The 72,089-nt window shown below is 38.3% G+C and overlaps 5 protein-coding genes across 8 annotated transcripts in view; 3 read left to right on the forward strand and 2 right to left on the reverse strand.

Annotated features, from left to right (window-relative positions):
* Positions 1 to 6,254, reverse strand: part of LOC113323742 (ena/VASP-like protein) — a 7,480-nt gene extending 1,226 nt beyond the window's left edge. The window contains exon 1 of one of the 2 annotated variants that reach the window (XM_026572081.1): positions 6,022 to 6,254. In XM_026572081.1, coding sequence (XP_026427866.1) covers positions 6,022 to 6,055 — 34 coding nt within the window. In that variant the 5' untranslated portion in view covers positions 6,056 to 6,254. Of the gene's footprint in view, positions 1 to 5,864 lie in introns of both variants that reach the window. The other variant, XM_026572080.1, reaches the window with a different exon arrangement.
* A 29,493-nt stretch (positions 6,255 to 35,747) lies between these two features.
* LOC113320503 (5-methyltetrahydropteroyltriglutamate--homocysteine methyltransferase 2-like) lies at positions 35,748 to 40,581 on the forward strand. Of its 2 annotated transcripts, none has more exons than XM_026568411.1 (11): positions 35,748 to 35,904; positions 36,720 to 37,073; positions 37,166 to 37,253; positions 37,704 to 37,831; positions 37,925 to 38,316; positions 38,407 to 38,570; positions 38,667 to 38,747; positions 38,849 to 39,015; positions 39,103 to 39,208; positions 39,330 to 39,782; positions 39,900 to 40,581. In XM_026568411.1, the coding sequence occupies exons 2-11, from the start codon at positions 36,724 to 36,726 to the stop codon at positions 40,266 to 40,268; spliced, it is 2,298 nt and encodes a 765-aa protein (XP_026424196.1). In that variant the 5' UTR covers positions 35,748 to 35,904; positions 36,720 to 36,723; the 3' UTR covers positions 40,269 to 40,581. The 2 variants fall into 2 exon arrangements, with proteins under 2 accessions (XP_026424196.1, XP_026424197.1); XM_026568412.1 differs by lacking the exon at positions 35,748 to 35,904 and adding an exon at positions 36,056 to 36,164.
* A 700-nt stretch (positions 40,582 to 41,281) lies between these two features.
* Positions 41,282 to 46,483, reverse strand: LOC113323125 (nucleolar MIF4G domain-containing protein 1-like). 2 transcript variants are annotated; one of them, XM_026571393.1, is made up of 14 exons: positions 46,388 to 46,483; positions 46,035 to 46,110; positions 45,840 to 45,934; positions 44,979 to 45,732; positions 44,821 to 44,888; positions 44,628 to 44,710; positions 44,026 to 44,125; positions 43,723 to 43,808; positions 43,189 to 43,271; positions 42,773 to 42,894; positions 42,576 to 42,677; positions 42,170 to 42,463; positions 41,955 to 42,077; positions 41,282 to 41,730 (listed from the first exon to the last, which is right to left on the reverse strand). In XM_026571393.1, exons 2-14 carry the CDS (start codon positions 46,036 to 46,038, stop codon positions 41,347 to 41,349), a joined length of 2,298 nt encoding a protein of 765 aa, XP_026427178.1. In that variant the 5' UTR covers positions 46,039 to 46,110; positions 46,388 to 46,483; the 3' UTR covers positions 41,282 to 41,346. The 2 variants fall into 2 exon arrangements, with proteins under 2 accessions (XP_026427178.1, XP_026427179.1); XM_026571394.1 differs by having other exon boundaries at positions 46,035 to 46,101; positions 46,388 to 46,444.
* A 2,143-nt stretch (positions 46,484 to 48,626) lies between these two features.
* Positions 48,627 to 49,176, forward strand: LOC113324315 (mavicyanin-like). Its single transcript, XM_026572633.1, has 2 exons — positions 48,627 to 48,795; positions 48,881 to 49,176. The coding sequence occupies exons 1-2, from the start codon at positions 48,627 to 48,629 to the stop codon at positions 49,174 to 49,176; spliced, it is 465 nt and encodes a 154-aa protein (XP_026428418.1).
* A 13,901-nt stretch (positions 49,177 to 63,077) lies between these two features.
* LOC113324316 lies at positions 63,078 to 63,878 on the forward strand. The gene has a single exon (XM_026572634.1). It carries the CDS (start codon positions 63,078 to 63,080, stop codon positions 63,876 to 63,878), a length of 801 nt encoding a protein of 266 aa, XP_026428419.1.
* The last annotated feature ends 8,211 nt before the right edge of the window (positions 63,879 to 72,089 follow it).

Below are 72,089 nucleotides of genomic sequence, written 5' to 3' on the forward strand. Positions count from 1 at the left end.
ATCCTAAATTTTATTAACAAATGAAAAATTCCTTTTCCATACCTTTTGGTTGACCTAAAATCGACAGCAACAATAAATCAACCTCCGATATTAACTCTCAATCTTCATTGTCACAACTACGAAATCCCTAGTACGATCGAATTCAATCAACGATGTACATCAAAGAGCCCTAATTATTTCTCTTCACTTTCACAGATCGATGATATTGTGTCTGAAATTTTAGGGTTAGAATTATATACCCAGATAAGACTAGAACTAATCCATAACTTGCGATCAATATTTTCCCACGTGTCTAACTTGGTAGAGTTGGTAAATAAACAAAAAAAATTATTTTCGTTGGTCATTTCACATATTATAGACGGTCAACTGGTCAACCGTTACGTCAACTGTTTGACTGGGACCCACCGGGACCCAAACTCAAAGCTGGACAAAGTTAGGCTCTAAATGCAAAGGTATACCATTTTATGGGACCCAAAGTCAAAATATCCCATGTTTTTTAATGCTTCCATTGTTTGTTTCTCAAATAGCACAGATATGTAGTCATTTGAATCTTAGAATATGCGCAAACCCTTCTCGAAGGTTACATCAGGCGTCATATACTGTAGGTGTAGATTAGGCTATCGAAATATTCCAGTTTCAATTTGATAAGTTAAAACTGCACAGTGTTAGATGATAGGACAAGTACCCATTCAACAAGCTACTCTATAACTTGAAATTTTTACGCATCATCTCACTTCGTCAAAACTATTAAATCATATTCATGAATGAACTAAAGAACTGCTTGTGAAATATTTTTTTGTTTCTTGAATTTTCTTATCAAGTGATTCTGTGTGGATGCAGATATGGAAATCATGGACTGAAGTGAAGTTGATGCAACATGCCAGGCAGCCAAGCAAGATCACACTGCTCACTAGCGTGTTGACATTGTTACTTTGTTACTTGTTAGCCTCCGTTACACATTGTTTTTTTTTTGGCTTTGCTGTAGCGTGTTGTGTACTTTATTTTTTGTGCTTGTGTGGGTTTGTACTTTTCGCTGAACATTTTTGAACTCAAAAAGACAAATACTCTGTTTTTTTTTAAGTTTTTAGTTTTTTTCCTAGTTACCGGATTTTATCGGAAAAAAATCCGATAATCTAACCTTAACCTTATCGAATTGGAATTTTTGGTATCCGCAGGATATTATCGGATATCTGATAATCCTTAACCTTATCGGTACTGTCAATATCCGACGGATATTTATCCGTTGCCAGCTCTACAAGCCAACATCGGTACTGTCAATATCCGACGGATATTTATCCGTTGCCAGCTCTACAAGCCAACATCTTGTAGGCCGACTTAACAGTAAAACTACCGTTCTCAGTGAAAGGCCAAATCAATCTGTCCTGGACAGTTAAAGGAATCTTAATGTTCATGATTTTCTGATAATTTTCTTGAGTAAAAAAAGTTTGAACTAGGTGTGGGTTCCATGCTCTAGTAACTTGATTAATATTAAGTTGTCCACACATATATTAGGGGTTAGGGTAAGAGATGCATGAAGGGGAAGACATGTTAGGCACCCGATTATCAAGAAAAGCATCCTAACTTCCCACACAACATTATACTTAATGATACTAAGGCCATGACATATACTCTTCCAAACCCAAGATGTATCCCTAATATCCTTATGATGCAAAGGATGCCAGTTTTTGAAATATTTACATTTCAAAATTTTAAACCAAAATTCATTTTCAGAGTGAATAAGCAACCAAGTAGATTTTTTCAAGAGAGCTTTATTAATAAACTTAACTCTTAAAACCTAGAGCACCTCTAAATTTGTGCGTACAAACTTTATCCTATTTTTTTGGATAATAAAAACCACAATTAGTTCCTTTCCCCTACCAAAAGTCCCTTTGGGATTGCTCCGTTTTATGGATGAGATTATCTGGTAGAAGAAAGGAGTTCATATGATATATAGTGGAAGAATTCAAGACATTATTAACCATGACAGACATACCTGGATGGGACAATTGCTTACCCTTCCACTTAGAGACTCCATTAACAAAGTGGTCAACAAGATGAGAGAAATTTTCAAACCTTGCTTTTTTTGGGAAAAGATGAATGCCCAAGTGCTTATCTTTAGGATCGACTCTCTTGACATTAAGTGACCTATTGAGAGAGACACGGAGATCCGGATGAACATTCTTACTGAAGAAGCATCCATATTTTTGAAAATTTATCGTTTGTCCAGAGATGATACTAAAATCCTTAATGAGAGACATTAAGTTATTAGCCTCATCATGAGTGGCTTTAGTGAATAAAAGGCAGTCATCGGCAAAGAGTATGTGAGATATACTAGGGGACTCTTTGTTGACTTTAAAGCCATGAATAAGATTACACTATTCCACATAGGACCTTACTCAGCTTTTAATGCTTCCAAAAACCGGTGCCACTATAGTACATTTATAGATGGGGAAAAACGATTTGTTGGTTTTTTAGGGAATGTGGAGAAGACCGTGTGGACGGAGGCTCCTCAACCGAGCAAACTGCCTATCCTCAAATAGATGCTCTACATGGGAGTGTTTTGACTTCGAGAGATCAATCTATAGGACTCCGGACTAAACCAAGACAATGGCCGTTCCAGAGTCAATTCGGTCACAAAGAGGGAAGAGAGTTGATTTGTAGGAGGGAAGCTGAGAAGTGTGCGATATCAATGATGATCAAGGATTGTGAATGTGTTTAAGTTTCTGCAAGTTTTCTGTGAACTTTTGCGTTCGGATAAGTTTTGGTCGATTGATTAAATTCTTGAGAGTGATTGCTCGGATAGAATTCTTCTGTTAGACGAACGTTGTCTTGTTTCAATCATGGATTCAGAGACTTATTTATATTTCCAGAATAGTAGACACATTGATCTCCAGTAAGTGTGACGGTTGCTCGAGTGAAAGAGTGGAAAAGTGGGAAATCGTGGTTTAACCAGTTCCAGGTCGTGCGGAGACTTGGTTGATTGTTCCACCCACTACTTTGCTAAATCCCTCAAATTCTTGCACGACTTACTCAAATTTCTCATCGTGGATGAACACATGTGTTGTAGGCCACCAGACCAAAACCCTAATGAATATCCCCCATGTGACCTGATTGATGTCTCACGAACGTGGAGTCTGCAGAGCAGACGTATATTTGATCAGTCAGTCGTTGACTTGATTAGACGATGAGTCTAAGTATTGTTCAGTCGAGCATGATTGTTGAATTCTCTAGGATTCATGAATTGAACATGTCTGCTGGGACGTGTAGTTCTCGAATGAATGATGTTGATAGTATGAGTAATTGCTCTAATCAAATATCGATCGTATGATGAATTACTGAATATTGATAGTTGAATCAATATTGGAACATCTGAGCAAGTATTGCTCATTGGATAAATTACTGAATATTGATGGTTGAATCAATATTCGAGCATCTGAGCAAGTATTGCTCATTCGATAAATTATTGGTAAAGTGACCAAATAAAATATTAATTAAAATATTGATAGCTGGACCGAATATTGTATAATTAATCCATATGTTGATTGCTGGATGAACATAAATTTATTAGTGTTTGAAATTTCTCAGAATTATGATTTGCGGAGCATTTGTTCGAAACCCTGATTTCGATCAATTCCTCGTCAATTGATAATTTACTGAAAATAAGTCAATGAGTGAAGGAGTGACCAGATACATGGGATGATGGTCGACCATGTAGTGCCCAAGTGCTCGAGTGAGCATGTACCATAGTCCTTTGTTGACCAGTTGGTGAAAGAATGATCAAATGCTAGTTTAATCATTTATTAAAATAACGCTCGTGCGAGTGTTAGGTAGTAAAACTTAATTATGGAGAGATGAGGAACCGACCAAGGGGTCAAGGGACGGCCTTGGTGGTCATGGGACCAGCTGACGGTCGATTGAGGCAAATCCCAAGTTGGTTGGAGAGAGTTTGGACCCAATACGAACAATTGATAGCAAATTAGGTCAAAATTATGGATATGTGTGGGACCGGCTCATTGAAATCCTTAGGTCCGGCCTAGGTTGGTCAAGGTAGCATGCCCGTGTCACCATAATGTCCATGTCTCAGACCTGAGAGTTTTGATATTTTTGGCGCGTGTTTGAGCAATATTTTGGATTTTCAGAAGAGTTTGATCTTGAATGAAACTCTCGATCTTGCTCGTGCGACCGATATTTGAAAATATTAAAATAAAAATATTTTAATACTTGACGTGAGTAGCATAGTCGGTCATGTAACCATTTGACTTTTTGGCTTTTTCATGGTTTGAGCAATATTTGAGAAAATATTGAAAAACTAGGGTTTTCTCCCAAACGATGGAGTTCCGTGAGATGATGGAAATAATAATACGAGAAAATAAGGGATTGTAAGGTATGGGACCAGCCACCCTGGGGCATGGTCGGCCGGTTAGGTGGCCCGGTCCCGTGACACCTTTTCCTATTTATGTTTGATAAAAGTATGGAGAAAATAAGAGTTTCGCTCAAATGAAGGAGTCTCCATAAAATGAGAGAAATAAATTAAAACAAAATAAAATAATGGAAAAGGGGGACCGGCCACGGTGGCATGACCGGCCGGCCGGTGGTCCCAGTCCCGCGCCTTGTTTATTTCAGTTAATATTTCCTTCGTAAATTCCTCGTTCGTCCATATTTTTGAATGCTCGTTCGTGCGTTCGGGCGTTCATTCTTGTGTTCGGGTGCTCGTTCGTGCATTATTGTCGAGTGCACTTGCACCATTTTCTCGTGGCTTACTCGATGATAGCCCATACGTCCGATTATTGAATATTTATTACTAATTCATGAAATTCGGCTGAGAATAATTCATGAAACGGAGTAATAAAAATTACTTGAGTATTTATTACTAATTCATGAAATTCAGCTGAGAATGATTCATGAAACGGAGTAATAAAATGAGTTGAGTATCTATTATTAATCCGTAGAACCCAGCTAGGGATTCAGGGAACAGAGTAATGAGATAAAATGGTTATCTATTACTAATCCATGGAATCTAGTTGGATATCAGCCATGGAACGAAGTAATGAGATAGAATAAATTATTTTCTAGGAATTCAGTTGAAAAATGACACGCTGGAATTAATCCATTTGCAGAATCGAGATATGAGATAGAAGTATCATACTCGTTCTGGGGGTGTATAGTCAGGGAACAACGGATGGCGTGACGTTCTGAAGGCGTTAAGCTCTCTAAAAAACATTATGTCTAGGGAACCGCCTAATCATCAATATTCTATACACGGTCTCTCTACGTAGTCAGGGAACAACGAATGGCGTGACGTCCTGAAGGAGTTAAGCTCTCTAACAAACATTATGTATACGGCACTGCCTAATCATTAAGATTCTATGTAGAGGTGATGATGAAATGTGTGAAGCATCGAACGTTCAGCTGGGAGGTCTTTCGAGAAACATATTCATCATAGCTCTGAGAGGAATGTTCGCTCAGTCAGAGATCGTGAAACGGTTCACGGTTCGTAAAATATAAATCGTCACATACATTCCTGAAGTCGGGTTAGAAACATGTAGTATCATAATTTTACGATTTTGACCTTTATCGAAAATCCACCATCAATAACAGTGTTAAAGTCATTGGGTAATGATACCGGTGATCTGAATTCGAAACTCGCCGGCACCAAATTCACTACCAATCAAAAATAAAAAATAAAATAATGCTTTCAAAAGTTACGTTACCCTAAAACATCATGATTTTTGGTCTATCCCAAGCCATGTAGTCGTTATGCGGGAGTAACTCATAGTAGAAGTTTAGAGAATTAAACAACAATGAATGAAGATGTTATCCCCGCTCTCTAATTCATTATGGAAAATTGTTCACATACGCCATACCTGGTTTGGAATTCTTGAATACCTTGCAAAGCAGCCATAAGCCAATTAGCCAAAGATGACAAGACAACATTTGAAAAATGAGAAGTTGTTTGGTCTTGAAAACGGAGTGACGGTTAATTTACAAGAAAAGCAGAAGAAACGTCAAAGGGATAGATACCTATGACATGGGATGCAAAGTTCTTCCACTTCATTAATTTACTCACAGCAGGCTTTTAAGTAAGTTGTTTGGGTTTTTGATATGGTATCAGCACCCCCACTGAATTGAAAATCTAGGGTGCATAGATTTTCAACAATTGAAGGTGAAAATTAGTCTATAATAACCCAAAGTCCACACAGTTTGACATTGGTCCTCCGCATGGCAGTTGAATGCTGGAAGCCGCTTTCTCAATCTTGATCATCGTGTCATGTTGGCTTGGTTTCAACCTGAAACATTGGTGTAGTGTGCTATCTGTAACCAACCTGTTACCACGGACAGTGTAGCACCACTGCAGGAAATGACAAAAGAGTTGTGCATGACCACGGATTTCATTCTTTGACAGAAATTTCACGGCCTCGCCCACGTGATACAACACGTGCAGCACGACCGCAGACTGCAAACTATGGAGAATCTAACCTGGTCGCACGAACGTCTATGTGCAACAAGCCTACTTTCTCAAATTCAGATTCTCTATTTCTTGCCACTAGTATTTATTAAACTTTTGTTTTGTTTTTGTTTTGTTTAATATCAAAAAGGGGGAAATATGTACAAGACGGTCAGCTTCAAACTTGATAAAACCCTTCGAAACGTAAACTTTTAGATCTTTTGGTTGCGTGAATGATACGATGTGTGCGAGTACTTGAAAGTTGGTCAATGCACTCACCTTCAAAATAATGTACAGCACCGCATAAGCTGGAGAACGAAAGAATGCAAGATTGCACTCGGAATCATGACCTAGTTCCGTTCTTAATTCCTTGTGATAGCTATTGCAATCAATCAACTAGTACACTTGCTAGAGTCTCCTGTAGAGGAGGAGTTGCGGATGTTTACGTAATGAAGTGGTAATATATCAACAGTTTGCAAAAAGAAAGAAAGAAAAAGAGTCGAGATAGAAAGAAATCTTGAACCCTTACGACCTTACTCCTCGGGGTCAATTTAATGGCAGTAATAGAGATTCGTATATCCCACAAACCTACCATGATGTTGGCCGTCAATCCTATAAAGAGTAACATCATACTCGACTTGTTACTTGTTACCGGTGAAAACAAGTGTGAACACGTAAATCACGAAGGCATTTATATATTCACAAACAATGTTCGCACTCTAGGTACCGTCTCGCACTGATAATACGATTGCATTGATTCCTTGGCTCAAAACCCTCGGGTTTATCATAGCCTCATCTAATAACATCGCGAGGGGCGTTTAGCAGGGGAAGATAAAGAAAACGAAGTATAAAAGTAAAACTCAAGGAGCGTTAGGCGAATATAAAGTGCTGAAATGTAAATAAGACTGGGATTTACGTGGTTCAGCACTAAGGCCTACATCCACGGGGTTGTTGTTTCACTATATACTTGATGGTTACAGGGATAGTCGAGTGACTTTGGAGTTTACATAGGTCTGTATATTGTAAAGGACTAACTTACACTCACAATCTTTCTCTCTCCTTCTCTCCCTGATTTTTCCGATCCCCTCACTCTTGGTGGAGAGGGGGTATTTATAGGGTTAGAGTGTGGGACCCATTTCTGAGGGCCGTTGGAACCTTATCTTTTTGTGTTTTGTGTCCATCACGCGGAGGTCTTCGTTCATTACTTGATCACGCAGAGCCATCCTCGTTCGTTCCACGGGTTGATCGACACGTATACTGCTCAGAGTGTTTAATGCGGGTAGTTGAGGCGCCTGCTCGTGTCAGACAAGTGTCTTCTGCCCCTGTCACGTCCATGTCAGTTAACTTTCTCTTCACCGTTGATCTTAGCTTCTTTTGGGGATGAGATAAAGTAACTCTTTGGGAGTTATTTGGTGCTCCGCAGCACATCGTGTTTTCGGTGCATCTTTTAACTTCTGCCCTTAGATTTGTTCGGGCAAAGATCCGACGTCGCCGGAATAGGCTTCTTGGCTATGGGCGTGTGTCATCGTGTATGACCAAAGGTGGTGTCCCGAGAGCTGAATCTTCTAAGAATCCTTCTTTGAAAAGAAGAGCTTCCGAGGCTTTTGTTGGTTCGTCCGATCCCGCGGAAGAGGATGAGGCTGCCCCGGTGATACGCAGCGTTTTGGTCAGCAAAGTCATCAAAACATGATGACACACGCCCATAGCCAAGAAGCCTATCCCGGCGACGTCGGATCTTTGCCCGAACAAATCTAAGGGCAGAAGTTAAAAGATGCACCGAAAACACGATGTACTGCGGAGCACCAAATAACTCCCGAAGAGTTACTTTATCGCATCCCCAAAGAAGCTAAGATCAACGGTGAAGAGAAAGTTAACTGACATGGACGTGACAGGGGCAGAAGACACTTGTCTGGCACGAGCAGGCGCCTCAACTACCCGCATTAAACACTCTGAGCAGTATACGTGTCGATCAACCCGGGGAACGAACGAGGATGGCTCTGCGTGATCAAGTAATGAACGAAGACCTCCGCGTGATGGACACAAAACACAAGAAGATAAGGTTCCAACGGCCCTCAGAAATGGGTCCCACACTCTAACTCTATAAATACCCCCTCTCCACCAAGAGTGAGGGGATCGGAAAAATCAGGGAGAGAAGGAGAGAGAAAGATTGTGAGTGTAAGTTAGTCCTTTACAATATACTGACCTATGTAAACTCCAAAGTCACTCGACTATCCCTGTAACCATCAAGTATATAGTGAAACAACAACCCCGTGGATGTAGGCCTTAGTGCTGAACCACGTAAATCCCAGTCTTATTTACATTTCAGCACTTTATATTCGCCTAACGCTCCTTGAGTTTTACTTTTATACTTCGTTTTCTTTATCTTCCCCTGCGTAAACGCCCCTCGCGATGTTATTAGATGAGGCTATGATAAACCCGAGGGTTTTGAGCCAAGGAATCAATGCAATCGTATTATCAGTGCGAGACGGTACCTAGAGTGCGAACATTGTTTGTGAACATATAGATGCCTTCGTGATTTACGTGTTCACAATTTGGCGCTAGAAACAGGGACTTCGTCCCGGTAAAAGATTTATCTTATCCTGTGATTTCATATTAAATTAGCATATGATTGCTCTACTTCATTAGCTCTGGCAGTATCTGTCGAAGCAATTCAAACTGGTTAAAAGATTTATCGCTTAGATCCATGGATTTACATTTTTTTAGATCTCGTACGGACTTGTCTTTCCGGTGGGTTTTTGAAAATTTTCAAAAACATCTACGTGCATTTTCAAAGGGATCCTTTCACGTATCCACATACCTTCAATGAACCCGCATTTTTAAAAGTTCTCTGTGGCCCTCGGGCAGATTTTTTCTGTCTTGGAGTAATGAATTTCGTAAACTAACCCGATCCCCACGGACATTTCTGTTTCTCGCTGTTTGAAATTCCCTTGTGTAGAAATAAAACAACAGCATGATTGAAAAGATGCAGGAAGCAGGAAAATCCAAAGCCTCGTCAAAGGAAGCACCAAGGACAACCCCGGTCATCACCCGGAGCAAGAAGAAAGGAGACAAAGCCAAAATAACTAGTCTGAGACAGGACACTGCGGAAATCACTTCGCCTATGAACGCTAACTCCGTTGCAGCCGCGGCCCCTCAGAGAAGCGGCAGCGAAGTACAGTACGGCAGCGGCATCCCCAAAGGCTGCGGAAGCTAGCAAAACACTTGCTACGAATCAATCTCACCAACCAAAAGAAAGGGTGGATGAATCCAGAACACATCAACCCGCGCACCCGCCAACCTTCGGAATTCCATCAACAAACGAACAGAATCAAACTGTGCCGGTGGGCACTCCGCCCGATTTGGAAATGCCAACAATCGAAGCTGAACCTCCACCACCTTTAGTACAAACCATAGAAGAAGAAGGCACCATGGACGTAGTAGCACGAGCGGGGACTCCCAATCAGGGGTCAAACCAATCACATCGACTGATGGCTGAGCTTGAAGAATTGAAGAAGAGCCAGCAGGTTTACGCGGATGCTGTAGTTCTGCTGGCCAGAGAAAACCAAGATTTAAAAGACCGGATTGCCCTAAGCACGAAGACCAGCCAGCAACTTGATGAGGCAAATTCAAAGGCACCAGAACCAAATCGAGACCGAAGAGTCGTCGTAGCAGCCAATGGAGACACGGCTAGGGGAAGTAGCGCATCTGACCCAGATTACAATGACGGAGAGTCAGACTATCACGAGCAGAAGAGCGTAGGGAATCACCGCGCGATGGAAGAGCTACGTGATGAAATGATGGCCGATATCAGGCAATTAAAAAGTAGACAAGGCGGGGGAAGGTTAGAAGAGGTCATGAGAGAGGATAACTCCACGCCCCTAACTCATCGCCTGGCCAACACCCCTATTCCGTTGAAATGCCCTGTCCCGACGTTCGAATGCTATGACGGATCCAGTGATCCCGCTGCACATATTCGGTATTATAACCGTGTCTTAGCTATATGGAGTCAGAACGACGCTGTACTCTGTAGATACTTCCCGTCAAGCCTGAAGGGATCGACATTATCTTGGTTTGATAATCTGCCGCCAGACTCCATCCACTCCTACGACCAACTCGCAGAAAAGTTCTTAAGAACTTACAGGTATAACAAGACTGTTAACACCGGAATGGATAAGATCTTTTCACTGGCAATTGGCTACAAGAAAACCACGAGGGAATACACTAACAGATGGCACAAGATCTTCCAATCCATAGGAAGTGTGGACCCAGTGGTAAGTATCAACTGCTACAAATGGGGATTAGACCGAATGAGTCCGCTATTTGTTGAGATTCATGGGAGCGTGCCTAAGACAGAGGGAGATCTTCGAATAATTATTGAAAAGCACGCTCGTCTTGAAGAAATCCAGCGTGAAAACCCGAGGGCGTACACGCAGAGGTCTCACCGTACCAATTCAGCAGAACAAACCAATGGGGCCAAAAGGAATTGCTCAGTGGAGCGGCCTCACGAAGACAGGAAGGAACGAAGGGATGAACGACGAACAGGCGACTGAAAATTCGAAGATCAAGTTTACACGAAGCTCAACGCTAGCTACGCTCGGATCCTGCGAGAGATCAAAGGAAGGGAAAACCTGGAGTGGCCATGGTCTAAGGGAAAACAGCCCCCGAGAACCGAGAAGTCTAAAGATTACTTTGAATATCACTGCTTCAACGGACACCAGACCGGAAAATGTAAAAACCTCAAAATAATGATCCAAAAATTAATTGATGCTGGCGAGCTCAAACATTACGTACGAAAGGATGTCGCCGAGGATAGATCCAAACGAACCAAGCCAGTCCAACTTCCAGAAGGGAACCGCACAATCAACACCATCTCGTGTTCTGAAGCCGCAGGGCTCTCACTTACAACATAGATAGGAAAGAGGTTACGGAAGCAGTTCGAAGACCGCTGCGAATTGTATAAGATCGATGGGATAGAGGTGGACGAGCACGAAGAGTGGATGGACTCACCTATTATCTTCGATGCTGAAGATATCGAAGACCATAACGACCCCCTGGTCCTCACACTACCAGTGGCTGGATGTAACCTTAAAAAAATCCTCATAGACGGGGGAAGATCAGTGAACGTTCTATTCTACGACGCATTCAAACGAATGAAGATCCATGAAGAACATCTAATGACCTCTTATTACACCATCTACGGATTCAATGGGGCACCCACAAAGCCATTGGGAGACATCGTGTTGCAAGTTGACGCTGGACCCATGAAATTAGAAACACGATTCAGCGTGGTGGATGCCCCATCCCCCTACAACGCCATTATTGGACGAAAATGGTTACATAAACTCAAGGGAGTGGCGGCAACGTACTACCAATATCTCAGATTCCCAACACCTGAGGGAGTAATGGAAATCAAGGGAGATCGGGTCTCTGCAAGAGAGTGCCAAGCCACTCAGGATCGTATCAACAACGAACAAGAAGAGCAGCGAAAAACCCGAAGAATTAAAAATAAAGAAGTCGCGAAAGAGAAGGCCATAGACCTGTTCCTCAACGAAACTACAGGAAAGGGCTTGACAAAAGATGATAATGTACTAAGCACAGAGACAAGTACTTCAGCAGCCAACGAAGGACAGAAACATACCAAATAGCAATCAAAGAAAGTCCCAGTCCTCGGGGACCCGAAGCCGGTGTTCACGCCAGTAGAGCCCGTAAAAGAAATCAACATAGGAACGGAAGAAAACCCGAAGATGATCAAAGTAGGGACCATAATGGACGAAAGAAGAAAAGATTCTCTAACCAAATTACTTAAAGAATACGCGGATGTATTCGCCTGGAAGCTAGGAGATATGCCGGGGATTGACCCGAAAGTAATCCAACACGAGCTACACATCATACCAGGCACACCCCCGTTCAGGCAGAAAATTAGAAAAGTTGCACCAGAGTATCATAAGGCAGTGGAAAAAGAACTTCGGAAACTACTAGACGCAGGATTTATCAAGGAAGTCAAGTACCCTACATGGATCTCTAACATGGTCGTCGTTCCTAAGAAAAATGGAGGGGTTAGAATATGCATCGATTTTACTAACCTCAACAAGGCATGTCTAAAGGACAGCTATCCCCTGCCAAGCATAGATCAGCTGGTAGAAGCAGTAGAAGGATATGAAGAACTGTCATTCATGGATGGACATTATAGCTACAACCAAGTAGCCCTGGCAGAAGAAGATCAGCCACAAACAGCGTTCTACAACCCACATGGCCTTTATTGCTACACTAGAATGCCCTTCGGACTTCGAAACGCAGGGGAAACATACCAAAGAATGGTCGATGCTATCTTCAGGCCATGGGTTGGTAGTACCTTAGAAGTCTACGTTGACGATATGCTCGTCAAAAGTAAGCTGTGCAAAAATCACCACCAGGATCTGAGAGATATCTTTGAAGCAATGAGAAAACATCACATGAAAGTGAATCCAGAGAAATGTACTTTCGGCGTCACCCCGGGGAAATTCCTCGGGTATCTGGTAACAAAAAGGGGCATTGAGGTAGACCCAGTGAAGATTCAGGCCATAGTAGAAATGCCATCCCCGAAGAATTTAAAAGAAGTGCAGAAACTCAATGGGTCCATAGCAGCCTTGGGCAGATTTATGGCCCGATCCTCGGACAAATGCAAACATTTCTTCAATATTCTCAAAAAAGGGAGCAAGTTTGAATGGACCGCAGAATGCGAAGAAGCCTTCCAAAAAATCAAAGAACACCTAGCTTCAATTCCGATCCTGCAGAAGCCGGATCCTGATGAGGTTTTGGCATTATACATAGCAGCAACAAAAGACGCAGTCAGCGCAGTGTTGGTCAAAACCAATACGAAGATAGAACACCTATCTATTACGTCAGTAAGACCCTCAATTCTGCGGAAAGGAACTACACAAAGATCGAACAGCTTATCCTAGCATTGGTATGGGCTACTCAAAAGCTGAGAACCTACTTCCTAACTCACTTCGTCCGGGTCCCATGCAAAGCACCACTGGAAGCAGTCCTCAAAAGCGCGGGAAAAGTGGGCAGAATAGCCAAGTGGAACACCCACCTGGACCAATTCAACATCATTCATGAAATTCAACATTCTCGAAAATCCCAAGTTTTGGCGGATTTCTTAGCAGACCTCCCCCTGGACAACGACGAAGAGATTAAGGGAATACCAGAAGCCGAGGAAGAAAGCAAGGATCCAATGGATATCCTCGAACCCGCGAGTCAAAGACAATGGGAAGTCTTCGTCGACGGTTCCAAAAATAAGGAAGGAGCAGGAATAGGCATTGTCATCACCACCCCAACCGGAGAAAGGATTGTACAGGCACTCAGGTTAGAATTCAAAGAGCATACCAACAACATCGTCGAATACGAGGCAGTCGTACATGCCCTCCGTGTAATAATAGAAATGGGGGTAACCGATGTAAGACTGACAAGTGATTCGCAGCTTGTCATACGGCAAATAGGGCTCGAGTACAATGTGTACGATGACACCCTCTCAGCTTACATGGCCTTGGTCCAAACATTGGCATCACAAATTCCGAACATCAAGTTCCGGCACTTATGCAGAAGGGATCTCAGGCACGCGGATGCCCTAGCATATATATCATCCATGCTGAAGGATAAAAGCGTCGAAGCTATTAAAATAACAAGGGTATACGAGCCTTCGATTGCATCTCAATTCTCCTTCGCTACCAATCAAGATACAGTGGAAGAAAATATCGAAGACCAGGTAGGAGAAGACATCCATAACGATTTTGACGAAGAAGATATCCTGTCAAGAGCAAATCAAGACGAAGACTTCAGCAACGAAGATGATTGGAGAATGGTGATCCATGCGTTTCTCGAAAAGGGAAGCTTACCCGCGGATCATAAACAAGCTAGGAAAATACTCTCCAAAGTAGGAAGATATGATCTCCGGGATGGGGTCCTGTACAAGAAATCCTTCCTCGGACCGTTACTACGTTGCTTATCCCGGAAAGAGGGGCATCGAATTCTAAACGACATCCATTATGGTGACGCAGGGAATCATAGCGGCATGAGATCACTAGACAAAGCAAAAACGCAAGGATATTACTGGCCCACAATGATACAGGATGCCGCAAGGATGTCCCGACGGTGTGAAGAATGTCAGCGCTTCGCCAAAAAGATACACGCGCCGGCAACAATGTTAAATTCTGTAGATAGCCCGTGGCCATTTGCAAAATGGGGCATAGATATCGTCGGGCCTTTCGTCGAAGGGTCAGGGAAAAGACGATTTTTGATAGTAGCCACGGACTACTTCAGTAAATGGGTGGAAGCTAAAGCCTTAGCCAGGATCAGAGACGTGGATGTGTTTACTTTCATATTCCAGAACATCATTTGCAGGTTCGGCATACCAGCAGAAATCGTGTCCGATAATGGTAAGCAATTACAGGGGAAAAACATAGACATGCTCTTCGATACTTTCAAATAAGGAAGAACAAATCCACCCCCATATACCCTCAAAGCAATGGACAGGCGGAAGCCACTAACAAGACCCTCGCCCTTATCCTCAAAAAACAATTAGACGAACATAAGGGGCGATGGTGTGAACAGTTGCATAATGTGTTATGGGCATACAGAACAACAAGAAGATCTGCCACTGGGGAATCCCCGTTTCTCCTCACTTATGGAGCTGAAGCAGTCATCCCAACAGAGATCCTCATGCCAACCACAAAGACCGAAGCATGGGAGAAAAATCTCACAACAGACATGATGTTAGAGAGATTGGACGATCTAGAAGGAAGAAGGGAAGCAGCATTGCAGAAGATGGAAAATTATCAACGAAGACTAGCAAGGGAGTACAACAAAAAGGTAAAGCTTCGAAATTTTGTAGAGGGGCAGTATGTGTTGAGAACAATCCCACAGTATCAACGAGAAAAGAGATGGGGAAAGTTAGCACCTACGTGGGGAGGACCTTTTATAATACACGACATTGCGGGAAACGGTTCCTACTACCTTCGCAATCTGAAAGGCGAGGTCCTCCGGCATCCTTGGAATGCTAAGTGGCTTAAACATATTACCCATAGGAGCAACGCAGCTTTGCATCTGCGTGAAGAAGACCAGAAGAAGAAGGCAGCGTGACCGCTCTACATGTTTCTATCTCTGGACGAGGAATTGCAGGCCTCAACCTATCAATCAAACAAGCTTTCTAAAATTCAAGTAAACAAAACCTATCAACAATATTGGGGAAAGTAGTTAATCTACAATCTCTCAGGGCTCCCCCATCAGTGTCCATAAGTGTAAGACCAGGGGGAAGGCACCCAGCAGAAAGAGATACCCAACCAATCTTAAGGCAACGGGTCGACGGAATGGGTGTATGTAAATATTTTAACCCCATATCCTAGAACGTTGCCTCGGCCCCCACCGTCTGGGAATCCTCTGGCCAAGGGTTCGCCAGCGGGGTGACAGGTCTCAAGACGATCACGAAGGTACCTCTCTTCGGCATCGCACCCAAACACTTAAAAAAAACTCTTCTTTTGTTTTTAGTATCCTTTATCACAATGCTTAAAATAAACAAAAAACTGATATTGCAGGTATATCAAAAAAATGATCCATTTCATAAAGGTTGGTTACAAAAAGCGGCAAGGCCAATACAAGGAATACACATCAAAAATATTCTTTTTACAAAATACTAGCAAAATCTAACGGAAGGATAATGATGCCGCGGTCTCTACTTATGATGTGCCGCCCATCAGCAGGGTTGTTCCGAAGAGTTGAAGGGACGCTCCCACCAGATGAGGGTCCCGAGGAGCCAGGCAAGGAGCAGGTACTGGACGACGCGGATAGCTCTTCACGAGGCCATGCTCGGTCTTAAGGCCAAGCTCAATCTTCTCCAGCATCTTGTTTGTCTCCTCAGCCAATTGACACCGAGCCTTATGCATAATAACTGTCGTCCGCTGTGGGCTTGGGATAACAACGAAGATAGACGATTCACTTCTTTAGAAGCAGCACCAACGGCCTCCTCGCGGGATGCCGCCAAACTCTTAAAATGATTAGTCTGTTCTTCCTGCTGCGCTAAGGAAGATTGAGCCTTTTCAAATTTTTCATTTGCAACGCGGAGTTGTCCCTCGAGCTCTGAAAAAGACAACACCAGGGAGTTAGCACAGAAAAGACACAATCACACTCGATGAAATAGGGTTATACCTTCGACACAAGCCGAAGCCTCTTCATACTCATTAACAACCGCATCTCGCGCTTCATCAAGATGGTCATATTCCGCGGATAATTTCTTATAATCTAGTTGAAGGTTGGTGAGAGTAAATTGACTGGCATCTAATTCTACCTGCTTCATCGAATCCATGTGACGAAGGTGGTTGACTTCGTTGTTTATCTCTGATACCCCTTTGCTAAGTCTGTACATACATACTTCAAGATTTCTCTCAGACTCAGCCTGGCGAGCTATTTCAGCGCGAGACGCAGCAAGGGCTTGCTTAGAGCCCCAACTTCGGCTCGGGCATCGTCCCTTTCTCTGGTAAGACAACATGCTCTCCTTAACTCCCGGAAAAGGAAGGGAGCGAGCCTTTCGTAATTCCTCTTCCAGAAGATGTATCCTAGACTCCAACAATGAAGTGCGCTCACGGGATTCCCGCAGATTCTCACGTGTCCACAGCAGCGTACCATTGAACAAAGTACGGTCATGGTTATACAGATTCTGCATATCAACCATTTGAACATGCCTTGCGCGCCATCCCTCAGCCCGAGCGTCCCACTTTTTGGCTTCGCTCTTAATTTTCTCGACCAGCTCTTTGATACGAGATTTTTGCCGTGCCCTTTCGTTTCGAAGCCATATCAGCTCGGGGACGCCACCCACTGGAGATAGGGTGGGGAGACTCAGACAGAACAACTAAGTATATAGAGGAATTACGACGCACTGCGAGGGTAAAAGAGGAAAAAGAACCAAACCTGTGAAAGCTGAAACTTGGCCGCGAGTTTGCTCTAACTCAGCGCGAACGGCAGCAAGCTCTGAACGAAGACCATCCGCTTCACCCAGCCTTTCTTTCTCTTTAAGGCTTTTCTTCAGTTCTTCTATTTCCACCTCAGCCGCAGATAATTCCTTTTCTCTGTGACGAAGCTTAGCCTCCAGCTTCAAAGATTTCGCTTTAAAGAATTGATACACACATGGTTACAATGCTCACTCCTCATCATCTACACATCAAAACGGCAAACATTATTACACCGAAGGATTCAATCGTCACGAAGAGATATGTACGAAGACTTACCTCCAAGACACGCTGCTGAGGAAAACCATATTGGTACCCATCGGCTATGGCCATCATATCCGCGACAGAAGTAGGAGGCTCCGATACGAGGGTAGCTTCGGGAACACTCAAGCTTTTCCCCCACATCTCAGATACCCGCGCCTTGGAAGATAGTTCCATCATCCGACGGGTATAAGCATCGGAATCCTTTTCACCAGCAACCACCGGGGGGATGAGGGACAAACAGCAGACCCTTTTTCTTGAGCCAATCCATTATGGCGTCCTCACCCTCAAACGTCAGCGAATGAGGGAAATCCTCGGAAGGCGAGTCAACCACGGACTTCCCCTTTGTGATATTGCCCCATCAGCACAAGTTTCGGCATCAACATGCGCATCATGATCATCCGCCCCCATCCTGAACAGCAGCGTCTTCCTTACCAGAACCCCCGAGCACATCCCAATCATCATTGGGGGAAAGCAGAGAGAAGTCTTCAGGAAAATCGAGAGCATCGTCAAAGAGTTCCCCTGCGGAATAAATCCTGTCAAAAGAGAACTCTTGAGAAATGGTGGGGAGAGTTTCCGCAGCATCACCAGCAGGAACAGACATATCAGCGATAACACTGCCGTCAGCTACCGCGGCATTATTTCTCCCTCATCACCATCACAACCCGCACCAATCTCCTCCTCGACATTAGGAGGGGAAGTATCAGTGCGTTCTTCCCCATCAGAAATCTCCTCATCCTCGGCAAACTCTTCGTTTACCGGACTGGTAACTTCTTCATGAACCTCAGCCTCACCCGTCACAATGGTAGAAGACTGCTTCGGCCCAATCTTTTTCTTCTTCGACACCTGCAAACCAACACGTTCCACAAAAAGAGTTATTTTTTTTCGAACAGTTTGATTTTAAAAGGAGGAGAGGCGCGGCCAGAATCTGCAATAACCATACCTTGGCAGTAGTGGCACTCTTCGGTGGAAGTATAGCACCAGAACCTTCCTCCTCGTCTCCTTCAACGACGTCGAGGGCATAAGGAAAGTTCATGCCTTCGAATTTAAACGCCAGGGACAGAAATCTCCATAACGAGCAGGAGGAGATTCACGTGGCCTGCTACTCTCAGAAGGACGCCAACCGCGACCGGGAATCCAACCGTACGCCCAAGGACCAACAATTTCAATAACAGTAGCGTGCCACTCATAATCATGGTCACGCTTGATCCTCTCACGTGCCGGAAAAAGTTTCCGCTGACTAGACCCCTCGGTGCCTGGAACATACTTCAGTTTGGCATCGCTCACCTCACTTAACAGACGAATTTCGCCCCGAGGAGCAGCGAGATTCCGAAGGCTAACACTCCACGGTTTACGGTTCCTACTATTGACGTAATCACCAAAGGAGTTGTTGAAGTTTTCAGGAGTATACCATTCCCTCTCCGCGGGATTTGGAACGTAACACGTCATCGTCGTCTCCCCCTTACTCCGCAGATAACACTCCCTCAGTGCACGGAGATAATTCCCCGATAATTGCGACACAGAACGACTGTGAGTATTGGTGGAAGAGCCTTCACGACCAGCAAGCACATCGTAATAAAAGGAGTCACCAGACTTGTACAACGGCAGCATAAGACCCGCCTCGAAGGCTCCAACCGTAGTCAACAGGTGAAACTCATCAAACTGATACTTCGAGATGAGCTCATAAGTAATATCATCCTCAGGGGCATAGAAACGAACCTCGAAGGATTGAAGCTCATGCTTTTCCTTGAAAACTTCAAGGTCAATATGCTTGAACGTAACTTTCTTCTTGCTGACCGAAACGTTGCGTATCACCGGGGCAGCCTCATCCTCTTCCGCGGGATCGGACGAACCAACAAAAGCCTCAGAAGCTCTTCTTTTCAAAGAAGGATTCTTAGAAGATTCAGCTCTCGGGACACCACCTTTGGTGTTCTTCCCTTTGAAAGAAAGTACTGGAGGCGGCGGCAGAGGGTGCTGCACGGGCACTACAGAACGCAGAGGAGGAACATCAAAGGCGACACCACGAGGAGGTGTCTGCGTACACCTGACGTCATCACGAGGACGAGAAACCGCACGATCGGCAGCGTTTCGAGACCCGGAAGGATTTTTTGAGGGACCCTCTTTCCTAGGAAGATAGGCCTTCGCCCTAGAAGAATAAACTCTAATACCACGGGGATCCATTTGAGACTCTCTGCGCGGAGGGGATCTCGGTAGACTAGAATCCGGAGTTTGATAAGGAAGCCGCGGACGGTCAGACATGGCTGCGAAGAGGTACAACATAAAAAAGTTAGAAACAAACACAAAGACATCACCAAAGATAAAAAAACCACAAAATTAGCAGTCCATCTCAACATAGCACAGAAACCCTAAAACTAGCATACATGCTTGAAATTCCCCAAAACCCTAAAACCCTAAACTCAAAAGTCCAATCAATACAAGTAAAACAATGGCCTCCCCGATTTGAGACGAAGAACAGGGGAAAACTAGCATACAAGCATTAAAAACGGTTCTTCATCACAAAAAAGGGACGACAACAACAGAAATGGGAGGCTACGATACGATCAACAGCAGAAAATTTACAATCAACACAACTTAAAACAACAGGAACAAAGAAAAGAAACCTTACCACCACAAACAGCAGCAGGAATAGGACAACAAACCAGAAACAAAGAAGAAGCGAGCGTGATTAATGCTAAGGCAGAGAGAATTTAATGGTTGAAGAACAAAGAATGAAGACTGACAGGGAGAATGAAATTAATTTTTAGGGAGAATGAAATTAATTTTAAATGAGAATGAAATTAATTCTTCTTCTCTCCTTAATATACTCGAAAGAAATAGAAGGAAGTTAATGGAAGAATGAGAAATGTGCCCATTAAATGAGCAGTTAATGCACGAATAAGAACACATGCCCAAGTATCTAGGAGAAGTTATTAGGAAAGAGGAAGAATATGTAACGTCTGTTTTCTTCAATGCTCCCACTAAACACTCAAGCCCGAAGAAAAGGGGTAAATTCTGTGTACATATTTCATCATCGAACACGTGTATATAGGAAGATACGTGGAGAGCATGCAGGCAAAGTCATCAAAACACGATGTCACACGCCCATAGCCAAGAAGCCTATCCCGGCGACGTTGGATCTTTGCCCGAACAAATCTAAGGGCAGAAGTTAAAAGATGCACCGAAAACACGATGTACTGTGGAGCACCAAATAACTCCCAAAGAGTTACTTTATCTCATCCCAAAAGAAGCTAAGATCAACGGTGAAGAGAAAGTTAACTGACATGGACGTGACAGGGGCAGAAGACACTTGTCTGACACGAGCAGGCGCCTCAACTACCCGCATTAAACACTCTGAGCAGTATACGTGTCGATCAACCCGTGGAACGAACGAGGATGGCTCTGCGTGATCAAGTAATGAACGAAGACCTCCGCGTGATGGACACAAAACACAAGAAGATAAGGTTCTAACGGCCCTCAGAAATGGGTCCCACACTCTAACCCTATAAATACCCCCTCTCCACCAAGAGTGAGGGGATCGGAAAAATCAGGGAGAGAAGGAGAGAGAAAGATTGTGAGTGTAAGTTAGTCCTTTACAATATACAGACCTATGTAAACTCCAAAGTCACTCGACTATCCCTGTAACCATCAAGTATATAGTGAAACAACAACCCCGTGGATGTAGGCCTTAGTGCTGAACCACGTAAATCCCAGTCTTATTTACATTTCAGCACTTTATATTCGCCTAACGCTCCTTGAGTTTTACTTTTATACTTCGTTTTCTTTATCTTCCCCTGCGTAAACGCCCCTCGCGATGTTATTAGATGAGGCTATGATAAATCCGAGGATTTTGAGCCAAGGAATCAATGCAATCGTATTATCAGTGCGAGACGGTACCTAGAGTGCGAACCTTGTTTGTGAACATAAAGATGCCTTCATGATTTACATGTTCACAACAAGAAAAAACATACTCCTCCTTTTCTGGAAAAGAGATACTTTTACTTTTTCATTTTAGCTTAAAAATAGACTAAATTGAAAAAATAAAAGTATCTCTTTTCAAAAAACAATGAGAGTATTTGTGTTCAAAATAGATTTCATTGACTAATTAAGCAGAGAACTTGGAAGATGATGGCATATTTTATTAATAGATAATTTGCTGCACCAAAGCTTTGAAACTACTTTTCATTTTCTTGGGTTGATAAGTTGTAGCTTTAGTTTTCAGTAGGAAGTAGTAAGACGCAACAATCGTGAGTTGGTGAACATTTTGTTGAGAGAAATACTTCACAGTCTTCAGTCTTCGCTAGATATAAGGTGGGAAACCACGTAAAATGGAGTTTCCAATTTATCGTTGGGGTTGGTGAGTTGTTGGTATACCAAACCAACAAAATAAAATAAGGGCCTGCAAGAGGTTGAAACTTTTGGTCCAACAGAAATTAAAACGTGCCTCCTAATATGTTGTCACAAAATCTCAATACGCCACGGTTATGTGGGTTGGACACCACTTACCTTAAGGAATATCACTATCTTATCCTTGAAATCTTAGTATTATTGTCCATATCAAAATTTACTTTTAGAACAATATATGATTGATTTTATTATTAAGATGTAAAATTAGCAAAATACGAATTAAAGACAAATAAAGGAGACAAGAATTTAACGTGGTTCGGCGAGTTCTACCTATATTCGTAGACGAATCCCCCAAAGGAGAGATATTTTATTGATGTATGTGATACAATGGTCTTTCTTCAGGTTAGAATTATATGCTCTTAAGGTGTAGACCCATGTATTTATATAGTTGTATAGACTTGTCTTCGTTTCATATTTATTATCGAGTCCAATTTTGAAGTTACCTTATTTATTTCTCACTTCGAGTTTTTCTTCTTCTTCTTCTTCTTCAATCCGTTACTTATATCAACACCGAAAATAATAAAAAAAAAAAAGTGTGGTAGTTTGCATCTAAATACCTCATCTAAGAAATTATGAACCCTTTAAGATAACTAGAAAGGTCAAAAAGTGAGTGTGACGAAATCTTAAATTAAATTTTTTACATGCTCCTCCATTTTGTCCTCAGTAAATTCTTCATGTTTTGGAAACTAATATACATAAAAAGACGGACGCACGCACATATATTAGATTTCAATCGCTGAAAGTGGTGACTTAAAAGGATGAGAAGCTCAAATCATATATTGGCTTTTAATTGCACAAATTGGTGACTCAAAAGTATGAGAATCTCAAATCATATATGTTAGAGGATTGCTCGGTCAAACTCACAAGTTTTGTTATGTCAAGCTTGTAGTTAGTGTTAGATGAACAAAATATAACTTGATTTATAGTCTATTAAAGTCAATCTCGGACTAAGATTAGACCATGGTAGTTGAGTATCATAATTTACCGAATAACCTTGAAGATTGGAGACTAGAAAACAAAGAAGGCATTTGAGGGAACTTCATCAACAAAGGTATGTAAACACTAACTATCCTATTTACTGAGACAATTTCGTATGGATTGAGTGTAATTGATGAGTTGTAACGAAGAAGCTCTGAGTTCAAGCTTGTACTTGACTAATCCCGAAGCATTGGATGTTCATAGGACTTATCACTTTTAGATTGAGGAAAATTTATTGTTCACAAAACTATGACCGCGAAACAATATCCTAAAAACATCTAATATTCACAGATTGTGCATAAAACTTGATGTTCCTGAACACTCTAAGTTTGCTCATTGTTCAAAAAATGGTTTTATCAGTTCACGAACTGTGCACATTTGGGAATGTTCCAAGACACGCCTAATTTGTTCATTGTCCCAAAACTAATTTTATCAATCCGCGAATTGTACACTTTCGGATTTATTTATGAAAACGTTAAACTTGTTCATGCACACAAACTAATTTACAAAATTTGTGAACTATACACTTTCAAGGTGGTTCTTGTACATATCAAACATCTCATGTACACAAATTGATTTCATAGTTCATAAACTGACGTGTTCTTGCGTGCTACTGAACTCCAACATTGTTTGTGGATTGCGACCTTTATTGGTAAATTGTGAGCTAACTTTCATACATGGATCTTTAATCGACAAATACGCGGGGTGCGTATTCCTCATTGTAAGTCAAGGAAAACTTCTCACAAGCTTACATGGTTTTCATTCCTTCGGATCAATCGATATTGAGAAGTCAAGTTTGCCTGGGATCGAAGTAATTCGTTGGCAATGAAACTAGTTCACAAACTTTACTTATTTACAGGAAACAATTGCTTGAAACCTAAGCAATCTAGACTATTTAATAATCATTATAAATAGAGGATTCTTTGCAACCTAAAATCTCAATCCTGACACGTTGTTTCCTAGTTGTGGCTAGAGTCGTCCTCTAAAGACCTGGATTTCTTCTTGAAACATAATCAGGTAAGGATTCTTGTAAACTCTTTGTACATATTTGCTATTCATTAATACATTTTGGACTTACCAAAAAAATTAAAAATAATAATAATCAGGTAAGGACTTTTAAAGTCTTCATTAAGGGAAACGTGCTCGACTAAACTATCTTTTACCTGACAGATCTTTGATATTCGAAATCTTATCTTGATCACCGTGGTTCTTGCTTATTCTAAAGGTCTATATCTTTTACTATACAACCATCAGGAACAATTAGTTTGGGAAAAAGATTTATATAAATTATGAAGTATTTTTCGTCTCAGACTTTGTAATTCCACATGATTGATATCTGAACTTGTTTTAGATTGATCTTGTGAGGTAAAATCAATTGGGCATATATATAACCTTTAAAAGAGAGTAAACTATCATAATTTTTGAACTTTGCTTGTATATCTTTTTTTTTTCTTGAAGATCCCTCAAAACAAGCAAATCATCATTAGGATGGACAAGGACTGAAATTATATCATCATGACGCATCACGAAAGTTGTCCAAGAGCAAAATGCATCATTATGATGCATTTTTCAAGTGTAGCATTGGTCGAGAACTAGAAATGCATCATTATAGTGCATCATTCGTAATTCGTTGTCTCGAGATTAGGTGAACTTGGTTTAGGAGCGTGCATTAAGCAGAGATACATCCTTAACTTATAAAGCTTGGCCGATAAAGTATATATGATGCAAAAATATCATTATGATGCGTTGCTTACTCGAGATAAGCATCATCATTGTTGCCTTGCCAAACCTAGAATGCATCAAAGTGATGCATTACGAAGGAATTGTCAATTATACACAGTCTTATACAACCATGCAAAAAAAAAAAAAAAAAACTTTGGCCTATACGGACTAGCTAGGATTTGCTTGGCCTTTGGACTTGCAACATAAGTTGTCTTTAGTTGCTAGTCTTGACATATATGAACTACGATCTGTGCTTGATCCATTCGATCTACGGAGTAGGATACGTGGGAAGCCGAAACGAGTTGCAACGGTCGTGGTCCAACATTTTGTCGCACATATCATCTAATTGGGAGATGATTGCGATGTTTTGTTAACTCATATCATATAGGCTCGGAAATACGAAGCAAGAGATAGATTTTTCTCATACTTGATGAAGTAGTTGCAGTCCTTTTCTTGAATGCTCATACTTCATATCAAGTTGTCCGATGTCGGCGTGCACTAATTGTGAATTGGGCATAATGTGAAAGGAAGATAAACCGGTACGCAAATTAGGGGAGATCGCATAATCCACTTGTCTCACTAGGATGATGCAAGAAAATACGGCATGAGCCTTAGTGATGCACCCTTGGTACGAATAAGATCAGCGCATGCTTTCAACAATGCCGAAGCAAGTCCAAGGCATGCCCTATGCCTGGACAGGACTCGGAAGCCAGTGGTGCATGCAAAATACATTAACATTAGTCTTTACGGTCTTGCACCCTACGTTAAGGAGTTATGTATGGAATTGCATCAAGGTATCACGCTTGTAAAACATGCTTGCAAAGGAAAATCAACGTACATTTTCCTGGCGGGAAAAATTTTTATGGTCCGGTTATAGTGTGCTGAGTGGCGCACCGGAGAGTTTTGTCCTTTGAGAAATTGACCATGATGTATATGATTCACATAGCTCTGGGGTGTAATTTCCGGTTTGTTAAAAAAATTGACTTTTCAATTTAATTTAGTAAACTATAAAGTCTTCATTTCGATTATGTTATGTAACCATAGTTATAATACAATCAAGATGATGAAACTTTAGGACCGGCGACTAAAGGCATGCTAGGATATAATTAATATTGTCTTGCATATTGCATTACCGCGCGGGATTTCACTAGCCACTTAGATTGAGATATTATTGTTTAAACATGATGTGATGACATCATAACATGGACTTGGTTAATTTTATTTTTTTGCCCGAGATGATCTTCATGTTCTTGATGTATTAAGAAGTATTACCATTATCATTATAGCTGCAAATCTCTCCGATTCAATTCACCATCCTGAAAAGATCTAATATCATTAACTTCTCGATTGATGTTATTCACATGCACTCTACTTATTTAGAGTTAAGACTATGAACAATAATCATGGTTTCGGATTTTTTCTTCACAAAATGATCTGAACCTAGGTACTTTCTTTAAGGAAAAAATAAATAAAAAATAATTGATCTTGATAGTTTTCTTAGAGAAAAAATAATTTCTTTTATTGAGATTTGCTTCGTGTTCTTGATCCTTGATTCGTTAAAAAGTATTACCACCACCGATCTTCATTATAAGTTTGAGATTTCCAGTTTTAATGATTTGAAAGAAAAAGATCGAATTTGGGATGATAATCATCGTAAGGCGTCTCAAATGCAAAAGAGCGTAAAAAGTTAGTAAAAATTATCTAGATAAGGGACATCTTTAAGGATAAGGTTATGACCCTATTTTGTCTCTTAGTGCATAAACCGCTTGTCCAATATTAATCATATGTCCCAAGTAGTATTAGATTTCCATGATTTTTTGTCGTACATGAGTTTCTCGTTTTTGATGGAGTAACAGTTTGCTTGGGAGTATACCACTCCAAAGATAAGAGATGTTTTGTCTTGCATGGATTTTAGTACACCATCAAATAAAATGGTACGCCACTTGCTTCTCATTGAGCTTTAAATATTATAATCTTAATTTTCGGATGCTCTTACTAAGGCCTAATTGCTAATTGTTGGGCATTTGGGTGGGAATATATATGAATGTTTTGCTATTATGCTAAAACCTCTTTCGGATAGGATTATATCTCCCTTCAAAACTACCTTCTTATCTGGTTGACTGATTATAGACAACACAGTTATTGCTCATGGGACGATTGATACTATAAAGAAATGCAAAGCAAAAAAAAAGGATGAATGACAATCAAGTTGGATATGTCAAAGGCTTTTTGATAGAATTGAATGAAACTTTCGATTGATAACTCTTACTAAACTTGGATTTTGTGCAGATTGGTGTTTTATGGTAAAACAATGTTCTATGACTGTTAGAGCATTGCTCGGTTAAACAAGCTTTGGTATGTCAAGGTTGGTTGAGTCGTTTTATTAAAATTACTAGAAACAACTTCGTTTAGTTTAGACTAGAAAGTCTAGGAATATTGAGACATACAAGTATTACACCGAAGAACATGAAGACGTAATGACTACAACAAAGACTTCATCATTTCACTTGAGGTTAGTAATATTGACTTGACTTGTTTCCATTCCTATCATTTCTTTCAAGTCGTTTAAGATTGAAAACATAACGCGTGAAGTTATATATGATATTCTAATATTAGACTTGGTCATATTAGTATGATCAATGTGTCAAGGAAGTATATGAATTACGAAGTATAACGTTTATCTTTTGAACTTCGTAAATGCGACATCGACACAATCTATGTAACTTGTTACTTGATTATGTATTTGATATAGGTGTAGTTTCATCTTAGGAAACTACGTTTTATTGCATTGGTTTAAATGAAGCACATACACAAACTTGTTTCGTAATCGAAAGGAAACAAATAGGTGTTTTGATCTAGTTTTCTACGAAGATCTATTGGATTTGACCAATTCGAACCTAAGTTGGGAATTTAGGTAGAACCGATCTTAACTTATGTTGAAAGTAAAGGTAGAACCGATCCATGCCTACTTTGGGACTCATGGTAGAACCAATCCTAGCTTTTATTGGGAGTCTTGGTGGGACTGATCCTTACCTATATTAGGAATTTTGGTAGAACCGATCCTAGCTATTGTTGAGTGAAAAAGCAGGGGTATAACAACCACACTCAATGTTTCGTTCGGCAATCTGTATGGACTAACTCCAATATAATTCCAAGAGAATCAACTAGACAGTCAGACTCAATCAAGGAAAAACATCCAAGGGTTATATCTCAATTTATCAATACAATATGCAATCGAACATATAGAAATACGTGAGCCTTATTGATATGAGAAATAACTTGAACGGTATCAAAAACCAATGTTCAAGTGTCAATCAATTTCAATCAACAAGCAAAGGTCGGATTTACCAATTGATTGAACGACGCACAACCTGTGATATTTCGATTATATAAAAATATAATGCGGAAAAGAAATAATACAGACACCAGAAGTTTTGTTAACGAGGAAACCGCAAATGCAGAAAAACCATGGGACCTAGTCCAGTTTTGAACACCACACTGTATTAGGCCGCTAAATACTCTGGCGTACTACAAGTTAACTTCGTACTGGAATGTAGTTGAGCCATAACCAATCTCACAATGATTAAGATACAGTCGCGCTCCTTACGTCTCTGAATCCCAGCAGGACTCTATGCACTTGATTCCCTTGGCTAATATCAACCCACAACTAAGAGTTGTTACGACCCAAAGTCGAAGACCTGATAAACAAATCTGTCTCCCACAGAAAAGTCTATTCTGATAGATAAATATGTCTCCCACAGAAATACCTATGAAGTGTTTGTTCCGACTTTTGATAAATCAACGGGAACATGAATCAAATGATAATCCGGTCTTATATTCTCGAAGAACATCCTAGAAATATAAATCACCTCACAATAACTTAACTATATGGTAGTAGAACAAGTTATTGTGGAATCACAAAGAATGAGACGAAGAGTTTTGTGATTACTTTTTATATCTTACCTATCGGAGATAAATCTCGAGCAAATCCTAGAGAAGATAATACTCAATACTTCATATCCTTCGCAATAGTTGGTCCAAACCCTATCTGACTATAATCTTGAACCAAAGTTGTCCATTGTGGATGAATCCCGTCCGCAAGATAATACCTTTGAATGTAGTCATGGCCGTTGGCAGAGCCGGGCCTGAGGGGGTGCAGGAGGTGTGATGCACCAGGCCCATCTCAGGCCAAGGCATTTTTTTTCATGCAAAAAAATAAGCCAGCAATAACTTATTTCTTCCTAGTTCCTATTAGCCACGTGTTTTTTCTCTTCTTACTTTTTCCACGTCTTGTATAGATCTGTGAGGGGAGATTTCTTAAGACATTTCATGTTCTCAAATTTCTTGTATAGATTTGCTAACAACTTTAGTTTTTTATATGTCTTACAAGTACATATATTTTGGTTAATTAACTCATAGATGGGAGAACTTGAAGACTTGAAGTCATTCACAAAGATACGGATGGTAAATACTAGAAAAACTAGTCGACAATCTTTTTTTTGTGTGTTGAACTAGATGATACATGTATAAAAACAATGCTTTTAACTGTAAATAACTCGTTATGTTTATGCTAGCTACACACACATATATATATTAATCGTCTTAGTTTTATTTTGTCATTGCTATTCGAAATTGTCGGAGAGAAAAAAAAATTGAACGTAAAAAGGCCCTGCGACTAAGTTCGCACATGGCCCTAATACGCACAGGATCGGCTCTGGCCGTTGGTGATGAAATTACAGTGTGGCGTGATCAATGCTTAAGATCTTCAAACAATAGTGACTTATGCAAAACGTTGATATCATTTTATGAACGCGGGAGTCCGAAAAATGCATGCTAAAAAACATCATAAGAAGGAGAAGCTTCCAAATTACAGTTGGTTTTGGATAGTGACCCTTGTATTGACATGCCCATTCAACGGAACATGAATGGCACGTCCAGTGCATGCAATCAAGACTACATAGCATTCTTGGGAAACTCCTCTTATGTTTTCGGCAGTGATTCTACCAACATCTATCTGAGTAGGTTTTCGCAAAACATTTTGAGATATCTAAATACAGTTGTTTTGCCCATACTGATGTACTCATATGTGGAATCCGCTGGTACCCCATAACAAAATATATAAGGAGGGATGCATGACCTTTTCTTCAGGACTAAATCCTCAGACATTTCGTGCATCAAACTGATAATTAAATAGCGGTTGTACCTGACAAATCTCATCAATAATCATTTGAGTTAAGTTGCGATCCATGCGGAATCGACGCTGAAAATCTGCATCAAAATACACATATCCAATATTAAAATAATCACGGATCATCTTGTCATGGTGAAAAATGTCGATCTCGCCACATCCATCTTCTAGTCGTAACTTGTTGTGGCTCTAAAGACCTTGGTAACATCCCTGAATGTAATTGCAACATAAGATTTCGTCGCCTTCTATCCTCAATTACGTCTTCATGTAGTTGATGCAATATCTCTACATACATTTCTTCCTCTTATTCTTACAAGGTTTCATCCATTTACATATCTTCCTCGAAAGAACCAAACTCAGGATTTATTGTTGAAAATCAAATACGACTGAAATTGAGGATGAAATTGGATAGTATATATTGGGATGAAAAATAGCCGTTCCAGTGACCATCAGAAAAGTAGCCATTTACAGCCTTGTATGATCCGCCAGGAGCTGATATTAAACCGCTAGCGAATTATGTTTGCCCACGCGGTCCTCCTTCATCCGTGCGTCTCATATTTGTCCGCCCATTTCATTTTACCACAGTGGAAAACCCATTTAGCCTATCCATGTGGCTTAATACGAAATGCCCTTACAGTGTCAAGTAATCAAAGTAACTGACCCGACATAATTTAGAAAAAATACATTCTCCCTCCATGACAAGCAGCCAACAGTGTACGACTAACCTATCCTGGTTTATTTTTTTCTTCCCTCCCTCTATAGTCTAAAGAAAGGTCCTTCTCTTCATCCCAAACCTTCTCCCATTCTTTCAAACAGCAAAAATTCACATCCTTTCTACTCCATTTTATTTAGTTTTCGGCCGATAAAGGTGACGCCTATACCTAAGCTAAGCATCTGCCACCAGCCTTTGACTCCGTCTAAGCAATCTATGTATTACATATAGTTATGCTTGGATATTTTGCTACGAGTTTATTGGAAGTAGATTTAGAGTTAAACACCGCCATCTTGAGGCTTGTACATCCGAGGGAAGTTTACCGGGAAGAACTTTGTCGGTGTGTGAAGTACGTGTATATAATTGGTAGGAGACAAAGCCACATGAAGCACTAGGATTGCTTTCCTTCACCAGTAAACAGATCTTGGGAGTTATAAATGAATGGGAAGCTCCATCACTACACTTTTTCATTAAAAACTGTATTGGCCCGCATTTTAATACTTGAAAGAAAAGCAACCAAATCAGATACTATAAAGTTAAGAAAAAAAGAAGAAGAAGTTAATAAGACCGGTTGTTGTGCCATACATTAAGAGAGTTCACAATGCATGCCACACCTTGAGGTTTCATCAAATCTAATTTCACTTTAAATTTTCTTTATAATACACTCTTGGTCTCGAAAGTCCAAAGTGGAGCGAGTTTGAGACTTGCATCATTAATGTTAACCAAATAACAGAGCGAGCAGCCAGGTAGATTTATCCAAAAATGGAAACCAAAACACTGTTAAAAATCAACTAAGGATCTGGCCGGCGTACTTTTTCCTTTTCTAAGGTGTACTGTACTTAGATTGGGTCAGTATTTAGAAATTTCGGGAATTGCAAACATTTGGAAGTCATTCACATGGCGCACACAGTTAAATACGAGTTCTGATCCAAGGTGGTCCCAAGTGACACGGGCACTGTGAAAACAGATCTTGGAACCAGTTTTACTAAAACCAGGATCACGACCAGGTCTGTTCTAGCTAGTTTTGGAGTAACTCTAAAAATTCTGAATCTGATTACATAATTTCGGTTGGTATTTAAGTGGTCAGTGGCTCCCACTTCACCACTCATGATCACGATTTCTGATATTTCGGTTAATATATTTTCCGTAATATGAAGAACATAAAAAAATTCAGAAAAATAAAAAACAATTGTACGCGCGTTTGTTTTTGTTAGTGGAAATCTCACGCGCGTATATGAGTCACTTCTCCTGGTTGACAATCTCGTAACTGGTCCTTGCTTAGCTGTTTGAGTGTCGGTTATCAAATGAAGCCGCGCGTCTAGTAAAATGAAATCTCACTTGCAACAAAGAAATTTGGTAGTGGTGCCAATGCCATGAGACTATGAGAGTCTCCAGCACAGCCAAACTTGTCACCAACTCCAGCCCACCAACTCTTTCTAAAAGGTTCCTTCAGATTGTCGGTTCACTCGAAGAATATGTACTCCTTAACAAATTTAAACCATTAGATTACACGTCCACATTATGGGGACTGATGTCTGATACAATCTAATGGTTGGTGTTAAGGAAAACGTATTCCTCAGGTTAGATTCCACCATTTTATACTCAAGTGAATATACGAAAATGTATGTTGTTGTTGGTCGCAGAGTAGCAAGTTTGATACTCCATGCTAATTGGAGGCATGCATTAAAAAAATGATTTAATCCTTGTTAAATCATCTCCGTTTCCCAAAGTTTCATGCGCTCCAAGAAGTTCCAGGTTCGAGTCCCCAATGACGTAATATTGCAGGAATTAACATGGACGGTAGAGTTAGCTTGCATCCCTTGTGACACAATCTCAACCCCCCTCCCGCTTCGGCTCCCTTGGCTAGGTTACGGAAAATGGATCATTTGTCCAAATATTTTTAAATCACGTTTCAAATGGACGAATAAAAAATAGTTTGGGTGAAATGACCAAAAAAAAAATAGTAAGGATGAAACTGGTTTTATCCTACCTTAAATTTAAAAAATAGCAAGGATGAAACTGATACATCCTGTGTAAATTAAAAATAAGAAAAAATATTTGAAAATGGCACGATGAAACTGGTTACATCCTGCCTATTTTTACATTTTTGTCCATTTAAACAGTATCAAAATCTAACTGTCCATTTCACCCAGGAATTGTTGATTTTGGTCTTTTTAACCAATTTTGTGGCTAGGTTACCCATGAGGCTCGCTGGTAGGTAAGCACGGCAATCTGTTCAATTCGTGTAATAGTGCGTTGTTGGAGCTTAACTTGTTAGGCTTCCAACTAGTTAATATAATATTCTTTATCCTTGTTAAATGAAACAAAATATAATGACCTAAGTTTGTTTTGGATCCACGATTCAAATTTGATTTGGAATGGAATACGACAACTATCCTCTAAACGTCCGATGGTTGAGATTTCTGGATGCATTCATAATCTCATATGGTATTAGAACGATTCACATCAGGATATGAACCCCTACCTCCAACAAATGGCTATTTTCCATCAACAACTTCTGAAAATATGTTTGATAAAAAGAAAAAAAGAATTCGGAAGTTAAAAATAAAATTATTTTTGTTTTGAAAGTTATTCTAATATTTAAATAAATTTGGATTGGGTGTTTTAATTAAAAGTATCAAATACCACTAATTTACGTGGTATCTGAATAGTTTCATCTAAGCTTACAAATCAGGCCGAGCACAATGATGAGTGATTCTCCTCACTATAGCTTAACTAAAGCAAAATCCAACTAATATGCTCTTCTATTTCGCTTTAATGTAACAAAATCCCTTACTTACGCTTAAAAGTTGATCATATCCGATATTGGCTAAGCGAAATTACATAAAAACTCGGTCTCTGTTGGAAAAAATTACCATACGAAAAGTCGGTTTCCGTGTGATTTCCAATGAATTCATGTTCAATTTTACTCATATAGGGGTGTATTGGATCAGGATTTATATGGATAAAAACAGATACTAGTTTAACTGAATCAAGTGGATTTATAAGGTTTCTTAAAAGAATCTTATAGATTCTTATAGATACATAATTTTGGATTATAATGAATAAAATTTATAAAAACTGAAAATCGTGTTTCCCTTTTGAATAAAAACCCATCAATAAAATTGAGGTGATGGGTGGTGGTGTGTGATATATGTGTTGGTGGAGGTGGTAGTTGTTGTTGGTGGTGGTCGGTGACGATGGTCGACAGTGGTGGTTGTTGTTGGTGGTGTGTCGTGGTGGTGGTGGTGGTGGTGGTGGGTGGTTGTTGGTGGTTGGTGGCGATGGTGGTGCTGGTGTTGGTTGGTAGTGTATGGTGGTGGGGAAAAAACATAGTATGATGTGATAAAGAAAAAGAAAAAAAAAATTGTCCACAACAATCCATGTAACTCTTGTAGTTTGGGTTGAGATTATAATGAGATAATCATGTGCATATTTTGCCTATAAATATCCATAACAATCCTTATATATCCTTCTCCTCAATTATCATAAAAAGTCTTAAATAATTGAATACTTAGGATATTTAATGATTCCTGACATATCCTAATTGAATACCTCGGATATTTAATGAATCCTGACATATCCTCATTGAATACCTAAGAGTTTTTAGGATTGTCAGATATCTATCTAAATCCTATTCCAATACACCCCTGTTAATTCTTCATTTTTAACTCTTTTATTTTACGGAAAATGGGTCATTTGTCCAAATATTTTTAAAACATGGTTCAAATGGACGAGTAAAAATTAATATGGGTGAAATGGACACCAAAAAAATAGCAAGGATGAAACTAAATTCATGATGACTTTAACTAAAAAAATAACAAGGATGAAACTGGATGCATCCTGATGAAAATTAAAAATAAAAAAAGTATTTGAAAATGGGTAGGATGAAATCGTTTACATCCTGGCTATTTTTTCATTTTTGTCTATTTAAACAGTATCAAAATCTAAATGTCCTTTTCACCTAAGAATTGTTGATTTTGATCTTTTTAATCAATTTTATGTTTATTTTACTAAAAATTTTTCCTATTACAGCTCCATCTTTTTATTCCTAAAACTTTTTTTTACTCATTAATAATATTTATCAAAATTGATATACATAAAATCTTAATAAAATAAAATAACACTCATTTTGTATGATTAAGTTAAGGAATGCGCTTCACACGTAATGAAGTGCACCTCATACGTTTTTCCCTTAGCTTCAAACAAGGTATAACTAGGAGAAATACGTTGCCATCGTGCTTGGCCTTAGAGCAACTGCAGTGGTGCGATCAAAACCAAAGATCAAAGATCAAAAAAAAGACCAAAATTTGGGTTTAGTCCGTGTTGTGACGCAACGGTACATGATTAAAATTTCATCAGGCGGACTTTAAAAGTCCGCCCCATTTTTTTTTGTAAAATTTCATCAGGCGGACTTTCCCATTTTTTGTAAATTTCATCAGGCGGACTTTAAAAGTCCGCCCCATTAAAATTTCATCAGGCGGACTTTAAAAGTCCGCCCCATTCTTTGTAACTTTCATCAGGCGGACTTTAAAAGTCCGCCTCATTTTTTTTTTTTTTTTTTTTATTTAATTAAAATTTCATCGGGCGTAATTTAAATCTCCGCCCGTTAACAAGCGTACTTTAAATTTACGCCCAGCAACAAGCGTACTTTAAATTTACGCCCGACTATATTAGAATTTGGGATTTGGTCGCGACCATATTTGATCTGGAATTTGATCTTTGGTTGGGATTTGATCTTTACTCCATCCCACTGTGTTACGATCTCATTCCAAATTTTTGGTTATACTCGCCCACTGTGGATGCTCTTAAAGACCATAAAAGAGTGAAAATTCAATAGTTTGTCAATTAACGTTCACGTAAAATCAAAGTCAGGGTGTAGGCGGACTATCATTTGTTCGGGGGTTGGTGAAGCCATCATACTAGTCTACAATTAGCAATTATTGTGTATATGGGGTATTATCAGCAAATTAGATGATTCGCTGGTCTACCAGAAAATTGCTAAAAAGAAAATTAAAATATATAAAAAAAAAGAAGAGAAAATGTTGGGAAAATAAATATTTATTATTGAATGAGATCTGGCGGAGTCTATAAATATACCCCGAACTTCCCTCTACACTCGTGTCCTTCTTCCTCTTCTTCTCTACTACTTCTCTAAATTTGGTTACAGAGAATCAGTCTATTAATTTCCCCGGTTCTTTTTCCGAATTTAAAGGTTCGTACTGGTTTCCCACTCTATCTTAAAACTAGGGTTCCGTCAAACCCTATAATGAACTTTTAGTTTCTTCTAATTTAAGCATCCGATCTATATTTTTAATCTTAGAGTTTCACTCAAATATCTTAAAAACTTAAAATCGAATAACATAAACACAAAAACACACGACAAAACTCGATTAGTTAATGTGATTCAGATTCGTCAGTGTAAATCTTTACAGATCTGATAGATTTCGTGTTTTTTGATTATAATCGATACCTGTAAGTAAGTACGTTTTGTTACTGGAGATTTTCCTGCATTGGTAATTGATTTTGAATCTAAAAGGAGTAAATCTTTAGATTATATAATTGTTTTTTGAAAAAGTTAGCTTCATTATCGAGAAAATTTGCAGAATTATAAAGTTAGTGAAAATAGTGATTACTTTTTTGATGTCATTGTTAGAGGATCTAGAGAAATGTATTAGTTGGATCTCGATTTAGATCATCAATCTGTATAGATCTGTCACATTTCACACGAAACATTAGAATTGGTGGTCACATTTTATCTAGATTAGTAAGATCCTTAACAATCACTGTTTAGAAGCTTAGATTTGCACCTGAACTTAGTTTATAGATAGTTAACTAACAGATCCAGCCATGTTTGTATAGAGATATCTGATTCTTATGGATAATGCCAAAGTGTTAAAACTTTTTATGGATTCTTTAAATTTACAAACAAGTACAGATCTTTGTTTTTAGTGATAAATAAATATTTAAATGAATTATTGGGAGGTTATAAATGATACTGATTTTTTTGGATTGAATTTGATGAAACAGAAAAATGGCTTCACATATTGTTGGATACCCACGAATGGGGCCAAAGAGAGAGCTCAAGTTTGCTCTTGAATCTTTCTGGGATGGTAAGAGCACTGCCGAGGATTTGCAGAAGGTAGCCGCAGATCTCAGATGTTCCATCTGGAAGCAAATGGCTGATGCTGGGACCAAGTATATCCCCAGTAACACCTTCGCTTACTACGACCAAGTTCTCGACACCACAGCAATGGTTGGAGCTGTTCCTGCTAGATACAACTGGAATGGTGGTGAGATCGGTTTCGATACTTACTTCTCCATGGCTAGGGGTAATGCAACCATTGGTGCCATGGAAATGACCAAGTGGTTCGACACCAACTAGTAAGTCACCTTTCTGCCTTGCCTTTGTTGGTTGTAGAATAAGAACTCAATTGTATAGAGAATATTGACTAACATGTCTCTTGCTAATGCAGCCATTTCATCGTCCCTGAATTGAGTGCTGAGACCAAGTTCTCGTATGCTTCTCACAAGGCAGTGTCAGAATACAAGGAAGCCAAGGCTGTAAGTTCCCATTTAGTTCAGCTATCACAACATTTCCTACTCTGAACACATGTTTTCGTTTAGTTTTCTCTTATGAAGGTGTTAAAAATTATTCCCTCTAGATGAGTGCTGCTCTCTTAATTTCTTATCCCAGGGCTATTGCCATTCCTAAGCAATTCCTTTTAAAGATCTTTTGTATGAAATATCTTAGATTGCAAATCAATTCAAAGTTGTGTTAACCACCAGAGTATTATCTGGTGATAGTGAGTGATAGGTATTAAGACTTAGATCAAACAGTTTGATAGTTTCACCCATCACGAGAGCATGTTATACTATTACAGTTGAGCAATTTAAAGCATATGTTTGACCTCTGGCATTGCTTTGATGAGATCCATTGACTATATGGCCTCTCTATGGTATTGCTACTGGTGTAACATTAATTAGTAACTATTTTCTTGTTATAATGTACAGCTTGGAATTGATACAGTCCCCGTCCTTGTTGGCCCTGTCTCATACTTGTTGCTATCAAAACCTGCCAAGGGTGCTGAGAAATCCTTCTCTTGCCTCTCCCTTCTTGGAAGCCTTCTTCCAGTCTACAAGTAAGGACAACTTGTTTGCCACACAGCATCATGCAGATGTATATTTCCTTGTGCATCTTATCTAATTGGTTATGTCAATTGTGAACCCCACAGGGAAGTTATTGCTGAATTGAAGGCAGCTGGTGCTTCATGGATCCAGTTTGATGAACCCACACTAGTGATGGATCTTGATGCCGAGAAGTTGAGTGCATTCACTGACGCATACTCTCAGCTAGAATCTACCCTATCCGGTCTTAATGTTATTGTTGAGACCTACTTTGCCGATCTTCCTGCTGAGGCATACAAAACCCTCACCTCCTTGAAATGTGTCACCGGTTTTGGATTTGACTTGGTTCGTGGTGCTAAAACCCTTGACTTGATCAAGAGTGGATTCCCTTCTGGCAAGTACCTCTTTGCTGGTATTGTTGATGGAAGGAACATCTGGGCCAATGATCTTGCTTCATCTCTCGAAACTTTGACCGCTCTTGAAGGCATCGTTGGAAAGGGTATGCATCCTCACATTCTATTTGCTACATGATTATGAATGTTTTTCTTACTGATCAGAAAATCTCATATCCTTAATTTTACCTCTGCAGACAAGCTTGTGGTCTCTACTTCTTGCTCCCTCCTCCACACCGCAGTTGATCTCGTTAATGAGACCAAGTTTGACCAGGAACTGAAGTCATGGATGGCATTTGCTGCACAGAAGGTTCTTGAGGTTAATGCATTGGCAAAGGCATTAACTGGACAGAAGGATGAGGTACTCATATCAGCACTTCCATTAGTAACCTAACCTCAGGCCAGGGTCAGTTTGTTATCTAATTTAGGCTGCTCACTCTCTGTTGCTGATTTTCAGGCATTTTTCTCTGCCAACGCTGCTGCCCAGGCTTCAAGAAAGAGCTCTCCAAGAGTAACTAACGAGTCTGTTCAGAAGGCTGTAAGTGCTTTGTTGAATTTGAAATCCCACATCCTGTTTTCCCGTAGTCTCCAATAGATTTCCTGTTCTTACCCAACAGTTACTGTTTTAACATTACTCAGGCTACCGCTTTGAGGGGATCTGAGCACCGTAGAGCCACAAACGTGAGCTCTCGATTGGATGCTCAGCAGAAGAAGTTGAACCTTCCCATCCTCCCAACCACCACCATTGGATCTTTCCCTCAGACCATCGAGCTCAGAAGAGTTCGTCGTGAATACAAAGCCAAGAAGTGAGTTTGCCTCGGATACTTATTTTTCTCACTAAATCAATGAAGGTTTGTATTCTAGTTTCTGATCTTATGAAATCACTTGTTTAGAATCTCCGAGGCTGATTACGTTGAGGCCATCAAGAAGGAAATCGCTAAAGTTGTCAAGCTCCAAGAAGAGCTCGACATTGATGTCCTTGTCCATGGAGAGCCCGAGGTTAGTTAACTCTTATACATCTTGATGTTCGTACCATGTGGCAAGATAATAGGTTCCATTTAGCATTAACATGGAATGCACAACATGGATATTTGTCGCTCATTAGATAAACTTTATGTAGAGAAACGACATGGTTGAGTACTTTGGAGAGCAATTATCTGGTTTCGCCTTCTCCGTCAACGGGTGGGTGCAATCCTACGGTTCCAGGTGTGTCAAGCCACCAATCATCTACGGTGATGTGAGCCGCCCCAAGGCCATGACTGTATTCTGGTCTTCCATGGCTCAGAGCATGACTGCTCGCCCAATGAAGGGTATGCTTACAGGTCCAGTCACCATCTTGAACTGGTCTTTCGTTAGAAATGACCAACCCAGATTCGAGACTTGCTATCAAATTGCTTTGGCAATCAAGGATGAAGTTGAGGATCTTGAGAAAGCCGGAATTAATGTTATCCAGATCGATGAGGCTGCTTTGAGAGAGGGTGTGCCTCTAAGGAAATCTGAACAAGCTTTCTACTTGGACTGGGCTGTCCACTCCTTCCGTATCACCAACTGTGGCGTCCAAGATACCACCCAGGTACTTGTCTTCTCTTTTGTCTCCAGAAATTTGACAGTGGAATCTCTCTTCATATTTGTATTATTGATTCTAGTTTGGAACTGAAAGTTATACCCCGGACTGATTTTGTGATGACAGATCCACACCCACATGTGCTACTCTAACTTCAATGACATCATCCACTCCATCATTGACATGGATGCCGATGTCATCACTATTGAGAACTCTCGATCTGATGAGAAGCTTCTCTCCGTTTTCCGTGAAGGAGTTAAGTATGGTGCTGGTATCGGCCCTGGTGTGTATGACATTCACTCCCCAAGAATCCCATCAACAGAGGAAATTGCTGACCGTGTCAACAAGATGCTTGCAGTTCTAGAGACCAACATTTTGTGGGTTAACCCTGACTGTGGTCTCAAGACCCGTAAGTATGCTGAAGTGAAGCCTGCTCTTACCGCCATGGTCTCTGCCGCCAAGCTTCTCCGTAAGGAACTTGCCAGCGCCAAGTGAAGATTAAACTGAAGATGGTATTATTTTATAGGTGTTACTTACTATGGGGGGTGTTTTGAGGAAAGAAAGGAAAAAATAATTTTCTTGTTTTCAATAACGTTTTTATTGGGCTTATTTGATGAGTGATGTAGTAGTAGTGAATGTTTAAATTTGGCCTTTCTCCTGGCCATTTTCATTATTATTTTTTCTCTTTTTTATTATGGTTCTGTGTATCTGTCTCTAATTTCATTGGAGACGCTAAGCAGAGCTCTACCCCCAGTGTACTTTGAATTGAGAAATTCAAATTCAAACCAACGATTTGTTAGTTTTACTATTTTTGCTGCTTTTAGCTTCCCATTTCATTAAGGATCATACCCAAAAGAGAATTTGCAAATTCAAGAATATCTTCCCGAGTTTTTGGTCTTTAACGACATTTTCAATGAACATATGGAGAGACTTGGTGGTGACTTCATGGCTTGATATCCATCTCTAAATCAATAATACCAGTGAGGATGCTAGCAAACAATTTTCCTTTAGGGTAAACAGAGAACAGAAGTTCTCATCAAACAATGGCCAAGTATATTTGCCATCCGTTGATTATTTCGGGTTTCATTTGAACAAATAGAGAAAGTAGAGCCAATGGAAGCAGTATATATTAGAGTTTGTAGTTTTGATGATAAATCGTTAACTTTAGCTTATCTTGAGGGGATTTTGCTAATAGTAAGCTAGTATGATTTAAGGAGATTGTTTGTTGAGAGATTGGCACACGGAGTTGAGATTCAATTAAGGTTTTTGAGTTGTGATACTGTGATGTTTGGGTTTTCTATTCGGGTACTTTCTAATCCGTTCCTGCTACGAACTCTGATCATTGTCATCTTGATGAAGATGATAATAATCTACTTGGTATCAGCCGTGTCACTTGTTCCTTCTATCAGACCTTAAAAGGGGGATAAAAATCTATTTAACTGTGTCGAAGTCTTTCCTAAGAACTTGAGCAATAACACCCAATGCAACCTTAATTTGTAATGTACTGCTGAAGAGTAAAACAGAATCTATTTAATTAACTTAAAACTAAGCAAAACTTCTATCAAAGACGACATTACATGAGAACTCCAGCAACATTCTTGAGAGCCTTTCTAGCAATTGCGAATTTTCCAGAAAGGTTTTTATTACTACTCACTACAAACTGCTTGACGAAAAATTCTATACCATTGCGCAAATTTTCAAGCTCAGGCATGATGGCAATGCGGGTAAAGATGTTCCAAATAAGTGCGTCTGATTGCTTGAAAATTTCCTCAAAGAGAATCCTAAAATGCATGATCCTTTTCGGAGTTAACTGCTGAGGGTCAGTGAAATCAATCGTCTTCAAGACGGCAAGGGACATGGAAAATGTGGAAAGGATTTCCGCTACAAATTTTGCTAGATTCAGCGATCTTGTCAGCTCCATCTCATCAAGAGTTTTGTAATGGTCCCACAAGCAATACTGAAAGTTAATTCCAAATAACAAATTAACACTTGCAAACAAAAGAAAACTGCAAACCAGTTAAAAAACTATTTGCATAGGGCATCAATAATTCAGTTCAGCTTAGGGTCCATATTTTGATTTTCTGCAGTGGGCTAATAATTGTTTATATTGATCCAAAAAGAAAAATCTAAAATAATCTTTAATTCTGCAAAATAAAGAAGATGGATAAAGAACTAGCATACCTGCAAAGTGAATTTGTGATTCTTTTCATGGCTGCACAATTTGGATGCTAAAATTGTATAATATTTGTTGAACACTTGTTCGTGCATACAGCACTCTACGACGACTCGCATTATCTCCCTATCCTGCATTTGTGCAGAAAGATCTTTAGTTCACTTTTACATCAACAAGAATATTATTGACCATAGAAGCAAATGAAAAACAAGGGAGGGCAAACCTGTTTCGCTGGAAGATCCAACCTCAAAAGCTTTTCGAAAGCATCTACATAGTCCTCACCACTCATAATTATACAAAAAATTGCTCTTCTTGCATCTGTGTTCATTCTTTGCGACGCTGCAAGTTGCAGCAATTTCTGAGCTTCTACAACCTCTTTGTCAATGGTGCTAGCCAGGTCTTCAACTCTATTAGTCGTGGAGGCCAATTCTCCAGAAACCCACCATTGGCCTTTTTTGTTTGGATCTAGAAGCTTGTCCCACTTCAGCCCACGGAGTAAAACATCTTCCACTCTCAACTACAAGGAAACAATAACAAACCAGAAGAAAATGCTTCAAGACATCGAAAAAAAAACTAAGCAACCATGTTTTATAAAGTAAATGAGCATATTCTTTTAATGATAGAAAAACCTTTTGTAACCATTTCTTGATCCGGGTGTGCTGAACAGGATCCTGTTTAGCCCTTTTTTTGTTGTTCTTGATATCACATATTGTTTCAAGCATAAATTCCATCTGTGAAACAGGGAAAGAGACAAATGAGAAATGAATAAACAACTAGATAAAGCTAGATGATCAATAGGTAGTTTACGAGTACAAAAGAGCAATACCCGTTTGTTACTTATTGGCTGTTCACCAGGTACAGACTTCAGCTCGCTTACTCGGTTTTGAATACTGACTATAAAATCTTTCATGGCCGTCGGATCATCAGCTCTTAATTTCATTCCACAACCTATTAATGCCATCAACACAATGTACACAGTACTGATTTTAGAATTTAAATACCGAACATGTTGATCAACTACTGATTTAAGCAAAATACATAATAAAAGCTAAGAACGAAAATATTTGCACCAAGGCAGCACATATGGTGTCAATAGTCAACCATTAAAAGAGAGCAAAGTGGCACAAACTAAATACGCTGCATTCATAAAAAGGTGGATGGTTTTCTTAAACACCATTCGGAGTCTTTTATATTTATTAAAAACATTCACACAAAGAAGACATTCAAGGGAAGAAAGCTTACATTGTAGTATTGTCAAGATAATAGACACGTCTATCTCCCTTAATCGCTTGCTCAGAATGCTCAGGAAGTCGTATATCAAATCACTAGATAATATGATAAAAGAGCTATATTTTAGATATAATACAGAGAGACAGAGAGAGAAAACCAAATTTAGTAAACAAAATTCCAAAACATTACTTTATTCTAGAGAAGAAATATAACCAGAAACATAGTTTCCGCAAAACACTAAAAGCCTTTATGGTGAAATAGCAATGATAAAACAATATACATGAAAAGAACCACTTTATCTCTAACGATATAGAAACCGCTACAATTTCACCAGGAAACTTGCTCCCACACAAAATTAGTGGCTTATATGTGGTCAGGGACTCAGAGTATAGAAATGATAAAAACACAAAAATTTGCTTCAACTGAATTTAAGAGATTGGGAAACCTAATATAGTGAATATACCAGAGGACCGTACTTTGTTTCCTATTTTCGGTAAAAAGATCAACTATTTTCCTTCAAAAGCATTTGAATTTTGTCAAACCCACCTTGCACAAACCCCAAAGATGCACAGATAAGAAAGTAGAAGTGTCAGGTTTCGCAATGAAAGATTGTCTTCGTTCAAAAATTCATCCTGAAACAAAATAAAATGAAGTATAAATGGCTACCAATGGGTGCTGTTTGCAAAATATAATTGTAAAATAGCTAGCTTGATTAGTTGTATAAGCTAAAAATTAAAAGGTTATTTCTCTGTTAAGTATCGACACTGATGTTACAACTTAAGCAGTTACACCATTAGCAAACAAATTAAAGTCCTACCCATAAGGAACGCTTGTCAAATTTAAACATACCTCAAAAGCTTTAGCAACAGAAGCAATAAGTTTTGCGCCGAGGTCAACGCCTACTAAACATGCCATCCCAGCAACAAAAGATGCAAAAATAGCAGCATACCTTCACAAGCAAAGGCACAAGCTCTTCACAGACTATTCAATGGCAACAACTAAGTGATGGAAAAAAAAATCAGCAAAGATAACAATCAAGTCCGTAAACATTCCTTTCTAATCGAAGGTTGCTTTTCAGCTTTGAAGGCAAGGTTATAAACATTAGTAGTGGCTTCTGAGGTTTTTAATTTCACAGTATGTGTAAGGTATTTTTCACTATTATATATTGCTTTGCTTGCATGACAGAGGATCTTCTCACCCCTTTTCAATTAGAACAAAACCCTCTTTTATAAGTAGAAGAGCAAAAAAAGGGGTTTATCTGCTAAAACCAAATAAGGCTACAGATGTACAGATTCGGAATTCAAATACGTTTCTGTATGTTTTTAGTAGAGCAAGATGAGGAACAACCAACTAAAAATACAACAGAGATAAGTGAAGCCTGCACCAAAAGGAGGTAGCAGAAAGGATAAAGTTGACAAGAAAGGAAGTAAGAAATAGATGCAGCTCTTAACTGTTCGTTTCCGCGAGGTCCTCGGGAACAGGAAGCTAAAACCTCCTCAGTAATAATTTGGGCACCAAAACTGCGACTAACAGTCTGCAAATGGGTTAGTGCAATTGTCAAAATTCTGAAGGAGGCAAAGTCACGAGCTGTTTACTATGAAAGGTTGCAAATTAATATTGACTGAGATTGAGAGCGGGTTGTACCCTGAGGATAGTCGATATCTCTCCTGTAATTGATTCAACATTTGATTCAGAAAGCCTATTTAAAAGCCCTGCACCAAGTAGAATACCAAGAAGAAGTCAAATCCAAAATGCAACACAAAGTTCAATCTGATATTAAACAATAAGGAGGATCTGTGTACCTCGCACTTGACGTCGAGCTCGAGTGAAGTCTTCAGATTCATTTGCTGCAGGTCTAAGATGAGGAGCTACATATTTAGCATTAGGATCAACAGCTGTAGGCTTACGAGTAGATTCCCCACTGGGCACATCAGCAGTATCACTCGGAACCATCAGAGTTTCTCCAGTCGTCTCATCCTCCAGTACTTGCTTCGACACCTTCCTCCTTTTACGTTTTTTTGTATCTGTGAGTTTAGATTTATTTTCATCATCTTCAACGTCCTGACCTTCATTTTTCGAGGAATCCAGTACTTGCTTAGACACTTTCTTCTTTTTACGTTTTTTAGCATCTGTGAGTTTGGATTTGTTTTCATCGTCTTCAACATTCTGACCTTCATTTTCTAGGGAATCCACAAGAGAAGGAATCCCTTCAAACAACAAATCCATCCCCTCATCCAGGCCCTGTAATTTTCGGCCTTTCACTTTGAGCCTCTTTGCTAGCTTCCTCTCCAGCTTTAAATCCTCTTCGGCTGTAACCCTTCCTTTTGTCAATTCCATGTCTAGATACTCCTCGAATTTGCTCTTCGGTTTTCGCTGAACCCCGTTTGTCTCTTTCCTTCTCTTTGGTACTTTTGAGACCACAACTTCTGATTCCGATATCCTTGGCAAAGAAGGTTCATCGTCACTTCCATCCGTCTCGGATATCTCATCTTCTCTGGGCTTTGACGTTTTCTGGGTCGGTCGCTTGTTCAAATCTTTCTTTGCTTTTTTAAGCTTCTGTATTAATTTTCCAGTATAATGCTCATTAGCAAATTCTTACTTAACAATACAGCACAAAACCAAAACAAAATAAATTAAATAAAAGAAGAGAAAAAGCAGATTACTTGATGTTCCATCCATGATGTAAACCGATGCTTCTGCTTTTCTAACCTAAGTTCTTTTCTTTCCTCTTTTCGAGACTTCTTAACAGATTTTTCCGCTGAATCAATTACAGCAAAAAAAGAAACCTTAAAAACAGACAATGATGAACAAGAAATCACATAAGAACTCCAAAATGCAGATAAGACGTAAGCAATTACCCATTCCTTAATGTCTGAATTGCATCACCATAGACAATTTGCTACTGAATCAAAACCCTCCGTTCAACTTTTCCCCCTATCAGGTACAACTTGTTAGATGTTGAATTCATACCTAAGAAAATAAGATGATTCATCCTTTGGAGTGTTTGGCCAATAAAAAGCGCATTTGTGATTTCTAGATATATATATATATATATAGATATAATTAGAGTTCTAAATAGTGAGTACAAGAAAACCTAAGTGGCTGCAAGAGAATATTATAACTGAAAAGTGAACCCTAAATCCAAAATAGTTAACGAACCAGTGGTGATATGTTACTGTTGTTGTTGTGCATGAGAGAGATGCGTGATTACCTGTTTGACGGTGCAGTGGTGGTGATGATGCAGCTGCTATGAAGTTCATGGAAAGAGGAGAAAACGAGATAGTAGAAGAAGAGGCAAGAAGGGTTTAAGGAATTAAGGCGACTGTGGGCCGTTGGATGAGGGTCACCGTGTGAACGGATCAGTGGGTTGACTCGATTTGTAGCATTTTAGAAGCCATAACGGCACATCAGCCTGAGATTGTACTTGTCAGGGCAACCACACCACAGTGCTGGTTCATAACTCGACAACACTTCTTGAACACATTCGTGATTGGTTAATGGAACGGCATCATTTTCAAAATAATTCACTGCATAATTTTTGTTTAACAAGGGGATATATTTTATTAAACGAAAGTTCTAACGAGCAACTTGACAAGACCCCAAAACAGAGTAAACTCGTTGGCGAAACGGTGACCCATAAATCGACAAGCTTCTACTGAATACTAATTGAAAACGCCGAAACAAATTCTAAAGGACAACTAGCATTCATATTGTAGACAACTAAAGAAACTAAACTGATATATAAGGAACCGACTCTGAAGATAGATTCCACAGAAATCAGTGGAGACAACAACATCAATGGAGTACAAACCATCAATGGTTTACAAACTGCAAAGTAGAAACAGTAAGAAAGCCAACATACAAATTCGCCAACATAAAAAGATCGCCACCGATGGGAAGGCCAAGCAGTAAAAGGCCAAACCAGAGAAACAACCATGGATCAGCAGAGAAACCGGTTCAGCCATAACCCAACCCGGGAAAAACCCTAGCCACCGTCTTCCCCACCAACATAACAGAGAATCATCAATTTTACCGGAGAAATACCAACTAGATAACCAGATCACACGTAATGGTGTACTAGTACAACCGTTGCATAAATTGATTACACGTAATGGTGTACTAGTACAACCGTTACCACGGTGGGAGGGCCGACTTAAGAAAAATCCGAAGATCGGGTTTATCTACGACTACTTTCGCCCCATTTCAGAAAAAGTGATACTTTTTCCTTGTTTCAGAAAAAATAATATTTTCGCTTCGTTTCAGGAAAAGTGATGCTTTCGTCCCGTTTCAGAAAAGGTGTTACTTTCACTCCGTTTAAGAAAAAGCTATACTTTCGCTCTGTTTCTGAAACGTAGCAAAAGTATCACTTTTCCTGAAACGAAATGTGAAAGTATCTTTTTTCCAGAAACAGAAAATTAGTCGATTCATAAATCAAAATGTGGTTGCATGATGTATTATGCATCCTTTGTGGTGATTTGCATAATGACTATGCATTCAATTTTCGAGAATTGTGCCTAAAGTGAAAGTATCACTTTTCTTGAAATAGATGGAGAGCAGTACATCATTTTATTAGTTGCAACGGAAAATTAGTTGATGCATAAACCAAAATATGGCTACATAAAATATTACTCCCTCCGTTTCTGGGAAAAAGAGATACTTTCTTTTTTTTTTCAGTTTGGCCTATTTTTAGGCTAAAATGAAAAAGTGAGAGTATCTCTTTTCCAAAAACAGAGGGAGTATGTATCTTTTATGGTGGTTTGCATAATGGATATACATTTAATTTTCTAAAATTGTGCCTAAAATCCGAATTTTTCATAAAAACTCTAAATTTGATACTGTTGTTTGTATTCATTGCGTACATTTTTTTATAACCATTCAAACGAGATTTTTAGATATGTTATATTAAGGTTTGCTTTCCAATTATATCCCTAAAAAATATGATACATAAGGAGTTATGATCCAAAGGAAGGGGCATTTTCGGATTTTCAGATGCACACCACCAAAAAGAAGTGACTACCAAAAAAAATCCAATCATTTTGTTTCAATTGATCACTCAAATTTTACAAAAAAAAAAAAAAAGACCATATAAGGTCCTCTTGCACCCCAATAATTTGATTTGTAGTATGGAAGTCCGGGAGCTACTGCTAACAAGCATGCATAACCAAATAAAAAAAGAAAAGGGAAAAAGTGCAGGCCATTGAACAAGGTTGAGCATTGTAGTTACGGAGAAGCCTAAGAACGCCCTTGGTATCTGCCGACTAAGACCAGTTCTTTATGGTTATGGCCGAATCGAGTATCAGTTTTCAAAGGTTAACTATAAATACATCAGCAACTTAAATCATAAGCATCTACTAGTTCTCCATCCTCATCTTTTGAACTCAAAAAGCTAATCATTTCACCATAATCTTTGAGGTTTTACCCAAGTATATCCTCATTATTAATTCGGTGCCATGGCTTCCAACAAGCAATTTTTCGTTACCCTCGCTATCGTTGCGATTATCCTTCCTTCCACTGCGTCGGCTACTGATTACACAGTCGGCGATGACAGCGGCTGGAACAACAAATTCGATTATGCAGCATGGGCTAAAGATAAACAATTCTATGTTGGAGATACCTTATGTAATTCAATTAGAAATGAGATTAAGTTTTTCATATTACATTATATTTTATTTTAACCAGAAAAACTAATAGTATTTTTTTGCAGCGTTTATGTACACACCTGGATCTCACAATGTTTTCAAAGTGAATGGAACTGAATTCGACCAGTGTATTAAACCAGAACCACAATTAGCTCTTGCCACCGGAAATGATGTAATTACCCTTGCCACCCCAGGAAAAAAATGGTACATGTGTGGTGTAGCACAACATTGCGCCGGCGGACAAAAGCTATTCATCACTGTCCAAGATGCGTCCAGTGCAGCCAATGGGATTTTTGCATCCGGGTATCAAATTGTTATGATAGCTACGGTTGCTATTGGCGCCATGTTTGCTATGGCTTGATTGATCGAACGCCTAACTGTACCTCGTTCTCCTCCATCAGTTCACTATTAAATTGTGGTGTGATTCTTTGTCATTTTATTAATAGAAGGCTATTATTAGGGCGTCACATCCCATTAGAGGGGCGTTATCTAATAGGACAAAAACGGGTCATCTATAAGTAATATAAAAAACTTATTATCTCAAATGATTTTGTAATGACCAAACAACCCTTATTTAATTAATTTTAATTTAATTTAGTTTAATTAGATAACAATTAAATTAAGAATATGAATTTTGTTATATACTTGGTGAATTCTTGGACAAAGTTTTTGTGGGAAAAAAAACCGAAGAGAAGAGAAAAAAGAAAAATTTTGGAGATTTTTTTTCAAAACCTAGATTTTTTGATTCACTCAACCAAAATGGATGAAACAAAATTACCAATTCGAGGTGGGCGAATCTTTGGATGATAGAGAGAACAAGTTTTACATATCTCATGTTGGAGACCAAGAGATGATTGATTTGTTAGATGGTAGAGAAGGTTTAACAAAAAGTGATGATGAATCTCAACCAATTGAAGAAATAAATCAACAAAGTGAAGAACCAATGGTTGAAAATCAACAAGTACACCTCTAAACTATCTTCCATGGGTTCAATTTCTCTCAAAACTTGCTTAAGTACGTAAAAAGTTTCAGATTTTTCAACTTACATTGAAAATTACGGTTGGGTTGAGCTTCGTTGCCAACCGTAATTTTGTTTTACATCTGGAAAAACACTTCAAAAACCTAGACGTAGGAGCATACGTCTGGAAAAAAACTTCACGAACCTAGAAATAGATGGTTACGCCTGGAAAAATTACTTCACGAACCTAGACGTATAAACTTACGTCTGGAACAATTACTTCACGAACCTAGACGTAATCCAATATGAAGCTTCTTCTAAAAAGATACGGGAAGAATTACGTCTAGGTTAGCTTATAAGATAAACCTGGACGTAAATTTATTTTCTACAGTTGGAATTAAGAGAAACCTGGACGTAATTCCAATTTCTACGGTTGGAATTAAAAGGAACCTGGACGTAAACCAACATGCAAACTAATTCTACGGTTTGAATTCATCTAAACCTGGACGTAAGTTCTTCAGAAACTCAAATTACGGTTGGCGAACCTAGAGGTAACACTAGCATGATAGAAACTGAAACTAACTGAAACCCTATTTTTACTCCGATTTCATGCAATCTAACCTATTTAAGCACAAAAAAGAGTAAACAAAGATGAGTTTGTTCGATTATTACCTAACATACGCCATGGGTTGTAGTTGAGGAGAAGAGAAGAAAGATGAGAAGGAAGAGGAGCAAGTTTTTGTGAATTAGAATAGAAAAAATTGGGTTTTTAAGTTTTTATTTTAGTTCAAGAGTAATCTAGATATTTTGCTTTTGTGTTAGGATATCCCATAATCTCTTTTTTGGACACTAAAAATCCAAATGAAGCCTCTCTATTGAAGTGCGACGTCCCTATAATAACCTTCTTTTAATAAGTCTTAATGTTTTTTTTTTCTTGAAGCAGAATAATGTTCTATTTTGAGGGTGTATAAGAGAAAACATTATGAGCGGTGCAAAGTTTTATTCCAATTAGTAGTCCAAATTTACGTGTGTCATTCAGTATTGACTGACGAGATATTTTGTATGGAGCCGAATGTTACTTAAAAAAGTCTTTCTTTCTAAATTTTAGCGAGCCAATTGTTGTTCTACAATTATGGAGTCTGGACTACTAGTTTGGAATGTATATTTTTGTGACGAGCACAGGGATGGAGCTAGAGTTTACATGTTATAGGGTCAAATAGGTTGTTTGCTTTTTATTTATTCACTTTTCTTTATTTTTGAACGCGCGATTGGGATACTTAAACTACCTGGCATTTTTAGGGGCCACTCAAAAAAAATTAGGGGCCAACAATAAAACAAAAAAGATCACCCATACCTAAATTGTGTTTACCCCTTATCTCCTATATTTCGTAATGAGATTATGGCAGTTTGAGTAGGATTCGGGTGATATAAAAGAATTGACGATTTTTTTTTTTTTTTTTAGTTTTGAGTTTTTGAGTTTTTTTTTTTCAAACTTTGGTACAACCATAATCGGTAGTAAAGTGTGTTACTCTAACTTCCGAATGTAGATTGGTCCCAAAATGAGATTTTGCCAAAATCCTTTAATTTTCGACTTTCATACAACCATAATCGGTAGTAAAGTGTGTTACTTTAACTTCCGAATTTATATTGGCCCCAAAATGATATTTTGCCAAAATCCTTTAATTTTCGAACTATGGTACAACCATAATCGGTAGTAAATTGTGTTACTTTAATCTCCGAATATATTCAATTTTTGAATTTTAGTACTACCATAATCGGTAGTAAAATTAACTTCCGAATGTATATTGGCCCCAAAATGAGATTTTTCCAATATCATTTAATTTTCGAACTTTGGGACAACCATAATCGGTAGTAAAGTGTGTGTTACTTTAACTTCCGAATTTATATTGGCCCCAAAAATGAGTTTTTGCCAAAATCTTTCAATTTTCGAACTTTGGTACCACCATAATAGATAGTAAATTGTGTTACTTTAACCTCCGAATATATTAAATTTTCGAATTTGTGGTGCTAACATAATCGGTAGTAAATTGTGTTAGTTTAACTTCCGGATGTATATTGACCCCAAAATGAGTTTTTGCCAAAATCCTTCAATTTTCGAATTTTTGTACTGCCATAATCGGTAGTAAATTATGTTCATTATCTACCGGTTGTGTTTAATTTTAGTACAGAAAATTTGAAGCAGTAGCAGGAACACAATCGGTAGATAACAATCAATGATAAACTTATTGTTATCTACCGATTATGTTCCTGCTGCTGCAAATCTTAGAAAATTTTCAATCAAATTTCTGATTTCAAACAATCAAATCATAATTTTGGATCACAATTACTATCATTTGTCTGTTTTTTTTTGTTTAACTCGTTTTTTTGTTTGATGTTCTAAGTTAAATGTTAATGAATTTTGGGTTTTAAGTTTAAACAATCGATCATAAAATTTGTTTGATCGACGCTCTTGGGTTTCAAGTAAAATTAAAACAATGAAAAAGAAAATCAATGGTAGAAAGGAGAAGAAGAAGATGAATAATATGATTATGAAAATAAAGGATATATGTTTAGATTTAGTATAAAGGTGAAGGATAATATAGGCAATTTTTATGTTTTTAAGATACCCCTTAACCCCCTTCAATGGGTGGGAATAAAAGAGTGGACCCTAATTCTTTTTGAGTGGCCCCTAAAAATGCTAGGTTAAACTAACTGGGGGATATAAATTATTTTCCCCAACCAATAGTGTTTGCTAACGGGTGTTTTCGGGGGACAAGAATACAAAAATACCCTTCCCTCAAAATAAAAATAGAAAAACAAAATCATATCCCATATTTTCATCTTTAATTTTTATTATTAATCTCTTTTAGGATTAGGGCTTTGAAACCTAAATATTCCTATTCCCTTTCAAATTCTAAAATTTTCCCATCCTTTCAAATTCTCTTCTCCTTCTCTGCCGGCTCCTCACTTTGAAAACGATTTTTTTTACATGCCGGTAGTGATGAAGACCATGTCGGAAATATTTTTTTTTACATCGCAGGAAGTGATGAAGACCATGCCGAAAAATGGTGCCGACATGCTTGGTAACTAACATTCAATGCCGTAGCTAAATGCTGGCATGCTCGATAGAAATCTATCAATGTCGGTAGTCAAGTGAAAAAAAATTCAATTTTCTGGATACTTTACATCATGTGCCGGCAAAGAAATTTAAGCAACATACTATGCCGTTAGCAGTACTGGCATGCTCGAGAATTAACATACTGTGCCGGCAGTGGATTGATTAAAACCAGAAAAATTTCAAAACAGAATAGGTTTTGAATTTCAAAGCGGAATATGCCGAACACAGTCGGGAGGGGCTACGCCCCCCTTCCCCGGATAGTGGCAAACATTTATGAAAATTTCCAACAAATGCCGACATGGTTTTTTCGGTTGAATACAATACCGATTTGCTTTTCAAAATGAGGGATATAGTTGGACGGCATGGACGTAGTATGAATACAATGCCGGAAATACTGCTGCCGACATTGTATTCATACTACGTCCATGCCGACACCGAGCTATTTCAGCTGCAATAATGGTGGATTCAAAGAAAAAAAATCAAATTTTCAACACATTAACACCTTTACCTGAGTATTGGGAGTGCATGTACAATCATCTTCCATTTTTACCAAAAAAAGTTCCCTCTCAATTTTTTTCCCTCCTTCTACTCTCACCTCACTCACCCAAATACAAATAAAAATACACACTAATCATTTATCAAATAATCTTATGAATTTACTAATTATAATCAAGCACTGAGTATGATTAGTGAAGGGTAGATTAGGTATTAGGTAAAATAATTAGATAAAGAGTGACCCTGATTTGATATTTAAATACAGTTTTGTTCTTTTCCTATATCCCCCAATTAGTTTTAGTATCCCTCAATCACGCGTTCTTATTTTTGGGATCAATTTTTTTGTTTTGTTTTGAAGCATGCATTTTATTAAAAGAAATTACTTTACAATTTATCGTGGGTATGTGGTACCCACAGAATCATGAAATAAAATTTGGATAATGAAAGATGAGATTGCATGGTCCCAGATTTTGGTTGACGAGCTTCCTGTTTGACTTCCATCCGCTGTATGATTGGCCAATCCGTCGGCTGCTTGATTTCCTTCTCTGTAGTTGTGTTAAATAGCAGTCTTCGGGATCTGTTAAAATCTAATTTTTATTTCCTCAATCATTCCTTCTATATGCCAAGGTGGAGGTATAGAGGAAGTGATGAAGCACAATAAGTTTTCTGAGTCGGTTTCAAAGAGAACTTTTAGTCATTGTCTTTATGTTGCTGTTCTTGAAGCCAAAAGCATAGCCAAGTTTATGCGGTCAAAGCAGTTCTAATTCCTAGTGGTTGAGCTAGAGCCAATAAGGTTCGTGCGTCTGAATCTCTGCAGATGTACCCTGCCCCTGCAAATCCTGGATGGCCTATGGCTGCTCCATCGGTGTTAATCTTGATTCAGTTGATGTTTGGAGTGGACCATTTTACCGATATTGTTGATATCCTTTTGTCTCTTATTGGATGGTTAAATATCAGTGTATCTCCCAGAATGATTGGTTGTGAAGAGTGTAGGGCCCCGTAGTATTCTTGTTGCAGTTTTTGTGCCCATGCTAGGATTTCTTCCGAGATTATTCGCTTTTGTTGTTATATTAGATCATTTCAGCCAGCCATAAGGTCCAAAATAGGAAACAGAAAGAGGAGATTACAGATGCTGACGCAGGTTGTTGGAGGATTTTGGAAATGGTTGTTTGGGGTGTTAAGATGAAAGTTGGGGGTGTGTTGGAGTTTGGTGAATTCGTAAGTTGATTGAATAAGGTGTTCCATGAATTAGTTGCCATTGGACAATGAATTAGAAGGTGACTTGCCAATTATGGATCTGTGTTGCATCTTGGGCATATGTCTGAGTTGGTCAAATGGATGTGATGTAAGCGAGAGAAGGTTGGTAATCCTTCATTGATAGCTTTCCACAAGAAAAAACGAATTTTCGGTGGACACGGTAAAGTCCATAGAAATTTGGTAGGTGGTAGAGGGGTGTGAGTTGGTTGACCCTCGGTTAGACATTTGTATCCTGAAGATGTAGTGTAGTTTACAGATTTTGAGAGTGGCCAGATAATTTTATATTGGGGACTATTTTGGGGAAGATGGATGTTTATGATTTTTTGGATTACAGAATTGGGAAGGTTCTTCAATTTTTCATGATTCCAGGAATTGGATATTGGGTCGATGATATCCGCTACCATTTAGATTGGGTAACATTGTGTTGGGTCTAGATTTGTTGAGTGTGGAATCCAATTGGCTTCTCTTGGGGTTAATAATCCATTTCCAATACGATGAAATATTAGATGTTGCATGGTAGGGACTATTGATGCCAGTGGTCTCAGTTGCGGACTGGATGAGGAGGGTATAGAATCAATGCCTTGTAGAATTGGTTGTGATCAATATACTTTGCACTGAACAGACTTCCGCGGATAGAGTTAGGTTGTTCATGTAGATTCCATATTCTTTTCATGAGAAGTGCTTTATTATGATCACTGCTCTTTCTTATTCCTAATCCTCCTTCTGCTAATGGTTTTGTTACTTTATCCCATCCTATAGGGTGTAGTTTTTTAATTGTTGAGTCGTTTCCCCAGAAAAAATCTCTGGTGATACGATCTATTTGTTTGTGGATATTGGTGGGTAGGTTTTGTGTTTGCATGATGTGATTTGAGGTTGGAATTAGGGAGGTTTTTATTAGAGTGAGTCTTCCAGCTGGAGTTAGGCATTTTGTCATCCATCCTTTAGCTTTTCGGGCTAATCTGTGTAGGAGGGGAGCGAAGGTTTGAATGGATGTCCTTCCATGTTTGAATTGGACTCCTAAATAGGTTGGTGGTTTTGATGTGGCCGGCATATCAAATTTTTTTTGAAGATCGTTTATCTTGGTTGGGTCTAGGTTTGGGTGATGGATGATTACTGATTTGGTAATATTGATTACTTGTCCCGCATAAGTGCTATAGGAGTGGAGCAGGGTTTTGAGGTGTTGGTTACTCTGGTACGAAGATTTGTATGTGATCACTAAATCATCCGCATACATTAAATGAATAATTAGTGGTGCTTTTTTTTTGTATGTTAAGTCCTTGAACTAATTTTTGGTTTTGAAGGTTTCCTAAATTTGTAGATATGATTTCAGCACATATGATAAAAATGTAGTAAGATAGTGGGTCTCCTTGTCTGATACCTCTACTTGGGCTGATGTAGCCATGGGGTGTGCCATTTATGTTGATCGAGTATGTAACTGTACATAGCATAATGTATTATATAAATGCTAGTGGAAATCCTAGTTTTGTAAATGAGGTTTTGATGAATCCCCAATCTAAGCTATCATAGGATTTCTGGATGTCTAGTTTGAGAGCTATTTTTGGGTCTTTGGTGAGGTTCGGAGTTCTGATATGATGGAAGAGTTCCCCGACAATTGCTATATTATTTTGTATTGATATTTATGGAACAAAAGCACTTTGGTAAGGGCTTATTAAGAAGGAGATAAGGGGTCTAATTCTATTGAATAAATTTTTTGAAATGATTTTATATGTGACGTTACAGAGCCCTATGGGTCTGTATTGTGATGGTTTTGAAGGATGATCAACTTTAGGTATTAGTGTTATGTTCGTTTGATTCATGAGAGAATGCATATTTAAGTTATTAAAAAAACTCCGAACCATTATTATCATTTGGCAGTGAGTTGTTTCCCATAAAACTTTAAAAAACTTACTTGTATAGCCATCTGGACTGGAGCGCTTTCAGAATTTATGGAGAAGAGGGCTTGTTTGATTTCTGTTGTAGTTACTTCCCTTGTAAGTAGTTCCGACTGTCTGGGAATTAATTTTATTTGCTAAGCGTATAGCTTTACCATTTTAAGATAAAGCCTATTAAGAATTTCTATTTTATCATGCGAATTTGCACTCACAAATAACTGAAATTATAGAAAAACCAATTTTGTTTTCAGTAAAATTCCAAAATAGGTATGGCTTATAAAACCACATGCACCCCATGCCTTTGTCCCCAAGTGAGCAAGAGAATAGCAATTATGTATTGTTTCATCGTTGCCTATTCAACTACAATGTGAAGTTACTTATGAGAAAAGCTAAATTAGTATTTGTAAACAACGAGTCTGCATTGACACCCAATGTCACCGAGGAAAATCCCATGAGAGAAATGAACGGTCATATTTTAATAACTCAAGCATTTGGATAGGCAATGGATAAAATAGGTCCCGATTCCTCTCTTATGCGGTATTTTTCTTGAAATTTAAGTCATTTTTGATTTGTCAACTCCTCTGAACGTCATAGCCACGGACAGACCTATGAGAGGGCTAACCCGGGCTTTAGCCCGGGTAACCCTCTAGTCCATCAATGGAAAAATATTAAAGTTCCACATTTTTGAGCAACGCCGTTACCTTTAGCCCGATCAATTTTTTGAAAAGATAAAACTTGGGTTCGTCCCTGGTCAAAGCTGCAACGCGACTATGGCAGTCAGTTTAATCAACCATGGTGAAGATTATATACAAGCGCAATGGATGGAAACAAGCGTATAAAAATGCCAAATTTGATCATGCACACCATATAAGAGTAACTGATAGTAAATGTATATTTCTGTTTTCTGTTATACACAAGAGGTGCCCTTATTAGGGTATAAACTAGTGTTATTAGATTAAGTCATGTAACTGTCTTTACAGCTATGACAGACTGTTTTTGTCAGATGCTTTTGTATATATCGTTGTACTACTCTCTCTAAGAGTTACCTGATTTTATTCAATACATTTCATTTTTTTTCTCTAGCTCTGATTATCTTAGATGGTATCAGATTAGGTTAGATCCTTCAATGTTGCAAAACATATATTCAATCAGATCTTTTCATATCTCAAATTTGATATTTGATCAAATTATTGCATACTTTCAATATCTTTGTAAAATTTCATCTAATTCGATCTAATTCTTGATCTTGTTTCTTTCAAGATTCACAGTTCTTGAGTTCTTGATCTTTTTGTTTTCTGATTTTTGAGTTTCTTGACAGCAGTATGCCTCCAAAACCTGCCAATCGTGTTTCAATTTCCTCTAGACATCAAAATGATGATCCTGATGATGGATCTACTCAAGATCTCTATAATTTTTGTCTTCTGTTTACCAATATTATAAATTCATTGAAGTTGGATCATACTAATTTCTTATTGTGGAAGGATCAGTTCGAATCAGTGTTGATTTTTGTCGATCTATTTGAATATGTTGATGGTATTATTCAAGAACCACCTCGTCAAATCATGGTGGATGGTGCTCAAGTTCAAAATCCATCTTGGATCTATTGGAGAAAGGTGCAAAAACGAGGGTACCCAAATACACCGCAATATTTTGTTTATCAACCTATAAGTCCTCTACCGAATGTGATCGTCTATGGACAGAGTCGAGACTATACAACAATTCGGTTCGCACTTCGTGTGATCGTCTATGGATACGAGATCGAGATAATACAACAAAAAGATCACTTGTGTGATTGACTATGGAAACAAAATAGAGACGATACGACAACAAAGTCTTTACTTGATAATAGGTTCGGAAATAATCGAAACTCTATAGGATCAATATTAAGTATTACAAAGTTAACGTACTTGTGTATTTTACTTAATTTTAATAACAATTATAATTCAGAAAACAACGTAAAAGACACAACAAGGTTTTGTTAGCGAAGAAACCGCAAATGCAGAAAAACTCTGGGACCTAGTCCAGTTTTGGATACTCTCAGAATTAAGTTGCTATAAAAAATCAAACACCAACTTTGTATAGTTGAGACCAAGCAGAATGCCCCTAGCTACTTAGTTCCCTCAGTATCCCCGCGCCTTCGACTTCTAGAGTCACGCACGTGAATAGCAAGACTTTTGGATCGTATTCCAAACAACAAAGGAAGAATATGTTTAGTAACCACTCTAATCAATCTTGTTAGAATATATTAATGAGTCGTTGACAAAGGCTCTTATGTTTAATCTAATAATCTCCTTTATCTGGTTAGATCAATCTATCCAATGACTATCGAAATAATTAAGTTTAGATTCGCACTCAATCGATATAGATCTCAAAGAGAAACTATAGAGAGTTGCTGAACTCGCGCACCTAATCAATAGATCTATCAAAGATAAACTGATTCTATTTGGATCCCAACCGATCAAGGTTTATGCACTAAATCCACAAGATACGAAAACAAATAAGAATTCTTCTTCGTCTTCAAATCTTCTATTTCCTTCAAATACCCGCACAATAACACTTGAATCCTATTGTGATCAATCAAACGCAAAACGGAGTCTGTTAACAATGGATTATCACAAGATGTCTTTAGATCTAACAACAGTTTTAAAAATCCCGTCGATACTTTGATCTAGTTTGAGTGAGCCTTATATCATAAGACAAGGTTCTCAAGAATAAACAAACTAGGTGCAATCAAAGTTCCAACAAACGTTAGTCAATCAAATCAAAAATAGAAAACTATAATAACAATGCAATTATCTAGTTTCCCACCAACGGTACTCGTAGAGCTTCTTGATCCACATAAGTCTTTAAACGAGCGGCCGTAAGAGATTTCACCTAATTAGGATACTTTCCTATCCGATTAGACGGCTCCACCAGAAACAACAAGAAATGAAGTTTGTATGGCTCTTAGGATGGTTTGTTAGAAATGAAAACTTAGGTATTTATAGACCAAGATTGTTTGGACACCAAGGAATTTCCAAATTCGGTTTTCCTAATTCCAATAAATGTTGTCCAATATTTTCTGAAATCTCTCATACAAAATCTCCAATTAGTAAATTTACATTACTGATTTTTATTCTCTAGAACTATGCATAAATTGATGTTAATTAAAGCATATAAAACCAAAAACCTTAATTAAAATATTCTCAATTTATTTCGATACAGGATCACCTTGAGTACCAAGGAATATATTTCAAAAATAAATGAAAATAATTAATGCTCATGTTCAAAATATGTTGTTATCTTTATATAGCAAATCCTAATTCCGAAACTACACAAGTTCATGAAGAAAATATGTAATCCATGAAAAAACGGATTTGCATCTTGGAATCGGTTCTACCACACTTCCAAATAAGTTTAGAATTGGTTCTACCAAAATTCCAAGATTACTATGTGATCGGTCATACCAAGTCACAACGGTTAGTTGTGATTGGTCCTACAAAGTCACACTCATGGGTTCAGATCGGTTATACCAATCATATGGATAGTTCTACCTAAACATGGTACCTATTTATGATCGATCATACCAGTCACTAGGATCGGTCATACCAATTACAAGAATAGGCCACACAATCTCTTATGATCGGTCACACCAATTACCAGAATCGGTCACACCAATTATAAGGATCGATCATATCATCTCATTGTGATTACTTAGGATCGTTACACCAATTACCAGAACGGGTCATACCAAATCATAAGTCTAGGTATTGTGATCGGTTATACAATGATACATAACCTGAGTCAAGATCGTTTCTATCAACTCACACATATTGGTCATCCAAAGAATATGCAATGAATAGCCGGATCAACATACCTATTAATTTCCCTTTCAACTCATGGAACAAGTTCACGAATCAACTTCCTTTAAACAAATGTGAAACATTGTTTTCTAGGATGAAATCTTCACCATAAACCCATACACATAATCATAAAACTATACACAAGATTATGTCGATGGCGTATCTACGAAGTTCAAAAGATAAGCGTTATACTTCATAATGTATTTCCTTAATACCATGACCACACTATTATGATCATGTCTATCCATTAGAGTATTATTTATATACAAGCTTCGCATGATACTTAAATATGAGAACCAAACTTGACATACCAACGCTTGGTGGGTTCAACCGAGAAATGCTCTAACAAAAAGTAGATCGTTTGTCTCAAGCTGTTTGAAAGATACGTTAATACGTTTACACAATCTGTCTCAGGTGACGTTCTCGGTTTTAATATAACTCATGAAATTTAGGAATATATTGACAACATTTACTACTCAATTTTCTTCTCTAAAATCAATGCTTCGCAACCAACTCATTTAATTCGCAGGGGAAATTGTTCTGTTGAGGAGTATCTACAACAAATTAAGTCAATAACTGATAATCTTGCGGCTATTAATGGAAAAGTGAGTAAATATGATATTATCATGCATATTCTTAATGGTATTGGTCGTGATTACAATAATTTTGCAATCTCTGCACAAAATCGTGAGGTTTCTTTCACGTTTGCTGAAATTAAAGCTAGATTAATTAGTCACTAGCAATGGCTAAAAGATCAAGATTCATAAATGTCAGGTATATTTAATAATCAGAATGCTTCAGCTATGTTTAGCAAGAATACCAACTCTGGTGGTGGTGAAAATGGGAAGAAGAATAATCATAACAAAAATAAGAGTAATTTCAAGAACAATGTTCTCCTGGTTCCGGATCTGCAGTGGTAGTTCTTCTGGTGGTTCTGGTGGGACATTCTGGCAATAATTCTGGTACTTCTTTAGGTAGTTCAGGTTATAATTCAGGAGCTTTTGGTTGGTCTACTGTCGAATGTCAGATATATATGCAGGAGAACAGGGCATTCTGCTAGCAGATGTTATTATAGGTATCATCCTGGTATGAATTATATTAGTTAAGGCAAAGAGCTTTTGCAAGTATTGAATTGAATCCTGTCTCTGAAGAAACTTCTTCTTACCAACTTCTACTTAGTGGATTCCATACTCAAGTGCTACTAATCACATGACCAATGATGATATACTCTTGTCTAACACTGCTTCATACTGAAAAAGCGGGGGTCTAACAACACCACCCAATATTTCGCTTACCAATCTGTATGGAAAAACTCGAATATACTTTTAAGAGAATCAACAAAACTCGATCAATTAAAAGTACATCAACGAGTTTATATCTCTCTTTCTTGATTTGATTTCCTCAAACAGAAACTACGAGTACTAATCAAATAAAAGGAATAACTTGGATGGTACCAAAGACCAATATCCAAGGATCAATCAATGACAATTAACAACCAAAGGGTGGATTACTCTAATTGATGATCTAACGCACAACCTGTATTATTTCAATTATAAAGATAAAACAATATAATGCAGAAACTGAAATAACACAGACACCAGAAATTTTGTTAACGAGGAAACCGCAAATGCAGAAAAACCCCGAGACCTAGTCCAGATTGAACACACACTGTATTAAGCCGCTACAGACACTAGCCTACTCCAATCTAACTTCGGACTGGACTGTAGTTGAACCCCAATCAGTCTCCCACTGATCCAAGGTATAGTTGTACTCCCTACGCCTCTGATCCCAGCAGGATACTGCGCACTTGATTCCCTTAGATGATCTCACCCACAACTAAGAGTTTATACGACCCAAAATCGCAGGCTTTGACAATAAACAAATCTGTCTTACACAGACAAGTCTATCAAAGGATCAATCTGTCTCCTACAGAAAACCCTAAAGTTTTTGTTTCGTCTTTTGATAATAATCAAGGTGAACATGAACCAATTGATAATCCGGTCTTATATTCCCAAAGAACAACTTAGATAAATCAATCACCTCACAACAATATTAATCGTATGGTAGCGAAACAAGATGTTCCGGAATCACAAACAATGAAACGAAGATGTTTGTGATTACTTTTTATATCTTGCCTATCGGAGATATTAATCTCAAGCCAATCAATCTGATTGTACTCGTAAGATAGAAGATGCAAGATTAGATCACACAACTACGATAAATGTAGTATCGGTCTGGCTTCACAATCCCAATGAAGTCTTTAAGTCGTTAACCTGGTTTTAGAAGAAGAAAACCAAAGGTTAAAGGAGAAACGACTCTAGCACGCAAACTAGTATCACACGTGAGGTGTGGGAATTCGTTTTGCATAATACTAGATGTCTCCTTTATATAGTCTTTCAAATCAGGGTTTCTCCTTGGTCACAAAGATCCACCGTTAGATGAAAACCTGATTTAGATTCAAGCTAATATTTCTCAACCGTTAGACCAAAAACTTAGCTTGTTATACACAAATGAAATGCACGCTTCTAGGTTTGTTAACCGTACCCAAACGTAGGATGCACAACCTTTTTTGGCCAAGCAATGTTGTGCTAGTGAGACAATATTATTAAGAAGACTGGTAGGAGCATCCCTACTATGTGCCGCTTTTGTAGGAAAAGTTGAGAAACTCTTAGCCACATCACTTGGGATTGCCGAGTTGATATGAGGATCTGGGCTTGGGCGGCTGGTATTTTCAAGCTGCAACCTAATGAAGATATGTTGGATTCGTACAAGGCTACTAAGGGTTGTAGCAGAATGATTAAGGACTTATGGCTTGTTGCAAATCTTGCAATTGTCACGGAATTATGGAAGTTACGCAATAAGTCTTATTTTGAAGATATGGCAGTTCAGTGGCTTTGTTTTAAAGGGAGAGTTTATCAGGTAATTCGTGATAACTCAATTAGAATGAAGGGTCATATGTATAATAATTTAGAGGATCTGCGCATTTTGAGCTATTTCAAGGTGCGACATAGATCTTGCAAAACATCTACTCCAATTGAAGTTAGTTGGACTCCTCCTAATCAAGATGAAATCATGATCTGTTGTGATGGTGCGTCTTTCGAAAATCCAGGCCAAGCAGGTTCTGGTGTTGTTTTTCGTGATGCAAACTCAGAAGTGCTTGGTGTTCTTTGTGTTGGTCTTGGTTGGCAAACCAATTACTATGCTGAAGTTTATGCAATTATTTATGGTGCGATGTTGGCCAAGAGATGGAATATGCGGAGTATCTGCGTTCGTTCTGATTCGATGAGTTGTATTCAAGCTTTTCAAAAGGGTGATCTGCCGTGGCAGCTGGTGCAGAAGTGGAAACTTGCGAAGTCTTTTTACAACAATATTCGTTATATTCATAGCTATAGAGAAGTTAATTTTTCAGCTGATGTCTCAGCCAAGCAAGCATGTTTGCTGGCTGAGGATTTATTTGAGTTTTATGAGGGTGGGACAAGCTTTATTCCGTCTGTGGAATAGCATGGAAGGGTTTATTATCGCTTCAAATAGGTTTTCCTGTGAATGGCCTCACATCTAGTCATTAGGGGGGCCTAATCCCTGCACATTTTTTCGCTTTTTAATTTTATTTGACCGAGAAAAAAAAAATAACCGTACCCAAACGTGTACATTTGTTGGTTCAACGATAATTAACCAAAAGGTTAGCCATATGAGCATTTCATACCAACCATATTCTTCTTCACCATAACTAGTTCAAATGACTCAATTGAACTAGTTAGAGAGTTGTTCAATTGTAAGGAAATCTTATGTACTACACAAGACACAATTGAAGTAAAGATGATTTGATTCACTCGAATCGGTTGATCAACTTTATAGCCACGGTTTGTAAATTGCATTCATTAGTCTTTATAAGTTTAAGTTCAAAAATCATCTTCAGATATATAACCTTCTTAAGTTCGCACACTAGGTTCGCCGACTTAAGCAACCGGGCAGAGTTTACAAACTCCAGCAGAAAATCTCGGCAAAGACTTTCCGCCGGTTCGTGAACTGAGTTCGCGGACTTGGAAACAAGCCATTCTTCCGGTTTATCTTGATCAACAAAGTTCGCAAACTTTGGTTCAATGGATAGGACTTATGCACATATGTGTTTCCACAACGATACTTATGTCCATCATTGGTTATGAAATCTAAACTCTCATTCCAACCATTGAAACATTCTTAGAGGACGTTATATAATCGTCACACCATTTCTCGTCAAAGCAATTTTCAAAGTGATTGAAACATATCATGACTTTCGTCACTAGGTAAAGATAAACATGGTCGAAGCGAAACTCTTACCAACACATATTTTGAGATACAGATAGGCGAGGTATACTCGGCTCGAAATACCAAATGTGTATAATCTAAGTCTATATATAGCATACGACTTTTTGTATCAAGAAGTAGGAGATAGAGTAGATATAGTATATAGACTTTTGAGTGAAAGATAAGTTCAAGTCTTCACATACCTTTCTGTCGAGAAGTTCCACCGGTTCATTGAGTAGTTCTTCTTCTTGTATGATGAATCGTCATGAAGTCCTTGAGCTCAACTACACTTTCTATCATAGTCCGAGACTTAGATATAGTAGACTAGAAATCAAGACTTATAGTTTTGATCACTAACATTGACAAACATGCTTGAGATAGCAACGAATGCGAGTTCGACCGAGCAATGCTCTAACAATCTCCCCTTTTGTCAATTTTAGTGACAAAAATATCAATACATATGGAATACAAAAAAAATAAAGAAACTTTAGTAGCTCCTATTCCACATGTCTAATCTTCAACATTCCTCGAAATCTTCGTCACTTCCAAGTACTCCAATGATCCCAAAGGTTGTAACTTTAGCATCACCGTTGTTGAAGATCCATAGCTATAACAATGAGAAAACATCGGTCTCGATCATTGTTATACAGTGTCATAGTATTATTACATAGTGTCAAAGTCCAATTATATCACAACTTCAACAATAATACTATGGTGATATGTATCACTCCCCCTTAGTCAATACTCCATCTCACATGGAATCCACTCCCCCTTACACAATGATCCGAAAACCATATGTATTTGTAATGTGAACAACATATTAATTCTTCCCCTTTTTGTCAATAAAATTGGCAAAGGTACAAGAACGGGATCATAATGAAATTTCCGTAAGAGACATTTTATGACTAAAAGAATAAATACATACCATCTAATTTAGATGCAATCATATAGCCGAAGCTAATAGCATTCATCAAGGAGTTTAAAAGATACAAGATAACCCCTTTAAAATTCCACAGCCGCACACCCCTCAAGATATGACCATTAAGCGCGAGTTCAAAAGAAATCTCCCCCATTTGATGTCATTCCCAAGGCAACAACAAGAGCGACCTTAATTTCAAAAGAAAAGAAGGATTTTTATTGGACACCAAAAACCATGAGAATGATTTTTTACATCCAAAAACTCAATCAAATTAATCACAAGTAAACCCATGATTTTTTAATCGGAATACGCAATCAAATTAAACACAAAAGTGATCAACTTAATTGATTCTGCTCGACATAAGAGAACTTACGGAGCATACGACTAACATACCCATCAGAAAATGAATAGTATAGTGGTTCATATACTAAACATAAGAGGTATCTTACGGAGTATAAAAATACTCAACTAGATTGATTATAAGATAGCCCATAATTAATCTAATTGGAATACACAATCAAACTAATTACAAAAGTAATCAATTTAATTGTCATTTGTTTTGCTCGACATAAAAATACTTATGGAGCAATAACTAAATAACCAAACAAGATGATTAATTTAGTTCAAGAATGCTCAACATAAAGTACCTTACGGAACAACCAACAAAGCTAATAAAAAATAATCAACTTGGTTGTATCGTGCTCAACATAAGACACATTACGGAGCCTCATAGTATTACATAAAATATGGATCAGTGAAGATCAATACTGTGGAATACACAAGGATTCATTCTATCTTCCATCACTATTTGCATAACGATTTTTAATAGACATAATCCTTGAACACAAAAGATTTTAACCTATCTTCCATCAAAGAATTGACAATATAGGCTTAAATTTTGTATATGTCAAAAGTCTATTCATCCTTAAATCAATACATGAATACCGATCATGAACGACTGTACTTTTGACAAAATATGGGACAACATAGTTCACGGACGTAAACACCAATACCCCATAACAAATTACAATATAAAAAATCATAAAGATTAAATACTGCAAACCATCATCCTCCAAATATTTTTAAAATTTAATACCAATAAACCTTAATAAGAACAAGAAGATGAAAAATATAATAGCTATGTGTAGTCACAATCAATGCTATTCAAGCACTAGTTATTCTTCCAACTAAACCAAAAAGAAGACATACTAGGCAACAATATCTTTGAGAAATTCCTTATCATTCCCGAACTCATTGTCGTCAACAGCCATTGGACTATAAGGTTCGTGGAGGAAGAAGTCAATACCAACAAACCGTCTGGCTGATGATGTCGAACTAGGGCCTTCTGAATTTCCAAAGATATTAAAACGAAAGACTTTATTTCACTAATATCCTTTCTTACTTACTTCAACTCATCAAGAACATCGGAAAACTTCTGAGAGTTAGAAGGGACAGCCTTTGGCTTTCTTGTATTCCTCCTCTTTCTTTTCAAGGAAGGAGTTACTGGAGATTTATATTTTTCCTTTATCGATGGATTAACAATCATATTGACATATTTTTCATCCAAAGACATGATGCTTAAAGAACAGTTATAAACAACTGGTTTTTTGTGAGTGGAATTCACAATCTCATTAGGCAGTCTTAAGATATAAAAGATATCAGAGAGGAAAAAGGAATGTAGGGTTCACAACTTTTAAACAGGTTCGTGGACGCCCAATTCTAAACCCTATAAAGAGTAGAATTGTCGATAGTAACCCTTTACTTTATTTGATAAACAGGAAAAAAAAAACTAAAAAAACTTTTCCTAAAGCTTGAGCGGTACACAATCTTATCTCTTTTTGATCAGGCACATGAGACAAGATTTACCATATAACACAATTAATTTGTGCTGTGGTGAACAACAATTTGTCCACCATTTTCCTCTTGAGAGGAATCCTCAGACTTCTGTCTATCAAAGCGATTTGACCATACCTTCTTCTCTATTGGTCTTATTTTGTCTTTGGAAACCAACTTATTAGACGAAGATAAAATCCTACATACCTCAGCAGTCTTCTGAGCAAGTTTAAGCTTCCTTTCCAATCGATTTGATCTTCGTTGAAGTTTGTTGGCGTGCCTTACTTGATGTTTGTACTTGTAATATCTTGATAGTTCATGACCCTTCTGATAACAAAACGAGCACGTCAAACTTGGATAGTATTCAGGCATCTGTGGTGTGAAAGCAACCAAACATGTAGTAGATCATGAAGCATTTCAACCAGAGTTTCCAAAGGATGGGTCAATTGATTCTTCCAGCTTGATTGAATTCTCTTCTTCACCGAAACCATCAAGGTTGATATATGTATTGATACAATTATCAAAATTAATGTTTTCACATAGAAGACCAACACTTGATTTCCTATCTTCATCAGAATCATATATCTCAGACATCTCATCAAGTGTTATATCAAGACCTTTGTTCCCAGTGTATTTTCTACGATTTGGGCACTCATTTGCAAAATGACCAATACCTTTACACTTAAAGAACTGTGGCATATCCTCATCATCAGCCTCGTCAGCATCCCTGTTTTTAGGAGGAACACGATTGTGAGGTTTATCTGACGACATAGGTTTGTCTCTTGAAAACCGTGTACTTCTCTTCAATTGAAGATCCCTAAACTGTCTTGTGACAAGGAGACTGATTTATCAAGATCTTCATCCGAAAAATCACCCTCAGACTGATAATCCTCAAAGACATAAACACTTTTACTTTTATCAAGTAACTTAGTGTTCTTCTGTGCTTTAAAGGCAACATCCTTTCCAATTTTGGATGTATGCTCATGATCAAATATCTTTAGCTTTCCAACCAATGTATTCTGGAAAGATTATCAAGGTTATTTCCCTCAACGATGGCATGCTTCTTAGACTCATATCTGGATGGCAGCGATCTAAGAATTTTCATCACAATGTCCTTTTCAGGAATAGTCTTACCCAATGCAAAAGATGCATTAACAATTTCAGACACTTTGTGATCTAAGAATTGCCATACGAAGGTTCTCCCAATCTGAATTAAGGTTTTGAAGCCTAGCTTCCTTTTCACTGGAGTTACCTTCAAATACGGTTTCTAAGCTATCCCAAGCATCTTTAAACCTAGTGCAATTTGACACATGGTGCTGAAGATTTGGGGTAATGGCATGTATGATGGCATTCAAACCGTCAGAGTTTTGCTTTGCAACAAGTATCTCGGCAGGATTATATTAACCAATATTCTTGGGAACGTTTACATCTCCAACTGCCACAACGGGAGCATCATAGCCATTAACAACATATACCCACGATTGAAAATCACGTTCTTGAAGAAAAGATCGCATAACAATTTTCCACCATAAGTAATTAGACCCATCGAAGACTGGTGGTACGTTAATAGAGATAACACCTCTGTCCATAGAGTCAGATCGCTACAAACACAGACTTTTGAGGTCTTGAACGTTTTTGCCTGCTCTGATACCAATTGAAAAATCGGGGGTCTAATAACACCACCCAATATTTCGCTTAGCAATCTGTATGGACTAACTTAGAAATACTTTCTAGAGAATCAACTAGAAAGTCAGACTCAATCTAGGTAAAAGTATCTCAAGGAGTTAATATCTCTCTCTTGTTTTGGTTTACTCGAGCTAATAGAAATCAACGAGTCTTTAATCAAACAAAAGGAATAACTTGGATGGTACCAAAGACCAATATCCAAGGATCTATCAATGACAACCAACAACCAAAGGTTGGATTACTCTTGATGATCTAACACACAACCTGTATTATTTCAATTATAAAGATAAAACAATATAATGCGGAAACTGAAATAACAAAAATATCAGAAATTTTGTTAACGAGGAAACCGCAAATGCAGAAAAACCCCGGGACCTAGTCCATATTGAACACACACTGTATTAAGCCGCTACAGACAATAACCTACTCCAAGCTAACTTCGGACTGGACTGTAGTTGAACCCCAATCAGTCTCCTACTGATCCAAGGTACAGTTGTAATCCCTACGCGTCTGATCCCAGCAGGATACTGCGCACTTGATTCCCTTAGCTGATCTCACCCACAACTAAGAGTTGTTACGACGCAAAATCGCAGGCTTTAACAATAAACAAATCTGTCTCACACAGACAAGTCTATCAAAGGATCAATTTGTCTCCCACAGAAAAATCCTAAAGTTTTTGTTCCGTCTTTTGATAATAATCAAGGTGAACAGGAACCAATTGATAATCCGGTCTTATATTCCCGAAGAACAGCCTAGATAAATCAATCACCTCACAATAATCTTAATCGTATGGTAGCGAAACAAGATGTTGCGGAATCACAAACAATAAGACAAAGATGTTTGTGACTACTTTTTATATCTTGCCTATCGGAGATATTAATCTCAAGCCAATCAATCTGATTGTACTCGTACGATAGAAGATGCAAGATAAGATCACACAACTACGATAAAAGTAGTATCGGTCTGGCTTCACAATCCCAATGAAGTCTTTAAGTCATTAACCTGGTTTTAGAAGAAGAAAACCAAAGGTTAAAGGAGAAACTACTCTAGCACGCAAACTAGTATCACACGTGAGGTGTGGGGATTAGTTTTGCAGAGTTGCTAGATGTCCCCTTATATAGTCTTTCAAATCAGGGTTCGCCTTGGTCACAAAGCAAACAATATCCACCGTTAGATGAAAACCTGATTTAGATTCAAGCTAATATTTCTCAACCGTTAGATAGAAAACTTAGCTTGTAATACACAAATGAAATGTACGCTTCTAGGTTTGTTAACCGTACCCAAACGTGTACATTGTTGGTTCAACAATAGTTAACCAAAAGGTTATCCACATGAGCATTTCATACAACCCATATTCTTCTTCACTATAACTAGTTCAAGTGACACAAATGAACTAGTTAGAGAGTTGTTCAATTGCAAGGAAATCTTATGTAGTACACAAGACACAATTGAAGCAAAGATGATTTGATTCACTTGAATCGGTTCATGAACTTTATAGCCATGGTTTGCAATTTGCATTCCTTAGTCTTTATAAGTTTAAGTTCATAAATCATCTTCAGATATTTAACCTTCTTAAGTTCGCTAATCTTCAGATATTTAACCTTCTTTATAAGTAGGAGATATAGTAGATAGACTTTTGAGTGACAGATAAGTTCAAGTCTTCACATACCTTTTTGTTGGGAGGTTCCACCAGTTCCTTGAGTAGTTCTTCTTCTTGTATAATGAATCTCCATGAAATCCTTGAGCTCAACTACACTTTCTATCCTAGTACGAGACTTAGATATAGTAGACTAGAAATGAAGACTTATAGTTTTGATCACTAACATTGACAAACATGCTTGAGATAGAAACGCATGCGAGTTCGACCGAGCAATGCTCTAACAGTTGTACTCCCTATGCCTCTGATCCCAGCAGGATATTGCACACTTGATTCCCTTAGCTGATCTCACCCACAACTAAGAGTTGCTACGACCCAAAATCGCAGGCTTTGACAATAAACAAATATGTCTCACACAGACAAGTCTATCAAAGGATCAATCTGTCTCCCACAGGAAACCCTAAAGCTTTGATAATAATCAAGGTGAACAGGAACCAATTGAAAATCCGATCTTATATTCCCGAAGAACAGCCTAGATAAATCAATCATCTCACAACAATCTTAATCGTATGGTAGCGAAACAAGATGTTGCGGAATCAAAAATAATGAGACGAAGATGTTTGTTACTACTTTTTATATCTTGCCTATCGGAGATATTAATCTTAATCCAATCAATCTGATTGTACTCGTACGATAGAAGATGCAAGATCAGATCACACAACTACGATAAAAGTAATATCGGTCTGGCTTCACAATCCCAATGAAGTCTTGAACTAGTTAACCTAGTTTTAGAAGAAGAAAACAAAAGGTTAAGGAGAAACGACTCTAGCACGCAAACTAGTATCACACGTGAGGTGTGGGAATTAGTTTTGCACAATACTAGATGTCTCCTTTATATAGTCTTTCAAATCAGGGTTTCACCTTGGTCACAAAGCAGACAATATACCCCGTTAGATGAAAAACTGATTTAGATTCAAGCTAATATTTCTCAACCGTTAGATTGAAAACTTAGCTTGTTATACACAAATGAAATGCACGCCTATAGGTTTGTTAACCATACCCAAACGTGTACATTTGTTAGTTCAACAATAGTTAACCAAAAGGTTAACCATATGAGCATTTCATACCAACCATATTCTTCTTCACCATGACTAGTTCAAATGACTCAATTGAACTAGTTAGAGAGTTGTTCTATTGCAAGGAAATCTTATGTACTATATAAGACACAATTAAAGCAAAGATGATTTGATTCACTCGAATCGGTTCATGAACTTTATAGCCACGGTTTGCAAATTGCATTCCTTAGTCTTTATAAGTTTAAGTTCAGAAATCATCTTTAGATATATAACCTTCTTAAGTTTGCACACTAGGTTCGCGGATTTAAGCAACTGGG

This window comes from Papaver somniferum, chromosome 11 (assembly GCF_003573695.1).
Source record: "Papaver somniferum cultivar HN1 chromosome 11, ASM357369v1, whole genome shotgun sequence".
Taxonomy (NCBI): domain Eukaryota; kingdom Viridiplantae; phylum Streptophyta; class Magnoliopsida; order Ranunculales; family Papaveraceae; genus Papaver; species Papaver somniferum.

Coding starts and splice junctions, on each gene's coding strand:
- LOC113320503 (XM_026568411.1), top strand. CDS start 36,724: ATGGCTTCACATATTGTTGGATACCCACGAATGGGGCCAAAGAGAGAG. Junction 37,832..37,924: donor AGCCTTCTTCCAGTCTACAA/GTAAGGACAACT, acceptor TGAACCCCACAG/GGAAGTTATTGCTGAATTGA. Junction 38,571..38,666: donor TAACTGGACAGAAGGATGAG/GTACTCATATCA, acceptor GCTGATTTTCAG/GCATTTTTCTCTGCCAACGC.
- LOC113323125 (XM_026571393.1), bottom strand. Junction 44,889..44,978: donor AGCTCGACGTCAAGTGCGAG/GTACACAGATCC, acceptor TACTTGGTGCAG/GGCTTTTAAATAGGCTTTCT. Junction 44,126..44,627: donor GGACCTCGCGGAAACGAACA/GTTAAGAGCTGC, acceptor TTGCTTGTGAAG/GTATGCTGCTATTTTTGCAT.
- LOC113324315 (XM_026572633.1), top strand. CDS start 48,627: ATGGCTTCCAACAAGCAATTTTTCGTTACCCTCGCTATCGTTGCGATT. Junction 48,796..48,880: donor CTATGTTGGAGATACCTTAT/GTAATTCAATTA, acceptor ATTTTTTTGCAG/CGTTTATGTACACACCTGGA.
- LOC113324316 (XM_026572634.1), top strand. CDS start 63,078: ATGAGGATCTGGGCTTGGGCGGCTGGTATTTTCAAGCTGCAACCTAAT.